The 72089-nt window shown below is 38.4% G+C and overlaps 5 protein-coding genes, 1 long non-coding RNA gene, 1 other non-coding gene and 1 pseudogene across 7 annotated transcripts; 5 read left to right on the top strand and 3 right to left on the bottom strand.

Moving 5' to 3' along the window:
• Positions 1–9292: 9292 nt before the first annotated feature.
• On the top strand, positions 9293–12081 carry LOC121267856. Its single transcript, XM_041171946.1, has 6 exons — positions 9293–9713; positions 10132–10219; positions 10475–10638; positions 10996–11056; positions 11156–11204; positions 11718–12081. The coding sequence occupies exons 1-5, from the start codon at positions 9561–9563 to the stop codon at positions 11170–11172; spliced, it is 483 nt and encodes a 160-aa protein (XP_041027880.1). The 5' UTR covers positions 9293–9560; the 3' UTR covers positions 11173–11204; positions 11718–12081.
• An 830-nt stretch (positions 12082–12911) lies between these two features.
• Positions 12912–13708, bottom strand: LOC121267857. The gene is made up of 2 exons (XM_041171947.1): positions 13298–13708; positions 12912–13144 (listed from the first exon to the last, which is right to left on the bottom strand). Exons 1-2 carry the CDS (start codon positions 13623–13625, stop codon positions 13128–13130), a joined length of 345 nt encoding a protein of 114 aa, XP_041027881.1. The 5' UTR covers positions 13626–13708; the 3' UTR covers positions 12912–13127.
• A 1018-nt stretch (positions 13709–14726) lies between these two features.
• On the bottom strand, positions 14727–14798 carry TRNAD-GUC. Its single transcript has one exon. It is a non-coding gene; the product is annotated as a tRNA-Asp (tRNA).
• Positions 14799–15826: 1028 nt separating this feature from the next.
• LOC121266712 (rop guanine nucleotide exchange factor 7-like) lies at positions 15827–19410 on the bottom strand. Its single transcript, XM_041170514.1, has 7 exons — positions 18615–19410; positions 18401–18517; positions 18112–18266; positions 17498–17572; positions 17124–17414; positions 16688–17044; positions 15827–16587 (listed from the first exon to the last, which is right to left on the bottom strand). Exons 1-7 carry the CDS (start codon positions 19216–19218, stop codon positions 16129–16131), a joined length of 2058 nt encoding a protein of 685 aa, XP_041026448.1. The 5' UTR covers positions 19219–19410; the 3' UTR covers positions 15827–16128.
• A 15267-nt stretch (positions 19411–34677) lies between these two features.
• Positions 34678–35782, top strand: LOC121268105 (glutathione S-transferase U8-like). The gene is made up of 2 exons (XM_041172236.1): positions 34678–35063; positions 35153–35782. Exons 1-2 carry the CDS (start codon positions 34752–34754, stop codon positions 35504–35506), a joined length of 666 nt encoding a protein of 221 aa, XP_041028170.1. The 5' UTR covers positions 34678–34751; the 3' UTR covers positions 35507–35782.
• Positions 35783–39815: 4033 nt separating this feature from the next.
• Positions 39816–40624, top strand: LOC121268104 (annotated as a pseudogene).
• A 12906-nt stretch (positions 40625–53530) lies between these two features.
• Positions 53531–54973, top strand: LOC121268106. The gene is made up of 2 exons (XR_005941114.1): positions 53531–53891; positions 54207–54973. It is a non-coding gene; the product is annotated as an uncharacterized LOC121268106 (long non-coding RNA).
• A 5717-nt stretch (positions 54974–60690) lies between these two features.
• Positions 60691–61532, top strand: LOC121268107 (glutathione S-transferase U8-like). The gene is made up of 2 exons (XM_041172237.1): positions 60691–61078; positions 61168–61532. The coding sequence occupies exons 1-2, from the start codon at positions 60767–60769 to the stop codon at positions 61525–61527; spliced, it is 672 nt and encodes a 223-aa protein (XP_041028171.1). The 5' UTR covers positions 60691–60766; the 3' UTR covers positions 61528–61532.
• The last annotated feature ends 10557 nt before the right edge of the window (positions 61533–72089 follow it).

Consider the following 72089-nt stretch of genomic DNA (forward strand, 5'->3'; position numbering starts at 1 on the left):
CTTATACTAATATAGTTATACTAAATCACTATAGACTATAGTGATACTAAATCACTATAGATTATAGTTATACTTATACTAATATAGTTATACTAAATCACTATAGACTATAGTTATACTTATACTAATATAGCTATACTAAATCACTAAAAGTTTATAACTAATACTAATATATAGTTTATAACTAATACTAATATATAACTATACTAATAGGCTAATATTAATACTATTATTTAGTCTAATATATTATATAGCTATACTAATATACAAGTCTATAACTATTTAACTAATAGTCTAATACTAATAGTTTAATATAGACTATAATTATAATTATACTAATATAGTTATACTAAATTACTATAACTAATACTAATATATATAATATAACTATACTAATAGACTAATATTAATACTATTAATCTATTATATAGTCTAATATATTATATAGCTATACTAATAATTTTTTGGACTTGTAATTTAGACTTTTGGACTTGTAATTTGTTGGACTTTTGGACTTCTAATTTAGACTTTTGAACTTATTTTATTCCATAGGCTCATAGGCTTGTTGATGTCTATTCTTGAATTTCTTGTGATTGCTCTAACTAAAAAATATGTGTAAGTACTAAGTTATTTCCTTTAGCATGCAAGGACTTATTGTAGATAAGGTAGTTTATTGCAGATTTTTTTTTTTTCAGTTTTTGTAGTAGTTATATTCATAAGTTTGTAAAACAGTTTTTTTTTTCCAGTTTTTTAGTAAAGCAATTTTTTGAAGTGAATCAGATTTTTTAGTAAAACAGATTTTTTATAGTAAAACAGATTTTTTGTAGTAAAACAGATTTTTTATTGAAGTAATTTTTAGTAAAGCAGATTTTTTTATTTAAAGTTAAAACAGATTTTTTGTAATAACAGTTTATAAAATAGATTTTTTTAAATCAGTTTTTTTATTTTATAAACAAATTTTTAATGACAAACTATGAAATTTACATTTTTAAAAAACCGGAAAACCGGACCGGACCGGACCGAAAACCGGTAAAACCGGAAGTACCGGTTTAGGAGGGTAACCGGTGCGTAATCGGTTTTGGAAAATACAAAACCGGTACATACCGGTTCGGTCTTAAATTTTGTTCAAAACAGGACCGGACCGGACCGGTTACACCCCTAGATACCACCGAAAACCAAAAATGATCACCAAGCATGGAAATATACACACTTTAGTAACGAAAATTAGTCACATACAATTATTAGTATACTCTACAAAAAAACTTCACAAGCTCATTCTCGAAGACCCTTACTACAAATTTCAAAAAATTCTTCTTGAGGGCCGGAGATCTCCATTGCATTGCATAATAGTGATGGACTATGCACTAGTTCCCAAAATTGCTTTTTCTGCATTTTTTACACATTACCTCCATCACGGTTGACTTGAAGATTCTTAAGGCCTTCTTGATGAACAAGTTGACCTTAGGAGTTGCAGGCATCTGTTAGAGACAAAATTAATTGAGTCCAATCCATGGAAACCTATCACTAATAATAAAAGAAAAGATAAAGCCAAGGCCCAAGAGATAAGGCAGGGAGAGATAAGACAAAGAATAGATAAACCAAAAGCAGTTGGCTCAGGCTCCTGAAAGTAAAAGGTTTCGTAAGGCAAATTGGACTCTATTGCTCCAAGGAAGAAAATAGATCTCTATAAAAGAAGGAGATCTCTACGAATGAAGGGGACTCTCCACAAGCTCTCTACATACAAAACTCCACCACACATAGCGACTCTATTAGATCTCTTTCAATGGAGACATTGTCTTCAACCTCCTGAAACCCTAAATTTCTGTATTGTATTGAGCGATATATGAGGCCATGAGTGATTATAAAATCACCAATCATAGTAGATTTTGCACCTAAATAACAACATAGGATTTTATGCCGAACCAGTTAAATTTGTGTGTCTCTTTATTTATTATTATTTTGTTATTTATTATTTATATCATAGATGAACACGAAGAGCATCGTGTTGATGCGAATCACCATCGTGGGCCGGAAATAATTCTTCTCTTCATTCCGATCTGTTATGCGAATTTAGGCATTTACAGTATGACGTAATAACAAAAATTTTAAGACATTCAAATCTGATTTTAACTAATCTAGTATTTTTAACGTATAAGCGAATTTTAATTACTCAAACCATTGAAATCGAATCCCCCTTACGTCAAGAATTACAAGGTTTTTTTCTAGATATCTTTTATTTATTTGAACAAGTTTTTTTCTTATTTAAATTTAAACTAAGGAAATAAATATTTTTGAAAAAAACCCTTTGTTTATAAAAAAAAATAATATCCCTTGAAGGATTGATTTACTAAAATGGGAGACGTGAAACGTGATCATAGCTGGGCCAAAAGGGAAGAAACTCAAAACAGTGCCTCAAGGCCTCCACCAAACTTCATCTCTTGTGGACTGTAGGCATTCAACTTCAATAAAAATAAATGATATTTATCAGGTGACACATTTGTTTTAAAAAGAAGTAAATATAAAATTTATATAAAAAAATTAATTTTTTAATAATAAATAGTTCAGTAAATACCTTTCTTTTAGATGTGATTACTCACGTCCGTATACAAGTACAATGATTGCGAGCAAATGAGAGGAGGGCTGTGTCACACGCCTGTGTTTGACATTCTCATCAATTCGTTGGGGATGTTATTCTCTGGTCCTGTAAGAGCTACCGATAATGGCTTTCGAGTATTCTTATCATATTTTTTTATTTTATATTTTTTCAAGTATTTTAAAATCATTTTAAACATTTATAAATAAATAAAAAATTCATAAATTCATTTAAAAATAATTTATTAATAATTAAGTAAAAAAACAAATGAGACTTTTGTTGGGATACATCATCGGTGGATGCAATATTTTTCTTATTCTTTATGTAGGATGAATTTTTATTCAAATAATTAACATAAAAATTATTAAAATATGTTATATGTTAGCTTTTTAAAGCGGTGGTGCAGGCTGAAATTGGCCGATTAAGGGAGAGAAAACCAACGACGTTGGTGTCGATGTGATTTCGATCAGTTCACCATTTTTCAATCGTTTATGCAAACACACAAAGTTACAAACCCAAAAAATACTAAAATCCAAAACTCAATCATGATCCCCGATTGGTAACGGAAGCAACAACTATGGAAAATTTCAAAAATATACTACATATTCATTGAGTTATATTGTAAGATTTCATAATAAACAAACTCAAAAAATAAAAATTATACCAATATAGACATATGGACTTCGGAGTCATGGACGTCGAACATAGAGATTCTCCCACAGAGAGAGAGAGAGAGAGAGAGAGAGAGAATGAACGCGAGCTTCAAAGATGATATCGAGGCGAAGTGGCTCTCACCGGCAGCATGAAAGAGGAGAGATGATGTGCGGCTGTCGGCTTGAGAGAGAGAGGAGAGAGAGAGTTTGAAAGAAAAACTGAGAAAGAGATAGTCGAGAGAAGGAGGAGAAAGGGAAGGGGTAATAAACTCTAAATCCAAACGACGTTGTTTGGTGTATTAAACCAAACGGCACCGTTTCGTATTATTTTTTTTTCTAAACCTTAAGTGTAAAGCGACACCGTTTAACTCACTTAAGTTAAACGGTGTCATTTTAAGCAAGATATATATATATATATATATATATATTTGCTATTAGCCAGTTCGGCAGTTGACATTGGTTCAAACCAGGACCGAACCGGCCGACGTCGGTTTTACTAAATTCCTACTGTCGGTTGACCGGTTCTCTATCGGTTCCGGCCGGTTCTTGACTCTAGAGGCCGGTTCCCGTCGATGACAACTGGTTCGATCGGTTCTTGTACACCCCTATTATATGTGACTAGAAATGACATTCTCATCATCTTATTATAAACATAGGCACTTTTATTTCATTTTGAAATGTCTGAAAACGTGTTTGATTTAAAAAATTAAATGGGTATAGTCTTTCATAACTATTCTTAATTACCATTTATATGGTTTATATTTAATGACGTGCTAAGCTGTATTTGGTGCTGATATGGTAAAACTAATGATCGATTTCCTAATTGAGTTTTGACAGAATAATCAATTTGATTATTAAGGTGCATTTGGAAACATAAGTATTCTCAGACGAAGTAATTATAAGATGGTTTGCTGGGATGAGGAGCCTCGATGAGTACTACAAATTCAAGATGAAGAGCGTGTAAATCCTCGGCACTTTAAGCTAAGAAATTATTTGTAATCAAGGAGTAATTAAGCACCTAGGGCCAAGGCTATTACCATCCGAGTCAATCATTAAGGCTTGTCTACGAAATGCGATATCTTTCAAAACTTCTTATAAATTCAATTTCAAATATTACTCAATTAATACAAACACTTTTTAATCTTAAATCTTTAATTATTTATTTATTTATTATTACTTAATCATTACAATTTTTTCAAACTAACAAAACACAAGAAAAAGATATATTACTTTTCAAGTTTCAAAACAAAAATAATATTAAAAAAATAATATTATAACAATATTATAATTTTATAATACTTTTATTCAATTTTTTTTTTCTATCATTTCCGAAAATTCAATAAAACATCTTAAATCAAACCATTTTATTACTTTTCACGGAATGCTCATCTCATCTTACTTCTCAAACGATCCTTAAGAGCTAAAATTCTTGATTATAAAGAATAATATTATTTTCGAAATATATTTTTAATTATCCATCCATTAAATATAAAAAATGGTAATAGTTATGGAGTGGAATTGTGGAATTGATCTTCTTTAAAGGTGAATTGAGGTGCTTAGATGAAACTTGAACTTCTTATTTTCAAAACGTCGAACTTTAATTGAAATTTTAGATTACTTGAGAATTCATCTAAAAAGAACATAAAATTAATTTATTTTCAAAAATTTTGTTTAAATAGAAAACATTTTTGTTTAAATTTTTGTGTGACTTAACGTGATATATCATATATATTGTAAAATTGATTTTAGTATAAGAGTTATTTGTAAATATAGTAATTCTTTTTAATAAAATATATTGGTGAGAAGGAGAGCATAAACTTATTTTGATTTAATTGTTGCATATCTAAATCCATTTCTTACTCTTAACCATGTTGGAGGCTCCCATTTCACATATGAATTATTCCCTCGACCATGTGTTGCATGTGACAGGCCCACAGTCCACTTGACCTTTAACTAAAAGTAATTGCTCTCTCTCTCTCTCTCTCTCTCTCACGTTGATCATGTTCCTTATAGTTATAAGAATCCTACTTTTGTTTTGCCTTTTGCTATCTTCTAACACGTCGATTGATTTGCTACAACTTAAAGTGGTCTTATCAATCAAAGCCATTTAAGATGCGTCCTATCCTTCTCTATGATCAAGTAGGATAAGATTATGATGTAGATCTAAGGAGTTGCATTTGGTATATCATATACACTTTTTCTTTTTGACAATGTGTTGAATTCACGACCTCATAAGAGTATAAGTAATTCAATGTTTATATATTATTTATATATATTTATTTATTTTTATGTAATATCTTTGTGTCTGTAGTAGTTTTCCTATATATTATATAACTATCATTAGTTTAAAAAAAAATCATCATTAAAAATAATAATTTTTTTATATAGATCTCAGATTTATCTATTTATTTTTACAAAAAATACATAAAATTTACACAGTCTAAGAATTTTCTTTTTCAAAAGAGTTGAGGTCACGTGTTTAGAAATGACCCATCTCCAATTTTATTAATAAAATCTCACTTATGGCGGAAGAAAATCATGATAACAACATAACACTTGAAGGTTACAAGATAAGGAAAAAAAAAAAAAAAAAAAACCAAAACCCAAGGACACCAACAATATTCAAACGAATTAAAAACCAAAACATCAAACTTGAGACACTGTCTAGCGTCTGGAGGCATGAAGACCCATTTAGCTTGTGCGGAACCTCTTGGAACGTCACACCTATGTGCCTGATTTCTGATCCGAAGCCCAACAAGCTAAAAAATCTGCCCCTGCATTACCTTTTCTAGAGATAAATTGTATTATTTCCCAATAATCTTCCAATTACTATATGTTACACAGTCTAAAATTACAAATATTATTTATATTAAAAAAATTGATTTGTTTTCCAGTAGTAGTAGTACACAAAGAAAAGGAGATGCATGGTGGTCATAGACAAGATGATGGTGAATTGAAGTACGTGTGACTGTGACAATCCATGTGGCTAAAAATAGGACACACGCACACCACGCGGCGACCCTCAGTGGTGCGCCAGCCAACAACGACTGCACACATGCAGCAGATGCGATATGGACCCCTTAATTTATTCGCCATATAGCGCTAGCTGTCCCCATTGCCTCTGCCCACCTGTGGCCCTCTCGGCGCTGAATTCCAGCTTATTTATCGTCATTATATGATCATTGTGTTAACTTTCCCTTCTATATAATGTGTCCATCATGTGAGTCTATGAATGGGATGATTTTATTATTTGACTCTCTTTGTAAGCTTCTTTTCTTTCCATTTCATAGAATTACCTAAAACTGATCTTCTGTTGCCCACTGCCCCTATTATTTCAAACATAGAAAACTTACATAAGAATTACTCACTTTTATAAAAATAAATTCATAAATTAACGTGACTCAATGTATGATATAAAACTTACTCTATAATAAAAAAGAATTTTATAATCTGATGTACAATATTCAACCATATCAATTTATAAGCTTAATTTTACATTTATATACCAATTACTAATTATCAAGTTTTTATTGTCATTTTAGTCTATACTTGCAAGTTCTTTTGTTGCTCTTGAAATCTAATTAAATGGGTACTTTATAAAGAGGAGTTGATTGCCTTTTGTAGAGTTGAGTGATCCCGCAAAGGAAGCATGGACATATTTAACGTGGCAAATCTCATATCCTTAAGTTAGGCTATAGATAGAGTAAACTTGACGAGATTTTTTACCTTCCAACTTTCTTCTTTTTCCTTTTTTTTTTTTTTTTTTTTTTTTTTTATGGGAAATAAACTGCATTCATTCATGAAAGGGAAGTTACAGCTATGATTGATACATACAGAAAAAAACCCAAGCCAACTACTCACGGTTGAGGTTTCACCAGTACACAAATTCCTTTGTGACTAATATAGTCTTAACTTCTAGAACTCTCTATAGATAAACTGCCTGAGAGATCACACTCTGCGTAAAATAGAGATTTCAAACGCCACCCTCTAAAGGAAGATATGACTTTCACTTTATGGACAAAATGTCCAAGAGGCTATTTCTTTTTTTATTAATAACCTAAAACAAAGGAAATAACAAAAAATGTAAATGATACATGAGAAAATAGTAAAATACAGTTTGAAAAGCTGTAGATCCACGTTTTCAACTTTAGAGGAAATAAAAAAAACAAGCACAGATACTGTGGTAGTGCATGGGGGACACAAACCACTCTAGAAGTATTGCGGACAATCAAGTTTGAAGAAACCGATGACTCTAGTCCCAAGGATGATGCGGGTGGCGGCAGTTAGAACTCTCCTTGTAGTGGCACGTAGATGTCAAGCGCCACACTTTGGATCCTGCGTGTGGCTCACGTGTAGTTTCGTTCGACAAGATTCTTTGCCTGTCTAAAGGTTTGGAGCCTTGGGAATCTTGCAATGGAGTGCGTGATAGACGCCGGGCTCCGAAAAACAATAGATCGTCATTTTACCTTACTTTAAAAGAAAAGTACACAAAATAAAAAAAAATAAAAGAAAAAACTAGAGAGAAGAGGGCGGATGGGCCGAAGCACCAAACCGCCTCCTCTGGTCTAGGTTTCTTTAGAGAGCTGCTCTAAAGAGAAAAGGGAGAGAGCGAGGATTATAAAAAGAGTTTATCTTCAAATCGGCAATTCTGTTTTTAAGTTTCATACTTTCGAATTATCTTTTGACACGTAGGCAATTTACAACAACAAATCGTGTGCGCGTTTTACTAAATCTCTCTCCACTTTTCTTGCCCAACCTCTAAACTCCCTAACAGAATCCTTTTTTGCCTTTCTTCCCCTCCCTACTCCCTCTCTTCTCGCTTCTCTCCCCCAACTTTCCTGACAAAACCCTCTCCATTTCTCCCTAATTGAGCCTTCAACAAACCCTATTTCACATTCGACGAAATCCTAATTGATAGATCCTACTTAGTACATGAGACCTATCGTTCGGTTTTGAGGAGATCGACTGAGGGAGATCCAGAGCTCTATCATTTGGTTTCAGGGAGGGAGATCTATGGTGGCCTTCGACTTGAGAGAGAGAGAGAGAGAGAGAGAGAGAGAGGGACCAGGTAGGAGGAGAGTGAAGTTAGATTACGCAGGGTTTGTAAACTTTCTAAGAAATACAAATGTCAGACTAATTTTGGTTGAAATAAAAATTGGTAACTCACCGAGTCAGGTCTTTAGCCGCTCTCTTATAAAAAGAATGGTAAGTAGTGTTATTTAAACTCATATTTTAGTTATCGTTTGGATTTTTAAAATATTTTATCTCATCTTATCATTATAATTTTTTAAATTTTTATACAAAATATAATAAATAATTTAATATTTTTAAATTTCAAAATAATAATAAAATAATAATAATATTAAAAAATAATATTCTAATAATATTTTTCTCAACTATCATTTAAAATTTTTTTTTTTTTCCCGAAAAAAGCCCTTAAGCTATTTATAATTAATATGAGATAACTTTTTTTCAACTTAAACTTTGGATGTTGAGGAGGTGCATAATAGTAATAAAAAAGTAACTGAGATATCCACTTTGAGTAAATTTTATGGTAGCCATATTACGAGCGCCCTGTCCTATGACATCCATGTCGAGTCTTTAAATGGGAGGGACAGTGAATGAGAAGATGACCCTATTGATCCGACAAGATAAAAAGATAAGGTCAGGCCATCTCTGTTTCTAAACAGAGAAAGAGACTCAGAGAGTACTCTCCCATCCCAAAAAGAGCCAAAACAAGCTGAAGAAGAGTACTAAAGAAAGGAAAAGTAAATAAAAAAATAAAATAAAATCAGAAATAGGGTTTTAAAACAAACGGACTGTCCTAATCGTTAGGGCAGAGGTCTAGGGTCGTTATTATCCTCTAGTGTACTCGTGGCACTATACCATTGGGACATCTATGTTGGACCGTCACGGAGGACCTATCACTCCACGTGGCGATAATCTGTCTCTCTATCCGTACAGTGTCCCAAAATCAAATCGTAACAGTCGAAAGATCAAAGGCTGGGAAATAAGCCGACTTTTTTGGCTTATAAATTGGCCTCAGCGAACGGTTTCGTATTACTCGATCTTTCACCTCTCTCTCTCTCTCTCTCTCTCTCTCTCATTCTTCTTCTTCTTCGCTTCGTTCTGTTCCCTTCCATTTTGTTTCTTTTCCTGTTTGGCTTCCAGGAAATACTTTCACAGTTTGTTATCTCTTACACCGTTTTCTCTGAAGGGTGTGGTTGAATATATATATATTATATTATACACAATAATATTTAAACATCAACAATTTGTAGAGGGCTCACGCAGAGGTTTTGGAGAGGGAGAGAATGGAAGGGAGGAAGGAAGCCCCGTCGTCTTCGTCGTCGTTGTCGTCATCGTCTTCTTCTTCTTCTTCCTTGACAGCTGAGCTTTTCGGATTCAAAGAGTCGCCATCGTCTTCAACGGGGATTTTTGGGTCTATCTTTGCTCCTTCGTCCAAGGTCTTGCCCGCTTTTGTTCTCCGTTGTCTCTTTGTGCTATCGTTTTTCTTAAAGAAATTTTATAAATATGCGATTAATAATGTGTTTTCTTCGGTTGTTTGATTCAATTTTGATCGCTCTATTCTAGTTTCGCTGTGAGTTTTCTGCATTTTAATGGTGTAGATACGAAATAAAAACGCAATCAAAAGGTGTAGTTTATGGAAGGGAAAACAGAGTTGCAACATGAACCTGTACTGAATAGCTATTATGGATTGAGTGTAGTGAATTCTTTATGTTCTGTATATTATTTTACTTCTATCTTTTCCTGTAAGAGTCGCCTAAATAGATGGATTTTTTCTTAATTAATTAACGCAAGTCATTGAAATAAAACAAAAAAGAAACCAATGCTTTAACATGTGTCTTGCTGGTATTTCTACAGGTGCTAGGCAGGGACTTTCTGCACTCTGAGGTTGCTGGGAGAAAGCAGGATTCGAAGAACGATTCATGGCAGAAAAAACCTGGAGCAGGTCAATAAAAAATGCCCATATTAGTGTTTATATTTTGTGTTTTTAACAAATATATGTAAACCCAAAAATGCACTACTTCTCTCTGTCTTGGAGACAGAAACATTATTCAAATGACAAAACATGTTCTCTCGCAAGCTGCTGATCTCTCATTTAATTTTGTTGTGGCTTTGGTTTCATTGATTGTCCAAGACTTGGAACTTTTTAAATTTGTCCAGAGATTGTCTCCCTGAATTAACAATTCTGCTGCCTCTGCAGACGATACCTTTAAAACCATTGATGGCAAAAGCGAGAGCATGCCAGATCGAGACATGAGTTCCATTTATCAGGATCAAAGAGTACAGCCATGTCATCTCAGTTCATCAATCTATTATGGTGGCCAAGACATCTATTCTCATCCCCCGAGTACCCAGAGCTCTTTGGTGAGTGTATATATTACTTAGTCGGAAAAGAAGTGTACCCAGAGCACTTTGAGCATGTTTCTTGAAGAGTTAGCAACAGATTTGAAGCAATTATAAAAGCATGACATATTTATCAAAATAATCTTAGGCTCATTTAGAGTTGAAGTGTTTGGTCCTTTGGGTAGCTATCTTTTATTTTAGTCGAGGTACCAACCAGCAACACTTTTTTAGATTATTATCTCTGTTGCTGTTTACATAGCATGTTCCGTCCCCCAGTCTTTGTAGGCCACAAAGGAGTCTGAACAGCATTATTAAATTGATTTTTCCTTGATCTTTTGTTTAAGTTAGGAAATATGCTAATCTTTGTAAATATTTCAGTATAAGAAAGATGGGGGAGAAGATGATTCAGGGAGTGCTTCGAGAGGAAACTGGTGGCAAGGTATGAATTGTGAATGCTATAGGGGTGCATGATTAGGCATTATGGGCATGATTTAAATGTACTAATATTCCCTTTTGCTTTTAAATTCTCTATCTACAGGGTCTCTCTATTATTAAGAGCTCACTTGCCTATTCATATACTCATCAAGGTATTTAATTTTGGTACACTCATGTCTATTCAATACCTAAAAAGCATGTGTGAAATGCAAGTCTGCTCTATCTTCACCAGAAGTTTTGTAGCTTTTACCTGTTAACTTAAGTAGACAATGAATAAGATATTGTTTGTTTTCTAAAACCTTCAGTTTCCGTAATAGATTTTTCATCGATTTATTCCAAACACTTTACACTGATGGTTGTTCTGCTCTTCTTGTTTTGTTGCACTACTTTTGGAAGAATCTGGCAGAACATGTCTGAAACTAGAAGCCGTCTCTGGACTTCTGCTTATTTGGTCCTTCCAACAAGTTCTTTTGTTTTTTGTATTGTTTTTGTGTGTGTGTTGTGTAAATGACTAAATATACCAAATGAGGCAGTTGGTTTTGATTTATCACTCACTTGGGACATTAAATCAAAGACAAGAAGAAGATTGGTGACTGATTTTGAGTGTCCTACTACTATTTCCACTAATCTTAAACTGATATGTTTGAAATGTTTCTTGTGACCAGATCTTTTGCAGGTATACTGGAACGTAGGGTAGCAGCTTGAATCTATCTTTTGTTATATGCATGGAAGATATATAGATGATAGCAGTTGGATGGTTGTGAGAGCTGGTTATAATGGCTTCCTCCAGCTAAACAACATAATCGTTATACGAAGCTCTTGTAGAGGTTACTTTTGGTTTTGGGAGACTTTCATTTTCTACCACCTACTTTAATCATGTAGTTGAAACTTTAAATATGTAGTGTCACTTATCCTTACTATATGGTTGAGCTTCGTTCTGGCCGCTTTATTAATTTGGTATTTTGTAAGTGGATGTATTTTATCTGTGGTTGAAATTTGTACAACTTCTGAAGATAGAGTTCATGTTCATATGTTGGGACTCTTGATTCCTAAAACATCCCTACTCTTTTCTTTAGATAAGATGTTTATATAAATCTTTGTGTTTTCTTTTCAAGATTGTATCCCATTTTCGACCATCCGATGCCCAACATGTTGGACTTATCGGATGGTGACGTTTTAATTCCAAGCTTTTTACACATAATTTATGTGTAAGTCTGTTTATTGACACACTAATCAAGCATATTATTGATATAAGAGCCTACAACATCAGCTAAGTAATTCGCATTAATTGGCAGCAGCATGACTCGTTCTCTATGACAGTAAAAAGGGTCGGACCCATGTAGCTGATGGTGAGGTTCCATGCAACTACTTTTACATATACATTTAAGAGTTTAGATTTCGCTCAAGGTGCCACGCACAGCTACACGTTAAATCAGCTTTCAAAGGTGTGGCCCAGCGAGCACAATTATCTGACGATCTCATGGACGGTTTGTCTCTTGGACTGTTCTTTGTTTTCTTTCTTATCCGAGCTTGAGATTTTGATTCGAGGTTATTCCCTATCCAACATGTGATCCACCCCATTAAAGCAGTAGTCCTTATCCATGTGACGGTGGGATTAATCCTTTTCGGTGGTCGTTGGAAGAAATTTTAGTTTGCTGACAAAGATTCTTCAGCCACACCTTTGCAAAGTTACAAGTGATTTTGATGTTCTGATGAATCTCTGTCTCGAATGGGCCTAAAAACTTGTTGTTCTGTTATTTCGACTTCCGGCCTTTGTCTTTCTAGCGGCTTCTTTGGTTGGTTTCTGAATATACGAATGAAAGAGAACCCCAGAAAGAATAAACAAAAGACAACGCTTCGAAACTCAAAACGTCCACAATGATTGATTATGCAAGTATTATTTAATATCGAGGCATACAATATTACAAGGTGCTAGCTTTTTATTGCCCAAATTTACAAAGCCAAAGCTACGGCCATTGCTACACCAGTAACTACCAGACTTTTTAAGTAGCTTATATATATATATATATATATATATATGCCTCTGTCCATTGCCTTCAGCACCTTACGTTCCATCAAGGCAATGTGTACGCTGCAATGTTGACAACCATGATTCTAGTAAGTGATGAGAAAAACATAAAACAAAAAGGATGACTTAAAACAATGAACAAGTGTGACGGCAAATGACAAGATCAAGTACAGAGAAGGCCGTAGCGTTTGCCTAATAATAATGAGGTTTACTTACGTCCGCACTTGTATCCGACTGGACGGTTTGCAATGTTGCAGCGCTTGGGGATGGTGATAGCAACCTCAGCCTTGATTCCTGAGCTTTTGGCAGTGTTAGAAAGCAGGACGGCACATAGACAACTTGGGTTTTGGCCTATTCTCTTCACCTGGAGGCAGCAATTGTCAGAAACAGCTGCTGCCTCATTCTGTGCCGCCTCTGCACAAGGAGCAAGCTTGAAAGCCTCATTGTCTGGAGTAGATTTCCCACATGCGCTTGCCCCATCAACCGATTCAGGCCCAGCCGTGCTGACAATGACAAGCAATCCCAAAAGGCAGATGAACTTCATTGGAGCCTCCGTTCCTGTATATCAGAATGCAGAAACTTCTTTGAATCTTTGCTATCTTACAATGCAGAAACCTTTACCCTCAAGACAGTTTTTATACTGAAACTCCTGCTAAAAAAGGGCTTCTTCCTATCACCCACTTTGGTATAATGGATGTTGCACTAAAACAAAAATATTGGACCACTTGTTGAGGAATAATTTGACATTGCCGACAAGGTTTTGGGTATATTTATAAGGAATGAACAATCTCTTGTAATTGATTTTATGAGATGAGTTAGGCCTTGAATTTCTTTATTCCTCTAAATAAAACTGGTCTGTGCGACATCTACTTCCTTTTAGTCCAATCAAGGTTGGTGTCTCCACCATGAACGCCATCCCTTCTCTCAAATTCTCAATCCTTCCAGATGCAACCATTAGTGATAGTGGGTTACGTGTAAAGGCTCAAAATCCAGCCACCTCAGCCTTCTGTGAAACACCACTACCGCCATCGAACATATTGGCCCCTTTCCGCCCATTATTTCTGGAATCTTGTGACCAACCTCAAGACACCTACCACAGTCGACAACGTCGTAACACCTGAAAACCCAGCTCTGATGTTTAAAAATAACTCATCCAAACAAGTCTTAAAGCAAGACTAAACCCAAAAACCGACCCACAGTTACCAAATTCTGCAAAACTAATTACAATGAAACTAATTATAGCGTTGGGGCCGTTCCAAGACTCAAAAAACTTGGTATTGTTTTTAATTTTAGTGCCATCTTTTTAAAGTTCACTAACTTCACGGATCACCTTTTATCAATGGCAGGCTGAATAGGTGAACTAACACGTACGTGTTCCATTGATCTGGTGATATTTACAAGAAATTTTTAGGGAAATCTCATCACCTGGTTGCTTAGACAGAAAATTATCACAATCCCCCAAGTTTTTTAGAGTAATCTTGCAAGTTGCTTGTCATAAAAAGATCTTTAAAGAGCTCTAGGCAGCACTCGTATCCGTACCTACCGACAAGGGCAGGAAACAGTCAGTGAGTGCGGCCAAGAAAACAAAATAAAAAGACAGCTGCTTTAAAAGAAAAAAAACAACAAATGTTTTTAGAAAATAGAACGCCGTTGCCGGGGATCGAACCCGGGTCACCCGCGTGACAGGCGGGAATACTTACCACTATACTACAACGACTTCGTTGGAAGCTTGACAAACTTTTATATATAACGTTTCACAAAAAAGCAATGTGTGAAAAAGAAGCAAAAAAAAAAAAAAAAAACATTTTGCCTTCTTGGTGAGATTCTCGATAACAGTCATCACATATTTCCTTTGAAAAAATGGAGACTATTATTAAAAAATAATTTTTTTTATGTAACAGTAAGGCTTAGATTTATCTACTTTTTTTAAAAAAGAATAAGTAGGAACCACATACTCCAAGACTATAAATATCATTTCTCATTAATTACATCGATAGCCATATTCCGCGGGTTTATGCTTCTAAACAGGTGCTTTCAAATATCCACAACTAGTTAAGAACAATCTTTTCGTTAAAACTCAACGTGGAATAATGCTAATCCTCTGATGTTCATCTCCTGTTTTGTATGACCTTACTGAGATCGAGCTCTATTAGGGAGTATTCCGTTTGATAATCATAATGTATTGAATCAATAGTTTTCTTTTCGAATTTTTTGAATTTTCTCAACTGAAATTGATTCACTCAATTATGATTGTCAAGGGAGGTGCTAGGCGCTTCAATAGCGTGCTAATCCTTTATCTGTAGGCATGGATTCTGCTTCACAGCAACACCATGCTGCATCCCCTAAGCACTTCAATAGTGTGCCAAACATGTCAGGCTACCACGAGAAAAGAACATTTCCTAAACATCTATTCCTAGATTTATCACTATAAACTTATGTTGATTGATGTCGCGATATATGAATTTGACATATACTAAAGAAATTCATCGGCTTAACTCATCTCATAAAATCGGTTCTACAAGAGATGATTGTTCCTCAACACTCTCTCTCTCGTATAAGCCAGTATTTTTTTTCTGGTCCTTGTCACGGGGTAAGTAGTGTGAGTCCATATTCGTCCTGGTGGTAGGCTCTGATACCATAAAGAAATTTATAGACTTAACTCATCTCATTAAAACCGATTCTACAAGAGATGATTGTTCATTCTTTATAAACATGCCCAAGACCTTGTCCTAAGTCAATGTGGGATTATTCCTCAACATATACTTCAGTAATATCTCTCTGTTTACATGCACAGTTCAAGTTTCGTCAATAAGAAACAAACTCGGAACTGAAGAATTCAAAATGCCTATGAGAAACATGAAGCATACAACTCATCACTATTACAGACATCTCGTTACAAGAACACTCAATCTCATATATACCTTCTTCCCTATGAAAAGTAAACAGAAAAGAGCTGGCTTACAATGCAAAAGTGGAGTTGAAAAGGCCCCCAAACTCGAGGTTCATTCTTCCACGATTAAGTCCTTTGCTGGTGGGCTTGCAGCATTTTAACAGCCAGCAGATTCAATTCCAGTTTGAGATGCTGCCGCTTCTCGTAATGTGTTGGGTCTAGTATCTGATCTATCAACAGGAATTTCAAAATTCTCTAGATTGGCATCAATACTTAGATAATCTGTTAGAACTTTTTTCACTCCTATCCCACGATGTGGAATCTTGCTGCTAGTGATGAGTGGCGATCTTTCTCCCTTTCCAGGGCTAAATCGTTGTGATGGTGAAAAGCATGGTGTGGTGAAAGCTGTTTTATATGGACTGCTTGAGACATGCACTGGAAATGATATCGGAATGCTCTTGTGAGCAATTACACCAGCTTTGGAGAGTGGTGAGAATTGATCCGATTGCTTGGCGAAGTCATCCACGTATAGCAGATCGTCAATACGTGCTACAATATTGAAGGCCAGGCTCTCCAACACTCTTGAGTAGCTCTCGAGAATTGATTTCCCAACATCCTGGATGAAAGTATAAGTTTGATCAAATAACTGTTAAAATGGAAATCAAAAGGCATTCGTAGTAACACATGCTCATAACGTCTAAGAAAAATATACTAACCTTGTTGTATTGGATTTTACTCATATCTAAGGTTGTCTGTGGGAGACCAGGTAATCGCTGCTTCAAGCAAAGTAGTAGGGTTTCTGCTCTTTCTGCTAGCAATTCCCTTTTTTCTGCATCAACCATCAGCTCCTTGACCATTTCCCATGATGACTTTGAGTTGGATCGGGTTGCATTATTGGCAGGTTTTGAGGTTGTCCTTTTGTGGAACACAAACATTGAGGCCTCCACTCGATTAGCAACTTCAATAGCTTGATGTTCTGAAGATAAGTCGAGGCAATCAAGTAGACATTCAGGAGAAAATTGATCTGATGAAATATATCGATAAATGAGATCTCCCAAGCTGGCTCTTCCGTTCTGAAACCAAGTTAAATCAACAATCAACAACCATGTTTCTCTATATATTTTAACACTAGAAATACTGAGACTTTTATACCTTCGGAAGAGCTTCCAAATATGATTCAGGGACTTCCATATCAGCTAAAGCAATGCTGTTGATAGCCATGGCAGCTTTTAAGATTTGGTTTGTGCAGTCACGCTTGTGCTGCAACTGCTTTCTTGAATTTTCATGGAGGCCGCCAGGAGGCACTTGGGGCAAAGGCAACCACCACTTCTCCTCTTGGCGCGGAAGTGCTCTTCGGAATGAGGATGACCCATCCACCTCAGGGGCCAGAATACCCTGGTCAACATACCAGAACTCTGTATCGACAAAGCTATCTAATATTTCCTGCAAAAGGCCGGAGTTGAACTCATAACGACCTCTTAAAACTGGATGTATTTTACAGAGTCACATGTCCTCAAGGTACTTACAAGAAGCATGTTATCCAATTTACGTAGGGCCGGAAGATTAACATAAAGATCTGAGCGGGGTCTGCAAGTCATGACCTGCATTACAAGGTGAAAACAAGTCAAACCATCCTGCTTCGGTTTGCATTACATGGGTACCAATCAGGCTTTAAAAGGTCATAAAAAGGAACACTATTAGAGTTCATTCAAGCATCCCAAAGAAGCTTAATGCACCATTGTATTTATGACCTAAGCATCCTTAACAATTTTTTTGACCCAAACACTTCATAATTGGAAGAAAGATAGATGCAATACTTGAATCCCACATCATTAAATTTTGTGTCGACAGTGTGGAATCCAGCATTTAACAGCTTAAGTTTACATGTTATGTCTGTATGTCTTCCAATTGTAGAACATGTTTGGGTTATAAAATTGAAGGGAATCTTGAGTCTCCCATAAAGTGGTAGCCAATTTGCAAATTCGCCCAGCATTAGTGAATAGAAAGAAATGATCCTGCATTGCAATGTGACGGCAGGTTCAAAAATATCATATAAACTGCGTTTGGTTCCTTGATCGAACTCAGCTCAGTTCGGTTTAGTTCAGATTTAAACCTCTTCTAATAACGAATTATATTTTACCTCGAGTTTGCTGCCATCTGGAAATGTCTGCCAAGTAGGTATCAACTCGACCATGTAATCGCTAACACAAAGAAGCCAATCCATCTCCCTTCGCCACATCCTTTTTTTCTCAGAAGGTAGAGGTTCCAACCTCCAAAGTTGCCCAAAAAGAGTGGCTACAAAATCAAATGGGAATTGAGCAATAACCATAAGGATATACAATTCAGTAGTCTTAACATAAAAATGCATTACGAACCACTGTAGCAAAGAAGCCAAGAAGAACTATAAGCAATTGGGAATAACTGCATACCACAAAGATTAGTAATGGCATTTGAAATAGCCAATGACGTGCAAACCCCATTTCCACAACCTGACATGTCTTCTCCAAGCAACAATTTTGAAAATCTTTCCTTCATCATTTCAATCTCTATAATCCCAAAATCAAAATCTGTTACTTTAACTATATATTACCGATTCAACAATTTTGATTGGGTAATGAATGTGTCACAGAGAGAGAGAGAAACCTGATATTTCTGAACCTTGTTTTTCGAATACTCTATCGCCCGACTGGGGTTTCCCCTCAGCTTCAATACCATTGGTTCTGGTGAAAAAAGATACTTCAGCTTTCTGAATAGGCCAACCCAATGAAGTTGGAGAAGATGACTCGGAGCTGCTATGACTCTGTTTCTCATGGCCTGTCGTCTCAGACGTGAAAATATCAGAGCTCGAACTGCTCTCACGGAGCTCTTCTTCAACCAAATACGCTAATGCATGATCCTGACTACTGTTTTCCTTGCACTGTTCATTTCCTTCTTCAACGCCTTCATTATTTTCAGTCAAAACCTCCATTACAGCTTTCCCTTCTTCAACAAGACCGGACGAAGCACAAAAAACAGAGTTGTTTACCACCATACCATTATACCGAATCCCTCTCAAGCAAAACCCTTTTGAGAAACTAACTCTGCGATACAAATTCCGGAGAGACTTTGATACCCAAGACCTTATAACGCAAAACGGGTTCCGGTTATCAAAGCTTCTGAACCTCACCAATGGCAGACAAAGCTTGAGGTGCTGATTTTGCTGCTGAGTTCCTTGTCTTTCTTGTTGGTGGTTGAAAGCTGTATCCATAAGGTTTCAACCATGTCGGAAGGTGAAGGGATACATGGTAAAATACGGAGAGATTGGTGATATTCTACCTTTGGAGGAGGTTTGTATTTATAGTGTATACTTATATGTGAAGGTTGAAGGCAGTCATGATTACTGAAGCTTGCTCAAGCACATGATGTGAAAGTGACATGAAGAGCCTCTTCTCTCATCCAACTACATTTAAGAAGCCTCCAAACCCCACCATTTTACCTCTGATTTTAAAGTAGACAAGAAAGTACCACTCTGTCTCCCTCCCACACAGCTTTGCTTTGGTTTGCTTAAACAAGGCTTTTAACATGATAGGTTTGTTAAATTATTCCAAGGTCTGTTTGAAAAACATAATAAACTAAGGTCATGGGAGTCGTGTAAGCGACGGATCTGTCAATGATGGCCACCATTTCATGATGGTCGTAACCTCTTCAAAGGCTCTTGATTTAAGAGGTGAATGACTAGATTATCCTTCCTTGCCTAGGCATTACCAAACCACCCGTGATGTCCATTTCATTACATGCTTAGGTTAATTACGTCTTTTACTTTTACTATGCTCCCGCTCCACTTTGTCTGTAATTTTATGCATTTTGCAAGTCATCTTTAGATTCTTTACAGGATGTGTAAACCAAGCAGGGCAACAGGGACACTGCATTATTTACCAAGGTTAAGAAAATATGAATAGGAGATTCTGTGTGAAGGATGAGAGCGCATCTTTGTTTCAAACAACAATTCTTCTCAAAGTCACTATTTACCACCCCACACTCCACAACCCACACCCTATGAAAAAGCTATAGGTGTGGAGGTATAAGAGTGAATAAATTCCTTTAAATACTCACGTGAGATTCGTATTATTCTAGAATTTTGTATTTGTTTATCGCGCCGTAGAATTGAACAATCCAATTCAATCAAATCTTTATTCATATATATATATATATCAAAGATAGTTAATTCTATAACACCTAACATAGATACTAAAAAGAAAAACAAAATGACAAGGGAATGAATATTGGTATTGAGCAACCACATGAGTTTGATAGTCCTAATAAAGTAAGGATAACCTAAGACGTGACCAAGGGGATAATTGTACATATTTGTCTTGTCTTTCAGCAATGACGCAAGGGAATCAAAAGAATCCTCGGCCCGTGTTCTTTTATTTTCTTAGTAATCATGTCTCGTGGGACATCATCTTAGGGTTTCAATTTGCAACTTCGAGACGCAAAGGTACTAGCAGGTTCCTCGATCCATAAGTCTGGCTTCTCCTATATATATATATATATATATATATATATATATATATATATATATATATATATGTTTTTCGTATTCTTTACTGATAACCCCATGACTCGAGTAAAGAATTTAAATGTATGTTCTTTACTCAACTTTCGTTGGTTCCGCGCCATGGCCCATATATAGTTTAATTTAAGGATGCTTCTCCGGCACAAAAGAAAACATCTGTTTAAGTAGTAATGATCAGTAAAATAATTCGGGTTTACTTCAAAGGAAGATGATCTTTTCCATGCACACATGAACAACTTAGAAAACAATTAATAATGATAAGAAAAATCATATCCGTTTACGAGGAAGATCAGTTTCCTACATTTGAGCTTTCGTCACTTCCCATGCAAGGCTAATTTATACTTTGATGATGTTGCCGGTAGTTCCAACTTCCAACCGAAAATAAAGAGAAAGGCTAGCTCCCTCCAACGGCTACCAACTGGTTTGGTCGATATTGACTTAATTCCAATTTGAAAGCCCTTAGAGGGAAAATGGAAAGGAAAGGTTACTGAATTCTCATGGTTATTTCTGCTTTAGTAATTAAAGCTACTGCATGCACTGCGTATGTACAAACTACTTTAGCTGGTTTTGAATTGTTTGAATTATTTCTTTTAAAAAAGTTGGTATTTTTATTATCATTCAGCATGACATCATGTCTTTCCCCTCAACCCCGCTCTCCCCATTTCAATTTTTGAACGCTGAGCCTTAAAAGAGCTGACACTTTTCTTGCCGGCCAGTAAGATGTAAAAATGCGTTTTAATTGCCATAATTTGTGTAGGATTGTATGGTACTGTCGTGTTTAATGTGAAACTTACAGATATCTTTATGATCTATATTCGCTCAAAGGCCTGAAAGAAGTAAATGAGAAACCGTAAAACCGAGTGCTGTTTTGAGATTTGAATCTCATTTGAAGCTGAAATTTTTAGGCTACCATATATGTTCATTAAAAAATCAAATTCAAAGACACGAAAATATATAGCCTTTGCCCGCTACGATATATTGGTATAGCAATACGAAATTTTTTTCTCATCAGTCACTATTCACTATCTCACACTCTATATCTAATGAAAAATATCTCACCTTATAAAAAAAAAAATTATAGATATAAGGTATAAGAATAAATATTAATTGATGCATAATAAATCTCAACAAATACATGCAGACCTCATGCTCCATTTTATTTTAAAAAAACATCTTTTAAAAAACTAATCTAGTTTTAATTTCCATGTGTCAAAATAAATGAAAAAAGTATAAAATATAAGAAAATAAATATAGATAACAAAGATAAAGAGTATTTGAAGGTAGTGAAAGGGATAATTTCCCTATCTTGGAGAGGAAAGGAAACCCTATACCATGGTCATGGGGGTGAAGGGAAAGGATCATTCCCTCAAGGAAACCCCATATCTCAAGATGGCTCCACCACTTTTGAGCAGTCTGGTCTGGGCCACTGAGCTCGTTGCTTTTTATAATTCTTCTCAATTTATTTTAATATTTTATCTTATTTAATTATTATAATTTTTTTAATTTTACATAAAATAATATAAACTATTCAATTTTTTTAAATTTTAAAATAAAAATAATATTAAAAATATATATTTTAATAAAATTTTATTTAATTTTTAATTTTAATCTTAATTCATCTCATTTTATCTACGAAAACAAATGAGACAAAGAGATGGCATAGGTGGGAAAGGAACATCATCCTCGACCACCACCCCTCGTTACAAGGGAATTAAAGAGTTTTCTATCGATTTTCTTTTAAGTCTTATCCATTTTTATGTTTTTTAGTTCTTTATTATGAAGTAACATATTAGCGTACGTGGCCTGATAACGGTTCACTAATGACTTCTTGACGGCAGAAAGTAAGATCACATCAACTAAAATCCTCGATATATAAATAAAAGTCGGGAGGGGAGTAATTAGATTTCGGACAAACCATGTAGACTGTTTTCATATTTAATCCATAAATTAGAAAATTCAATTCTCTTAATTAAATAACAATTAATGATTACTTCATATTAGTGCATACATGTCTTATATATGTTCAAACTTAAAATCCAGCCAATCTATTAATAAAATCGGGATTTCTCTTTAAAATGTGAGAACTAATTAAATGTTCAAGAAACTCGATGGTTAACAAAGTTAGACAGCGTTTGAATGTTAAGTTGAGCTGATATGAATTGAATTTTTTATGAATAATTGTGAGTTGAGATAATAGAGTGAGTTTTACGAGATCTAATTACAATAAATTTAGATATATTTATAAAAAATTGTAAAATATATAGATCCCACTACTATTCACCTAACATGAGTTAGCTGGCGCAAACCTTTAAACAAAAACAAAAACAAAAACATGAACGTCGGTCCTGGAGTTTCCGTTTCTTGGGTTTGCTATTGAATTGATTCCATTTTCTTTTTTTATTCATGGGGGTTTGCTGTTGCACAAGTCCATGTGAAAGAAAAGTTAAAGGCTGCCAGTTGTGGATCCCATAGAGTTCAAAATTAAACTGCACTCAGTGAAGGGAAAACGTGTGTTTGAATGTTGAGTGCAGTATAAAAGTGAACTGAACTTAGATGCCTCCAACATCCAAACGAGCCCTTAAAGTAACATTTTAAGACACTGAATTGAAGGCATTGGATTATTAATGGAGGAAACCTTATTCTTCCACTCTTTATATACATTTTTGTATTTGTATTAAACCTATAGAAACGAGAGAAGTGTTGCCAACGGCCTGTGGCTTGATGGCGCAAGACCCATATCTCCAAAATAGAGATCATGGATTCGACCCCCCTCCTCCAATGTATTAAAAAAAACGAGAGAAGTGCTACAATATAGTTTAAATGATTGAGCCCTTTTTTAGACTTTTAAGATATATAAATGGTGAGTTTACTCACTAATTGTCAATTAATTAATATCAGCCATGCAAACTCCCGAATTGGGACTTCCATTGATGTTGCGTTTATAAAATTCCTTAATTTAAAGTATAAGTTATAAATCCAATTAACGTACGTACATCAGCCAAAATTCAATTAAAAACGATAATTAGAGAATTAAAAATGATTATTGTACTTTTAAAATGGATTAGATTGATAAGAGAATTATCAGAAAATATTTCATATTTTACAAAACTTCCCAAAACGTCGAATAATATCCCATATACAATAGGCGCAACAAAATTAAAGTACTGCCCTCTCGCCTCTGATCTCTATTAATGCACGTCGCTCGCTTTTGAAGCCAACTTCCTTTGCCATCTTGAGCCTTTTACTCGTATCAACCCAACTCGATCGGTCTGTGAAATCGTAGTCAATTACCACCATAGTTGGCATGCATGCCATGCATGTAACGCCTCAATATAAGGTCTAAATTACATGACTTTTATTTAAAAAGGACTGGTCAATTATACAATTGGAACCTCATTGGAACCTTATAAAGAGCAAGAATTTCTCATTCTCAAGTAATGTTAGATCTCAAACACTACCTACACTTATCATTATCATATGAGGTATTACAATCTACCCTCCTTAAATTTCTGACGTCTTCGTCGGGCCAGTCCGTCGTAGGTGGCACAGCTCAAGTCCCACATTTCTGGTTGGGATAGGCTCTGATACCATTTGTAACGCCTCAATAGAAGGCCCAAACCATATGGCTTATACTCCAAAAAGACTAGTCAATGATACAATTGGAGCCTCATTGGAACTTTATAAATAGCAAGAACTTTTCTTTCCCAAGCAATGTGGGATCTCATTCACCACTTACTTTTATCCTTATCATATCGAGTATCATAATAACCTGGCACTGATGCCATTTGTAACGCCCCAATATAAGACCCAAATCACATGGCTTATACTCCAAAAAGAGTAGTCAATGATCATATAATTAGAGCCACATTGGAACCTTATAAAGAGCAATAAATTTTCCTTTCCAAACAATGTGGAATCTCATTCACCACATACCCTTATCCTTATCATATGGGGTATCATAATGCACCACTTCCTTTTAAAATTTAACTTGTATATCACAAAAAAATTTCATAAGATTTGGGAGTTTTGTTGCATTTTATTGATTGGTTGGTCGTGGTTGAATTAATTAGAAAAATAAATGTGTAATAAAATCATCAATTCAATTCGATCATTAAATATGAGCTAAATCTGTCCAAATGTATATCTACTTACCGGCCCCTTAACAAGTTTAAATTAATTTACAACTGGGATATATTATAACATTACTCAATCGAACAATGTGTTGAGAGGTGGCTTGAATCCTGTTGAAAAAGCGTCTTTATAGATTGTTTGCTCGGGCGGTGTCTCTACCGCTCTAGCAAAGTTTCAACCTAAGAGTTTGCTCATCATTTGCTCGATAGTTAGCTCGAGGACACAACCCGTGAGTTCTCTTGATACTGATGTGACACTCAGCTTGAGCAAGAAGGCAACTCGAGAGTTCGTTCATCAGTTGCTTGAAAGTTAGCTCAAGCTAGACCCATCAGTTCACTCGACGCCCGCTCGACACTCAATTCGAGTGGGATGGTAACCCTAACATTTGCTCGAGCACCGTTCGACACTTCGCTCGAGCGAATGCTCGTATTCCAAGGTCCACGTCGTTTCAGTATAAATACGAATGTTTCTTCATTCTATTTTCACTTTTCACCTTTGAAGCTACCGAAAATTTACAGAGAAAAGAGTGGTCCTCTTGTAATATTCCCAAGAGTGTATTGGTTCTTTGGGAAGAGGATTTTGTAATTAATCTCTTGTACTCTATCTTTGTTAATAGTGAATTAATTAAGACCAACCCTACCAGTGGATGTAGGCTTACATTGAGCCGAACCACTTAAATTTAGGTGTTCTGTGTATAAATGTTGTTATTTCTTTTGTTTGCTTCTGCTGTTATATTTCAAATTAACCTTTGATAACCTGTTTATCTCAACAAACTGGTATCAGAGCGTCGGGCTCTGTGTGAGTTCTTGAGGGATGGCTATGGAAAATTTTGAAGTGAAGAAATTCGACGATCAGAGTAGCTTCAATTTATGGCGCATCAAGATGAAGGTTTTGTTGCGACAACAAGGTTTGTCAAAGGTGTTGGATGGAAAGGTATCTGATGATTCTCTTGCATTGACAAGAGAAGATGAAGAGAAGGCACACAGTGCTATTCTGTTGTCATTATTAGATGGAGTTTTGAGGGAGGTTGCTGATGAGAAGACCTCTGTTGGTCTTTGGGCTAAACTCGAGAGTCTATATATGAAGAAATCTCTCACCAATCGTTTGTATCTGAAGCAACGGTTATACACGCTCAAAATGAAGGAAGGTACTTCTATCTCTGAACAGTTAGATGAATTTAATAAAATTATTATAGATCTAAAGAATATTGACATTAAGCTTGAAGAAGATGATCAAGCCTTAATTGTTCTGTGTTCGTTGCCTATGTCGTTTGATAACTTTGTGAATTCAATGTTGTATGGTAGAGATACAATTTCCTTAGCATATGTGAATTCTACTTTGAATTCTAAGGAATTGATAACTAAATTGAATTTGACAGGGACGAACAATCAAGCCAGTGGTTTTTTTGTTAAAGGTTCCTCTAGCAGGGGTAGATCTAGTGAGAGAGGTTCAGAGAAGAACATGGGTAAATCCAAGGGCAGTTCACAGTCAAAGTATAACAAGAAAAATGTTAAATGTCATTACTGTCATATATTTGGTCATTACATTACAAAAATAAGTGTCCTAACCAAAAAACAAAAATGAAGGCACTAGTTCCTCTAACGTTGTTAGCATTGATGATCAAAAGTCTAACGGTTTATATATTGTCTTAGCAATTAGCGGCTCAAATGGTCGCTTTGGTGACAAATGGGTCATGAACTCAGCTTTTACTTTTCATATGTGTCCCAAGAGGGACTGGTTCACTACCTATGAGTAAGTCAATGGTGGTTCTGCTTCGATGCAAAATGATATGGCGTGTACAATTGCTGAATCAGCAATTGATGGGGCTGGTTCAGTTAGAAGTAAGATGTTTGATGGGATTGTCAGGATATTGTCTAACGTCCAACACATCCCAGATTTGATAACGAATCTTATTTCTTTGGGTTTCTGGTACACCAGTGATAGTGGAGCTATTAGAGTCAATAATAACTCCATGATTGTAATGAGAGGAGATGAGACAAATGGTCTTTATTTCAATTAGAGCGTACAGTGACAGGTGCAGCTGTAGTGTCTGTTTCAGATGATCCAAACTTAGACATTACCCGTTTGTGGCACATGAGTTTGGGTCATATGAGTGAAAAAAGGATGTCTATTCTGAGTAAGCAATGTTTGTTGTGTGATTAGAAGATAGAGAAACTTGATTTTTGTGAACATTGCGTGTTTGTAAAACAGTGCTGGGTTCAGTTTACTATAGCAGTTCCTAGAACTAAAAGTATTATGGATTATATTCATTCTGATCTTTAGGATCCATCTTTTATTTCATCGAAAGGTGGAGTTTAGTATTTGCTTACTTTTATTGATGATTACTCAAGGAAGATTTGGGTTTATTTTTTGAAATAAAAGAGTGATGTATTTGCTAACTTAAAATAGTGGAAGGTTTTGATTGAAAATCAGATAGGCCAGAAGGTAAAGCGACTTCGAACTAACAATGGTATGGAATTTTGCGGAGGTGAGTTTGATATATTCTGCAAAGATGAAGGCATTGTCAGGCACCGCACAGTAAGACATACTCTACAGCAAAATGGGGTAGCTGAATGGATGAATAGGACTCTATTTGAGAGAGCCCGCAATATGCTTTCAAATGCCAACTTGTCTAAAGATTTCTAGGCTAAAGAAATCAACATAACTTGCTATTTGGTTAACTGCTCTCCAGCCACATCTATTGGCTTGAAAACTCCAAACTAGGTATGGTCTAGTATTCCTTCTGATTATTCAAATTTGAAAATTTTTTGTTGTCTTACGTATTTCCATGTTAATGAAGGAAAACTTAAGCCAAGGACAAAGAAGACATATTTATTAGATATGCCAGTGGGATGAAATGACTCAAGTTGTGGTGTACTAATAATAAATCACCAAAGTTTGTAATTAGCAGGAATGTTATATTTGATTAACAATCCATGCTTAATCCGAGAAAGAAGTTTACTGTGTCTACAGGTGAAAAGCAAGGTAATGGCAAAAAGGTAAAGTTACAGGTTGAAACTTCACAAGGGGTGCCAGGCAACACCCAAGATCATGAATAGCATGATCTTGATTTTGATGATGGCACACAGGGTGAGCAAGACTACAGTATTGCTGCTGGTAGACAGATGAGGTAGATCAAGCCATCTCAAAGATATGCTCATGCAAACATGGTGATGTATGCACTTACTATGGCAGAGGACATTGATGGTGAGGGGCCTTCTAGTTATTCAGAAGCTGTCAAAAGTAAGAAGTTTGTACAATGGTACGCAGCGATGACTTAGGAGATTGAGTCTCTTCACAAGAACCAAACATGGGATTTGATTAAGTTGCCTAAGAAGATGAAGACTATTGGTTGCAAATGGGTCTTCAAAAGAAAAGAGAGAATCCAGGGTGCTGCCAATGCAAGGTACAAGGTACGCTTAGTTGTAAAGGGCTACAATTAGAGAAAAGGCATTGGCTTCAATGAAGTTTTCTCTCCAATTGTAAAATACAGTTCAATCAGGGTATTGCTTGCTATGGTGGCATTGTATGACCTAGAGTTTCAGCAACTTAATGTTAAAACAACGTTCTTGCATGGTGAGTTTGAAGAGATCATTTACATGCATCAGCCAGAGGGGTTCATTGTTCAAGGAAATGAAGATCATGTGTGCAGGCTGAAGAAATCATTGTATGGTTTGAAGCAGTCTCCGAAGCAATGGGTCTTCAAAAGAAAAGAAAGAATCCAGGGTGCTGCAGATGCAAGGTACAAGGCACGCTTAGTTGCAAAGGGCTACAGTTAGAGAAAAGGCATCGGCTTCAATGAAGTTTTCTCTCCAGTTGTAAAACACTGTTCAATCAGGGTATTGCTTGCTATGGTGGCATTGTATGACCTAGAGTTTTAGCAACTTAATGTTAAAACAACGTTCTTGCATGGTGAGTTTGAAGAGATCATTTACATGCATCAGCTAGAGGAGTTCATTGTTTAAGAAAAGGAAGATCATGTGTGCAGACTGAAGAAATCATTATATAGTTTGAAGTAGTCTCCGAGGCAAATGGTATAAATGTTTTGATTCTTTTATGATAGATCATGGTTATTTGATGAGTAGTTATGATAGTTGCGTTTATCACAGGCAATTATCTGATGGGTTTTTCATTTATTTGCTATTTTATGTTGATGATATACTTATTTCTGCTAAAAGCATATATGATATTAGCTTGTTGAAAACCCAACTCAGAAACGAGTTTGAAATGAAAGACTTTGTTGTTACAAAGAACATTTTGGAGATGGAGATCCACAGAGATAGAAAAGCTAGGAAGTTGTACTTGTCGCAGGGAAAGTACATTGAGAAAGTTTTTCAGAGATTTGGAATGTCTAATTCCAAACCAGTAAGTACACCACTTACTACACATTTTAAACTTTCACCATCCCTATCTCCTTAGACAGACGAGAATGAACGGTTCATAGCTAGTGTTCCTTATTCTAGTGTAGTTGGCAATATTATGTATACAATGGTTTGTACTCATCCAAATATTTCACAGGCAGTGAGTGTTGTCAGTAGGTACATGGCTAATCCGGGTAGTGCTCATTGACAAGCTGTGAAATAGATACTCAGGTATTTGAGATGGACTTTGAATCTTGGTTTAATTTTTTATAGAGAAGCTGACTTCAATTCCAGGGTTGTTGGTTATGTTTATTCTGATTATACTGAGACTTAGATAAGAGAAGATCATTGACAATATCTGTTTTCACTTTGTGTGGTTCTTCTATTAGTTGGAAAGCAACACTACAATCTACGGTTGCTTTATCAACTACAGAAGCAGAATATATGGCAGCAGCAAAGGCTGCTAAGTAAGCCATTTGGTTGAAAGGTCTGATAAGTGATTTAGGACTACATCAAGATGTAATTTCAGTGTTTTGTGATAGCCAGAGTGCAATACATTTGACCAAAAATCAAATGTATCATGAGAGAACAAAGCATATTGATGTCAGGTATCACTTTCTTTGGGAGATTGCTACAGTGTGTGTGTTAGAAATTCAGAAGATTACTACTACTGAGAATCCAACAGATATGATGGCAAAGCCAGTTCCAGTATACAAGTTCAAACTCTGTTTAAACTTGATTGGTGTTTGGGGTATGTGATTCCCTTAGGAGATTTGATGGAAGGGGTCGGTTCTTTGGTTAATGGATTTTGTTAGGCTTGGTGGAATTCAAGCTAAGGTGGAGATTTGTTGAAAAGTGGCTTGAATCCTATTGAAAATGCGCCTCTATAGATTGTTCACTCACGCGGTGTCTCTGCCGCTCGAGTGAATCTTCAACCTGAGCGTTCGCTTATCATTTGCTCGACAGTTAGCTCGAGCTGGACACAACCCGTGAGTTCGCTAGACACTCAGCTCGAGCGGGATGGTAACCTGAGAGTTTGCTCATCAGTTGCTAGACAGTTAGCTCGAGCGGGACACAACCCATAAGTTTACTTGACACCCACTCGACACTTAGCTCGAGTGGGATGGCAACTCAAAAGTTATCTCGACACCCGCTTGACACTCAGACCGAGTGGGATGGCAATCTTAACACTCACTCAAGCACCCCTCGACACTTCGCTCAAGCGGATGTTCGTATTCCAGGGTCCACGCCATTTTAGTATAAAGACGAATGTTTCTCATTCTATTTTCACTTTTCACCTTTGAACCAAAAATTTACATAGAGAAAGAGTGGTCCTCTTGTGATGTAGAGTGGTCTTCTTGTGATGTTCCCAAAAGTGTATTGGTAATTTGGGAAGAAGATTTTATAATTAATCTCTTGTACTTCATCTTTGTTGACAGTGAATTAGTTGAAACTGACCCCGGGGGTGAACGTAAGCTCACATTGAATCGAACTACTTAAGTCTTGGTGTTCTGTGATTGAATGTTGTAATTTCTTTTATCCCAACACAAGGTCCCATCATGTCATTAATAACCATGTTTGTTTGTTTTTCCTTATCCTGGCTGACCTCGCTGTACTCGCATGGCAACGCTGCAGACCTTGGTCAGATGCACGAGCTCTTCATCGAGCTCAGGGCTTATTAACCTAAATCAAGCTGATGCACACTCAAAAGATTCCAAGCTGTAATAACCCACGCCAGCTGCTCCAGAAGCTTCAATAATTATGTTTTCTATTCTAATGTAACAAACTTATCCTTTTTTCTGCTTTTATTCCAGCGCATACCTGCTGTACTGAATGCCTATATAAACTACCCAAGGCACTGTGTATCCGCATGAGAGTAAATATGATACAATGAACATTATGACTTTTATCTTTCTGTCTCGTTCTATCAAGGTATCAGAGTTGCTAGACTAGCAGTTTCTCTAATCCTCTCTTGCCATGGCTGAAAACGTAACCCCACCACCACCACGACGGCCACCATCATCATCCACCCCTATTTCCTCCTCTTTCTCTCATTTAAACACTCTAAAACTCAACAATGACAATTTCTTACTCTGGAAGGTTCAAATATCTACCTATTTAAGAGGCCAAGATCTACATTCATTTGTTGATGGAACATAGATTGTCCCCCCCAAAATGCTTCTCGCTACAAATACCTCTACCCAAAAAATAAAGCCAGCTTTTCTATCTTGGCAAAGAACATACCAATTCATTTTGAGTATTCTTTTTTCTTCACTAACCGACTCAATCGTTGGTCATGTAATTTCTGCAGGTTCTTCTCGTGAGCTTTGGGTTTCACTTGAATCCATGTTTAACTCTCACTCACAAGCCAAGGAGTTCCAAATCCGCTTTCAGCTCACTAACCTGAGCCGTGGAGATTAGTCTATTTCAGACTATTTCAGCAAAGTAAGGACACTTGTTGACACTCTCACTGCCACGGCTTGTCACTTACCTTCTAAATGGTCTGGGTTCCACCTATGAGTCCTTTAGAACCTCTATAACCATAAGAGCTGACCCCGTGACCTCCCAAGAGCTCTATCACCTCTTGCTTATACATGAATGCAGATTGAACCATACCTCTCGCAGCACAAACTTGTCTTCCCCATTTGAACCATTTGCCAATTTCAGTGCCAATAACCAACGTGACCAAAGAGGCAGGGATTCCTATCGTGGTAACCGAAATAATTGTAGAAAAAGGAGGTACCGCAACAACAGAGGACGGTTCTCTCCAAATTCCCAACCCAACTTTTATTCTCTACCCAACCACTCAAACAGACGAACATGTCAGGTTTGCAATAAACCTGGACATGTTGCTCTCCAATGTCATTTACGTTTTGATCATGCCTATCGATATGACCCACCTCATTCTTTCTCAGCCAACTACACTTCACCTTCAGCCATCCCAGATTCCACATGGTATCCTGATAGTGCAGCCACCCACCATATTACCCATGACCTTTCTCACCTTAATCTTTCATCTGAACCTTACGTTGGAAATGAGCAAATAAGAGTTGGAAATGGAACTGGTCTCCCGATACAAAACATTGGTGACTCCTATTTCTCTATCAATTCCTCTTCTTTTCATTTACATAATCTCATTCATGTTCCTTCAATAACAAAAAATATTTTCTCCCTTTTGCAATTTTGTATTGACAACTCTTGTTTATTTGAATTTCATGCAACCCATTTTTCGGTGAAGGACCAACTGACCAGAAACTCATCAGCAGTCCAACTCGTAATGGTTTTTACCATTTTCCATCTTCTATGCAACCGTCTTCTCCATCTGTCCATCTTGGTGAAAAAGCTTCTCTTAACTGTTGGCATCAAAGGCTTGGACATCCTTCTCTCGACACTGTCTCCAAAGTCTTGCGCACCACATGCTTGCCATTTTTCCTAAATGAATCTCATTTTGTTTGTCCCGATTGTCCCTTGGCTAAGGCTCACCAGCTACCTTTTTCATTAGGATCCACTACTTCTGTTAAGCCATTAGATCTTTTATGGGCTGATGTATGGGGCCCAGCCCCTCTCTTTTCAAGAAATGGCTACAAATATTACTTGAGTATAGTTGATCAATTCACATGCTTTACTTGGCTTTTTCCTATTAAAAATAAATCGGATGTGCTCTCTATTTTTACCTCCTTTATCACATTTGCTGAAAGATTTTTTAATACTAAAATAATCTCTTTGCAAACTGATGCTGGAGGAGAAATTTTACCCTTTGAAATTCTTTGCAAGACTCTTGGAATTATACATTATTTTTTCTGTCCCTATACACATCAACAAAATGGTCTAGTTGAACAAAAACACAACCATATAGTCGAAATTGGGCTTGCACTACTAGCTCATGCATCCATCCCATTATCTTTTTGGGATGATGCTTTTGAAACCGCCACATATCTTATCAATTTACTTCCCACCCCAGTTTTACAAAATCAGTCTCCTTATTTCATGGTCTATCACAAACATCCAAATTACACTTTTTTAAAAGTTTTTTGTTGTGAATGTTAGCCTAATCTACGTCCATATAATCATCATAAATTAGGTTTTCGTTCAACCTCATGTCTATTCCTTGGCTATAGTTCCTCTCACAAAGGGTACAAGTGTTTTGACCAACAACACAATCAGTTTTACATTTCACGGGATGTTATTTTCAATGAAAACATTTTCCCTTCAAAAAGCCCAGCTCTATTCATCCCGTTACCAAGCCCAGTCCACAATCGGTTTCACTTCCGTGTTTTCTTCCCTCTATCCTTGGTCCCGGTCCTCTTCATTCACCTGACCCACCCCGTATCTACTTCATCTTCTTCTCAAAATCCCTCGTCGTCGTCCTCTGCAATCCCTAAACCCCTCATCTCTTCCTAAAATCAAAGCTCTCCATCACCTCAGCCTCCTCCCATCTTACTTCCTCCCCGTTCACCCATCATCACCCGGTCTCAAACTAACTCTTCAAGACCTCGCCATCTCTCCGACGGTACAGTTCCATATCCAGTGAGAGAGCAGAAAGCGGGATAGCAAAGGCGGGAACAAGATTGTTGCCATGTTCTGGAGGCATCCCCTTGCTCGGTTCACGTTGCTGTACTCGCATGGCAACGCTGCAGACCTTGGTCAGATGCACGAGCTCTTCATCGAGCTCAGGGCTCACCTGCGTGTCAATGTCATGACTTTTGGCTTTTGCAGGGTTGGTTTGTCATCATAGGCCTAATGTCTGTGGATGTTTATGGTTTTGGTTCCCTTCTATATATGCTCTGTTCGGTGCTTCTTTTCTGCTTTTTTTTTTTTTTCCTTTCTTTCTTGCGGGGTAATTGGAATCGTTGGATGATTACTGGATGAACATTTTTTCCAATTTTTGTCTATTATTTTTTTCCAGTACCCAATTCATAAACTTTCTTAATGGTTGTATTTGCATTTTTGAATCCCTTGTGTGTGGTTGTTTTATCTAATTCTTTATTGTTTTGCTTGCGTAAATTACCTATTATTTTCTGGTTCTGATTTTCCTACTTTTTCAGTTTTCTCCTCTCAAGCTTCCGAGATTTTCTTTTCTTGAGTTTATGGTTTGGTTCTCGATATCATTTCAATTCTCTCTTTTCCTCTCGCCTTGTCTTTTAGTTTTGCATATATGGGAGCCATCTGGTGAGACTCATTCGTATGGTTCGGGTCTGATTTGTCCACAAATTTGCTGGCCTGTAATAATATGCTTGATTTTCTTTCTTGATAGCTAGGTGTAATGCTACGTCTATCTCTACAAAATCTTGGAAAATTTCAGATATACGTTGGTGTGTGCTTGGTGGCTTCGATGAGAGACTGAGGGTTTTCTCTTTCGGATCCAGTGAGAGAGCAGATAGTGAGGGAGCAGAGGTTTTCTCTTGAGAGAGAGAGAGAGAGAGAGAGAGAGGGAGGGGAGAATCGGATCCAGTGAGAGAGCAGAGCCGGCCTGAAGTTATTCTCTTGTTTTTGTTGTATAGCTTGTTCCCAAGTATATCAGACTAGTCATGTGCCGGCAACTACAGTCTACTGCCGACCACCTACCCCCATTTAAAATTTATTGGGACTGTAGAACCTTATTGGCTAAGTAACCGTTGAGATATATGGCTTGGCTTTATCTATAAAATAGGATCAAGAGACCCAGAAAGAGCAGCATCTGAAAACCCAGCATTATTGACTTGGATTAATTCCAAAGATCACCTAAGTTCCATTATGGCCGAAGAAGTCTTGCTGTTTGGTCTGTGGGCAAGCCCTTTTAGTCGAAGAGTAGAGATGGCTCTAAAACTGAAAGGAATCCAATACAAATATTTTGAAGAAGATATAACCAACAAGAGTCCTTCCCTTCTCAAACACAACCCCATTCACAAGAAAATTCCGGTGCTGGTACACAATGGAAAGCCTATAGCTGAGTCCCAGGTTATTCTGGAATACATCGATGAGACCTGGAAAGGCTGTCCCATATTTCCCAAAGATCCCTACGAGAGAGCCAACGCACGTTTCTGGGCCAAATTCATTGACGAAAAGGTAGATCATATATATCTTTTTTCCTTGTTGGAATGTTAATTGTGCTGTTATATATTCAGAATATTCTCTTTAATTCTCTACTTTTGCAGTTTTTGCCTGGGATACGCAGTGCTCTCTCGGGTGAAGAGAAACAGCATGAGAATGCTGTAAAAGAAGCATGTGAACTTCTAAAGCATCTGGAAAACGAGATTGGAGAAAAGAAGTATTTTGGAGGAGAGGCGATTGGATTTGTAGACATTGTTGCTAACATCATAGGGTTTTGGTTGGGAATATCTGAAGAAATTTCAGGTACAAAGTTGTTGACAAGAGAGGAATTTCCCAAACTTAGCAACTGGGCTGATGTGTTCGTGAGCAGCAGTGGCATCAAAGAAAACCTTCCTCCCAAAGACAAACTAATCGCCTATTTACGAAGCTTGGGCACACGTACTGATGCCTCCAAGTAGAAATAGAAGAAGAAGAAGACCACTTCGTACGTAACATGCACTCGCATTAGTACTGAAAACGTTCTATTTCTGTATGTATTTCATGTAATGTAATCTATCCGTACGTGTCATAAATCTAGTACTTGTGTACGGTTTGTTATTTTCATGTAATTTTTATTTTTAAGCGTTTTCATGTAATTCGTTACCAACTAATTACCTTGTCGATCGCTATCTATTTATCTTTTGTGTGTGTGTTTTTTTTTTTTTTTTGAATGGCGAGTTGCTATTTATCATTAATGATTTTATTAAAAAAAATTGTTTTGGCTCATTTCCTATAAAAAAAAAAAATTCTTAAATTGACATAATTTATTGTAGTACATCAAATTGTAAAAAATTTATTACTGTTAAAAATAACAAAAAATAAAAAAAAAATAAAAAAAACCACCTAATGTATATTGCATATTGATACGATAGTTTGTAAATAATATTTTAGTAGAAGAGAATATGCGAGCTAACTTATTGCATATTCTCTTTTACTAACTATTATCTAATTTTAATTAAAAATATATAGATATATAATGATATTTATTGTTTTTATTTGTATAACTTAAAAAAAAAATATCTAATGGTTAATAAATATTGTAAAATCTAATTACCAATATGTCTAGCTTACTTGAAGCTCGTATTTAACTCAACTTTGTCGTATTGAATAAAATTACGTATGAGAAGTTATATTAAATAATTGACCGCACATCAAATAATAGCCGATTTTATTCTAGCCCGATTTTATTCATCATTCTATACCACACATCATACTTGATAATTTTTTTTTTATACTAAATAAATGATTCTATTCATCATTCATACATCATATATTTAGCAAGAAAAAAAGATAAAGAAAAAGTAAAATAAAAAATCATGTATAATGTATGGTGTGTGGTGTAAGGAATAGGAAAATATGAGTAAAATAAAAAGATAAAAAGTTGTTGTTTTTACATTGATCCATTACATTTAACGATATATGATTTTAACAACTCAAGTCAAGCACCTTTAAAATTATATTCTAAAATAACTAATCAATATTACAATTAAAATATCTTAGAAAAAACCTAAAGAGTTATTGTCTTACAGTCTACTTGGAACCAAAATATGTTATAATTTTAAGGTGTGTAACTTCTGCACAATATCTTTAAAAAAATTTGGTATATTCGAGATCCATCTTAAAGAATATATTTTTTATATAATAGTGATAAATATTTTAGTGATTTTATTCAATTTTATATATAATGGTGATAAATATTATAGTGATTTTATTTTTTATTTATATATAATAATGATAAATATTATAATGATTTTATTAATTTTTTTTCTTTCCTCACTTTCTCTCTCTCTCCTCTAACCCGATTATTGCCCACGACCCATTCTCCTTCAGCCCAACCCGGTGTCGTTGTGCGCTGGCCAGCCTCACCGCCACCACCGGGGAGTCCCCTCACGCCGACGACCAACCCAGCCACCGCCGATATCCTCCAAGCGCAGCCTCTCTCTCCCCTGCGATAACCCAACCGAAATGGGTTTCTCCCATTTGTGTCAACGTGCGCCGCCGTATGCAGCCACCCAGCCTCACGACCACCACCAGGGACTCCCCCTCACCCCGGCGACCAAGGCAGCAATAACGGATGTCCGCCATGTGCGGCTGGCTCTCCCCCGCAGAAACCCAACCGAAATGGGTTTCACCCATTTGTGTCCACTTCCGTAGCCGTACGTGGCCACCTAGGCCACCGCACCTCCACCACCTCACACCGGCGACAACCTCTAGCAGACTCAGCCACCACGAACCTCCCTTTTCCTCTCCGTCGCACAGTGCCATTCGCACGCACCAACCCATTTCTCCAACTCTCTCTCTCTCTCTCTTCAAACCAAAAAGAAAAGAAGAAACAAAACAAACATGCGAAAAAAAAATAACCCAGCCTCTTTACTGTTCATCATTACTGTTGATGTTACTGTTCATATCAACATAGCCTCTTTTAAGATATAGGAAGATATATATATATATATATAAACATAAATATAAATTTATATTTTACAAATTGTATATATAAAAATATATATTACAATTTGTTAGACTAGTTCACAAAGTATTTACTAACAAATTTAAAAACTACATAATTTAAGAACTAATATACTACAATTTACACTAATACACTACAACTTACACTAGAACTAATACACTACAACATACAATGCGGGGTGGGGGCTACCCCGCACTTTATGGGCATGAAAAGTTAACTTTAAGACCCTTGATGGGCATGAAAAAAGTTGACACCGCCCGCGACCCTAGCTCGTGGTGGCAGATGGTTGCTTCTTTGGCTCCCAGGTGGTCAGCAGGATGGCTCTGTTGGCCCCTAGACCTTGCATGGCGAGAATCAGGCAAAGAAATCTCTATTGGTCCAACACAGTCGTCCATTTGAGTGGGCACCGACAATCAAATGCTCATGTTTACACACTGGTATATGCTCTCTGCTTACTGAATTTTTGATAACTCACTACCTTATATTCATAACATTTCAAAAGATTGTGATGACACTGCTGAGAACCAAAATTAGGAGGCATGGGCGGGATTAGCAGTGGGCTAATTATTGAGTGCCTAAGAATACTGTGGTTATGAGGGAAATTTTTTTAGTGTTGATGACGTTGTTATTATGTTGATCTAAATTGTTGGGAGATTTGTTATTATTATGGAGAATTTGAGAAGTTTTTAATTTATCTTGTTGGGTCATTTCATTGAAAACTCTGTGAGGATTGTATTTATATTAGATTTGAATAGGTGAATTGTTTATGAAATTTTTGGAAATGTTATTTAAAATGTGAGGAGATGATTTTAGGAATTAGATAGTAACCTTCCGACCCTTTATGGGTATGGGGCGTTACACAGTAAGAGGGTTCACACCCTTGTATCCTTCTACTATCATACTCCTTAAGCAAGTGTTTTTCTCTCTTCATCTTCTATCCCAAAACTAAGTTGAGTGTCAGAGGTATCACGGCTCCCAAGCCCTCCATTCCCATCTTAGCAGGAGACAGGCTCAAGCCCAATAGCATAGAGTTGCCCAGGTTGCGAAACACGACATCAACATACCACTTTTTATGCATTGCCTATATCTTGTGGCGCAAACATCTCTGAAGAAAAGAAAAGGCAGGTGTTCCAGTTGGAAACGCACAGACAGAACTGGAGAAAAAAGCAACACAAAAGAAAAACAAAAATAAATTGTAGGGCGACTACATTTCTAATGGCACGGTGCTGAAGAATGTTGTAGAGCTCTACAAGCTTGAGGGAAATAGAAAGGCTCTCTTCGGCGGCGCTTTCCTAGTCCTCCGCCGACATACGCACACAGGAATCTTGGTGGCACATATTCTACGATTAGCTTCTGCAATTTGCAAATGGTAATTTTGATGATTTACAGCTCAAAAATTTAAAAAAAAAAAAAGAAGCAAAAAAGAAAATGTAAAGGAAGAAGGAGCACTACTGGACGAAAATCACAAGGGATGATGATTCATTGGATTAGATAACGGGTCACAGTCACAGAGCAGTTAGAAAACAACCAGTACTGGAGGGGTTACAAATGATAAATTAATCACCCAGACCAGGGTTATCTACAACAGATTTTAAGAGGGAGAGAACTGCTTGTGTGAGAAAGACGAAATATCTGGTCGAATTGGGAGAGGAAGAGAACACCCGGGATCAGAGAGAGAGAGAGAGGAGAGGGTGGTGAGGTGGCATCGACGACCAGAATTTCAATTGTTTGGGGGCAGTGCAGTTCGAATCTGTGATGCCTCCCGATTTCTACAATTTCACTAGGGCGAAAGAAATAAAGGAAACAGAAAAATAAAAAATTAGAGAAAAATAAATAGACGGTAGTTTTGTGAGAGAATATGAAGAGAAGAGAGAGTGTGGTTGATCAACAGTTTAAGTCAAATATGACTTTAACAATACTGTAACTAAAATTAACAGTAGCCGTCCCTTTGTCTAATCTGCCGATGTTTCTGTCTAATAGCAATTTATAAGATTTCATTTATTTTTAACTATTTCAATGAGAGTGATCTCAATAAGTTTAAATTAATTTACAATTGGGATATATTATAACATTATTCAATCGAACAAGATCCCATCGTGCCATTAATGACCATGTTTGTTTGTTTTTCTTTATCCTTGCTGAGGTAAGGAAGGACGCATGACATGCATTTGTTTTTGTTGTATGGCTTGTTTCGCTTGTTTTCCAAGTATTACAGGATCGAGGGACCCAGAAACAGCAGCATCTGAAAACCCAGCATTGTTGACTTGGATTAATTCCGAAGATCTAAGTTCCATTATGGCGGAAGAAGTCTTGCTTTTTAGTCTGTGGGGAAGCCCTTTTAGTCGAAGAGTAGAGATGGCTCTAAAACTGAAAGGAATCCAATACAAATATTTTGAAGAAGAGTTAACCAACAAGAGTCCTGCCCTTCTCAAATACAACCCCATTCACAAGAAAATTCCGGTGCTGGTACACAATGGAAAGCCTATAGCTGAGTCCCAGGTTATTCTGGAATACATCGATGAGACCTGGAAAGGCCATCCCATATTTCCCAAAGATCCCTACGAGAGAGCCAACGCACGTTTCTGGAGCAAAGTCATTGACGAAAAGGTAGATCATATATATCTTTTTTCCTTGTTGGAATGTTAATTGTGCTGTTATACATTCAGAATATTCTCTTTAATTCTCTACTTTTGCAGTGTTTGCCTGTGATACACAATGCTCTCTGGGGTGAAGAGAAACAGCATGTGAATGCTGTAAAAGAAGCATGTGAACTTCTAAAGCATCTGGAAAACGAGATCGGAGAAAAGAAGTATTTTGGAGGAGAGGCGATTGGATTTGTAGACATTGCTGCTAACATCATAGGGTTTTGGTTGGGAATATTTGAAGAAACTTCAGGTACAAAGTTGTTGACAAGAGAGGAATTTTCCCAAACTTAGCAACTGGGCTGATGTGTTCGTGAGCAGCAGTGGCATCAAAGAAAACCTTCCTCCCAGAGACAAATTAATCGCCTATTTACGAAGTCGCTTTGGGACACGTAGTACTGATGCCTCCAAATAGAAGAAGAAGAAGACCACTTCGTACGTAACAATGTGCACTCGTTGTTAGCGAAAAGAGTAGTGCTACACTTACCGAAAAAACATCCGAATTCACTTCCCGAACAGCATATTTTCTTTTCTTTTATTTTCTTTTTTTTTCATATATTTTTTTAATCATCATAAATATTTAAAAAAAAATAAAAAAATTCACAACATCATTAAATATATTTCATGTAATGTAATCTATCCGTGCGTGTCATAAATCAACAACTTTCTTTTTTTTAATAACTAAATCATATACTTGTGTACGGTTTGTTATTTTCACGTCTATCTATTTATCTTTTGTGTGTTTTTTCTTTTAATAGCGAGTTGCTGTTTATCATTAATGTTTGGCTCATTTCCTATAAAATAAAATTTTTAAATTGACATAATTTATTTTAGTACATCAAATTTTAAAAAAATGCCTAACATATATCGCATATTGTTACGTTAGCTTGTAAATAATATTTTAGTAAAAGAGAATATGCGATCTCTTTTTTACTAACTATTATCTAATTTCAATTAAAAATATATAGCTATAACGTGATGTTTATTGTTATTATTTGTTTGATTTTTAAAAAAATATCTAATGGTTAATAAATGTTATAAAATCTAATTACCAATATGTCTAACTTACTTGATTTCGTATTTAACTCAACTTTGTCTTCGTTGAATAAGATTACGTACTATGGGATGTTGTATTAAATATTAAATGTCCGCACATCAAGTAATCGCCGCTGACCTGATTGGATTGGATAGAATAGAATAGGGTTAAGCTCTTTTTTCTTTCGGGAGGGTTTATCAAAAAGTTGACTTTGATGCACTAGTCTAAAAAAGTTGACTTTAGGGCCTTGATGGGTATGAAAAAAGTTGACACCGCCCGCGACCCTAGCTCATGGTGTCAGCCGGTTGCTTCTCCAACTCCCAGGTCGTCGGCGGGATGGCTCCCGTTGGCCACTAGACCTTGCATGGCGAGAATTAGGCATAGAAATCTCTGTCGGTTCAACATGGTCTCCATTGGAGTGGGCACTGGCAACGGGGCCATTCGCGAGGGGCAGTGGGTAACCGCCCTGCCGCCACGAGCCTGCACCCATTACATATAGCGGGTTATGTGTTATGTGCACAATGTTCCTACACATATCCTAGTGCTCTGCACAGTGGGTGCACGTTCTACTCATACTGTGCAATTAAGTGCAAGAAGGTTGGTAGTTCAAAAACTTCCCTGCTTTCAGTTTCGGCCAAGGTTGCTGTTGAAGCATCACAGGAAGGTATTAATGGTGAGGTTAAAATTGTAGAACCTTCTAACTTGCAAGAAAAGAATTTGCAGATGGTGGTTTATATGGAATCTCTGGGTGTGGGTGAGGGTGCGTCTAGTGATAACGTGGTAAAGGTGGACGTGGAGAAGCAACCTTGTAGCAGCCCTGCAACAGCACGTAATGGGTCCGTGGAGAATCAAAGTGGTGCGGATGGACAGATTGAGTTGCACGTGCAGCCACTAGTTATGCTTGTTAGTCAACACGTGGTGCACAGAATGAAGGGGTCCCTAGAACTTGTTCAAGCGGTGGGTGACGCTGGGGTTATTGTGGATGGTCGGTTAGTGCAACCTGGGTCCATAGGCTTCAAGGCAGATCGGTTTGATGAAATAAATTTGGAGGAAATTAATATGGCTGCTCTTGACGAATTGCAATCCAAACACGAAGTAAAGAGGGACAACAAAGAAAGAGAGAGACTCAAAGGATGGACGTGAGAGAGCTTCTCGCACAGCTGAGAGGAAATCAACGCCAGTGCTTGTGCTTGCGACGGTGCACGAAGGCAAGGAGGGGGAGAAAACAGAAAAATAAAAAGGGAGTAGAGTAAGGGCTGGAGTGCAACGGTGGACGGAGAGAAAGGAGAGGGAGAGGGAGGAGGGGTTCGGCGACAACGTTGTGGTATTGTTGACGACGACAGTGCGGGCTGGCTGGGAGGCTTGCTGGGGGGTCACGAGAGGGGACGACACAAGTGGGGGGGGGGGGGAGAAAGAGGAAAGGAGAGAAACAGAGGAATTCTGTGCATTTTGGCATTCGAGTATTGTGAATTTTTAATTGCAATGAATTTTTTCGTCGCTAAAAAGTTAAAAAGCAATCGCCGCAAAAGGCAAGTTTAGCAATTCCATCGAATTTACTTCCGTCGCAACAAGTTTTTTAATATTGCGGAGAATTTTTTCGTCACAAAAAGTTTAAAAAATCGCTGCAAAAGACCAATTTTGAAAATTGATGAAAAAGGCCACGACGATGTAAAACTCATTGCAATTAAAGGCTTTTTGCAATGATTTTATTTCCAACAGACACAAAATCACCGCAAAAGGCCTAATTTCTTGTGGTGGCACACCTCTCAATTGAGATTGAAAAAAATTATTCGCAAATATAAGCCTGGCATTTTAGCCTTGGCTGAGCCTTCCAAGAATACTTACTATCCTAGTTGCATTATCTCCTACCTTTTGCAAGCTTATTTTGAAAAACCTAAGTTGTCAGAGCCTGACCCAAATGTGTGAGAAACACGACGTTAACAGTGGCGTCGTCTGTAGGATTTTTTTAAGGTCTTACGTGTACTTCGCGCACCTAAGGTAACCTGTTTCAGACAACTCGAGAGCTCGCTGGTATTACCGGTGACATGGAAGTTAACCAGCAAGAAACCAAGTTCTTGGAAGTGATAAGGGCACAATGGAAGAAAGCTATACTTATGCCCATGAGAAAATGCCTACGAACAACAGGGTGAATAAGGCATATCCCGCGAAGGATGCCTGCGCCTTGCCACCAGCTCCCGATTACACGAAAGGCATAAGCGAAGTCCGAGATGAGCAGTAGTTTAGCAGCGAAATGATGACCGAAGCCCAGAGCTCCATGCAGCAACTCTTCACTGAGCACCATGGGAACTTCATGCCTGGAGCTACTAGGATATGCCCGGAATAGCACCCGACGTCATACAACACAACCTTAGTCTGTAGACCCAAAGGCCAAAGAGGTGAGGCAATAACGTCGAAGTGTCAGTGCAGAAAAAAATGCCGCCATAGCCGAGGAAGTGGATCGTCTGGTGAGTGTGGGAAAATCCGAGAAGCCCGTTACCGGAATGGTTGTCCAACTTGGTGCTCGTAAAGAAACAGAGCGACAAATGGAAAATGTTCGTCAACTTCACCGACCTTAATAAAACCTGCCCATTGGACAACTACCCACTCCCTCACATCGACCTGATTGTCGACTCCACAGTAGGTCATCGTATGCTCAGCTTCATGGATGCCTACTATGGGTATAATTAAATTCGTATGAACCCCGAGGACGAAGAGAAAACTTCGGTCATCACCAACCAAGACTTGTATTGCTACATGGCGATGCCTTCGGGCTAAAGAATGCACGCCTACCAGCGGTTGGTTAATTGTATGTTCAAAGACCAGATAGGAAGAAATATGAAGGTCTAGGTGGACGACCTGGTGGTTAAGAGTGGAACCCTAGAACAGCACCTGAGCGACTTAAGGGAGGCATTCGCGATGCTACAACAGTATCAAATGAGGCTGAACATGACGAAATGCGCTTTCGGTGTTGGATCGAGAAAGTTCTTAGGATTCATGGTGTCTGAACTCTAAATCAAAGCCAACTCTGAGAAGGTGGAAGCCATCCTCAACATGGCCCCACCTCGAAACATAAACAAAGTACAAAGGCTGGCTAGCCAAGTAGCCGCCCTTAACAGGTTCATGTCAAGATCAACCGACAAATGCCTACCTTTCTTCAAAGTCTTGCAGAAAGCAAAGGCATGGGATGGCAAGTGCGACCAGGCATTCGAAGCCCTCAAGAAGCACCTTACGAGCCCACTGCTTCTCAGCCAACCCCGATGCGGGAAAACGCTGATCCTGTACTTGGCGGTCTCCCCTCAGGCCTCTTCCTCAGCGTTGGTACGCCAAGAGGAGAGTGCCCAGGGGCCGATCTACTACACTAGCAGGGTATATCGAGGGGCCGAAGCCAGGTACCCTCGCATAGAGCAGCTGGCCATCGCGCTAGTTGTAACTACACGCAAGCTGCGTCCATACTTTCAAGCTCACCTAGTGCGGGTCCTCACGGAAACCCCTCTAAAAAAGGTGCTACAATTACCGAATGCCTCAGGCTAGCGTATGAATTGGGCAGTGGAATTGAGTGAGTTTGACATCGACTACGTGCCATATCATAAAGGGGCAAGTGGTAGCGGATTTTGTCGCTAAGTTTACCAGTTTCCCGACAAAGAACGATGATGCACCTCCTATAAAGCTCTAGCAAGTATTCATTGACGGCTCATCTTACCAGGCTGGAGGGGGAGTGGGGGTGCATATCGTCACATTCGAAGAAGAAGAAGAAGAAGAATACAATTACGCCATCAAATTGGCGTCCAAAACGACGAACAACGAGGTAGAGTACAAAGCGCTGCTTTCAGGCTATTGGTGGCTAGGTCTTTAGGGGCCACTGAGATCGACATATGGGTCGATTCTCAGGTAGTGGTAAATCAAGTGCAAGGGGAGCTTGCGATAAAGAGCGAAAAGCTAATGAAATATCTAGCACTAGTAAAGGTTGAACGCCCCCATTTCAAGTATTTCCAGATTCAACAAGTTCCAAGGACAGAAAATCAGGAAGCGGACAAGTTGGCGCGTGTTGCGTCTGTACAAGAGGATTCCCCCTGCCAGAACACACAGTGATCCAATCTGTGGAAGTGCCTGCTGTGGGAATCGAGGTAATGGAAATATGGCCCAGAGCCCCAGATTGGGTGGGAGACATAATCAGATATTTGGAAACCTACGAGGTACCCGAGGACAGACATGAGGCAAGGAAGGTCAGAAATAGAGCGGCATGCTACACCCTAGTCGAGGGAGTCCTATATCAAAGGGGTCACTCGGCACCTCTTTTAAGGTGCATCTCCCCAGATGAAGTGCAGTATGTGTTAGCAGAAATATACGAAGGGATTTGCGGGAATCACTTAAGAGAACAAGCGTTGGCCGAAAGCCTTAGGCCTTGCAGGATGCCATGGATTACACGCGGAAATGTTGAAAGTGCTAAGAGTACGCCAGGATGCCTAATTCCCCGCCAGAGGAATTGACGTCGATCATGTCATCTTGGCTTTTTGCCCAATGGGGAATCGACTTGGTCGGCCCACTTCCCCCAAGCAAAGGAGTCAAGCTTGTGGTAGTGGCTGTGGACTACTTCAACAAGTGGGTTGAAGCCGAGGCCTTAGCAACCATCATAGCAAACAACATCATGCGGTTTCTATGGAGGTTGGTAGTTTGCAGGTTTGGCGTCCCCCGCACCATCATATTAGATAACGGGAGGCAATTCGATTTTGACCACTCTCAAAAATTGGTGTCGAGAATTAGGAGTCGAGTTCCGACACTCATCCTCGAGGCACCCCAGTCTAACGGGCAAGTTGAGACAATTAACAAAACACTGATAGGAATGTTGAAGAAGTGGCTCAACGATAGAAAGGGGGAGTGGGAAGAAGAACTCTCCGTCGTCCTATGGGCCTACTAGGTCACCGTGAAAACGCCGACTGTGGAAACCCCATTTACCATCACATACGGCCATGAGGCGACGCCGCTCATAGAGATTGGAATCCCTACCTACAGAGTTCAGCACTTCGAACAAGAGTGTAATGATAGGCGGCTAAAAGAACAGCTAAACCTATTAGAAGAAGTCTGACTAGAAGCAGAGATAAGAACCACAACCAACAAAAGAAGGGCTGAGAGATGCTTCAACAAGCGCATACGTCCAAGAACATTCAAAGTTGGAGATCTTGTGCTCAAAGAGATAGGAGGGACAACATGGGATGAAGGGAAACTAGGCCCCCAATGGGAGGGCCGTTACGTGGTTGTCGCCACAAACCGTTCGGGCTCCTACTGCCTCTGGGACTCCTAAGGAAACGAGCTGCCACACCCCTAGAATGCCGAGCATCTACGAAAATATTATTGCTAAGCTGATTTATTTTCATGAATTTATATGCCTTCGTACACCCGTTACGAGCCCTAATAAAAGAAGTTTCATATTTCAATGGCTAATTTCAGGAACATAACATAACCCGCAAAGCGAACTCCCTTCCGACCAAATCAACAATCTCCATTAGCAAAGTCAACTCCACTAAACGGGAACTCCATCAACAATTTATCTCCCTGCGAGACAAAAAGGAAAAAGTAGGCCTAAAAGGTTGTCTTCTCCCCCTCACAGAAGAGTGTAGGTCGATCATTGACCACCCAAAGATAAAGGCTTACCTTTCTCGTTAAGCATCAACAGACAAGAGCGGGTCCAGTAACAAATTGCCCGAATAACTTATCTCCCTGCGGGGTATCATAGGGAAAGGTAAGCCTAAACGTTGTCTTATCCTTCCGACAGTAGAGAGCGGGATTTGTCTCGCGGCTACCAAAATAACTTACCCCGCCTTTGCTATGACGAAATGTAGGATCACCACCAGCCTGACCCAAATTTACCCTTCCTTGTGATGTCAATGGGCAAGAGTGGGTCTAGAACAAACTGTCTAAACAACTTACCTCCCCACAAAAGATGATAGGTGAGCAGGTGGCTCAACCTCCTCGTCCAGGAGAGTGGGCAGCCCCTAATGTGGCTCGAATAACTTACCCTGACCCTCATCACGACGAAGGAGCGGACCAGATACATTGATGTCCGAATTACCTCCCCACGGGGCAATAAAGGGAAATATAGGCCTAAAGGTTGCCTTATCCTTTCTGTGGCGAAGTGCAGGTCAATCCTCAGCTACCCGAAGGAAAAAGCTTCTACCTTCCTCGTAAGAGTCAACGGGCGAGAGTGGGTTCAGAAACAGACTTATCCCGAACGGTAGGCCTAAATGTTGCCTTATCCCTCCCACATTGGAGAGCGAGATCAGCCTCACGGCTACCCAAATAACTTACCCTGGCCCCCACTAAGACGAAGTGTGTGATCAGTGCCAGCCTGACCCAAACTTACCCTTTCCTGCGGTGTCAAAGAGCGGGAGTGAGTTCAGAACAGACTGCCCAAACAACATACCTCCCGCGGGAAACAAATGAATGAGTTGAGCCAAAGGCCATCTTGTTTCCCCTGCAAAGGAAAGCGGATTTAGCCCCAAGGCTGCCCGAATACTTACCCCGACTCCCACTATGGCGAAGGAGCGAACCAGTCACATCGCTATCCGAATTACCTCCCTGAATGAGGAAAAAGGCAATTTGGCATGAGGCATTCCGACCTCTCCCCGACGGAGAGTGAACCGAGTCCATGGACAGCCTGAATAATGAAACGAAAGACGTGGGCATCATCAACACAAATGTCAGTGACACAGGACATCAATACAAACATCATCAACAAGCATCGTGTGATATAGACCGGAGAACCCAAGTTTGAGACATTGACTTCTGTGGCCAAAAGCAAAATAATGATAACATTTTTGTTTCCCAAATAGGATGTACACTGTTTTGCTAAAGAAGGAAGACAGGCATAGTTCCAAACTCACCGGCCAATCTACCTCCCCGTGGGCTAAGGAGGCAAGTCGGACCTAAGGCCTTCTTGACTCTCCGCAGCGGGGAGCAGGATCAGCCTCACGGCTACCCAAAGGAAAAGTCTATGCTAAAGGAAGGAGAATGTGAAGAACACCTACCCTATTAAACACAAAGTCGTTAAGACTCCGGGAGAACGGCTGCATAATAAAGACCTACGAAAAGGGTGCAGGCAAGAAGACCGCCGACTGGCGAATACATGGGCTAGGCAGTAGAGGGGTGGGCCCTAATCCTCGCAGCCAACCCCGTCCCCCAAGTCGGACAACAACAAAAATAGAGAAAAGAAACAAGAAAAGAAGAACAGCGAAAAAGGATGAAAAAGGCATAGTCAGATATAATCAACAAAAATGAATTTTATTAATCATTGAAAGTTACAACATAAAGCCGCAGAGTTACAAGGAACAAATTATGACATAAAACTGCAGAGCTACAAAGGGCAAGTTACAACATCAAGCAGCAAAGCTACAAGAAGCAAGTTACAACATCAAGCCGCAGAGCTACAAGGAACAAGTTGCAACATAATGTCGCAGAGTTACAAGGACAAGTTACTACGCAAGGCGACTCGTCACAATTAAGCTCAATCAAATCGTGTTCCATTAAAGTAGCAGACAAAGATCTCCACCATTACGATGTGTCGATAACAACCGAGGTTACCTCTAAAAAAAATCAACAGGGATGTAATGAGGCAACTAATTGAGTCGTACGGTGACCGCACTTGCTCGGGAGCTGCCTAAAACCACCCACCAGTCGAGGAGAGCTATGAAAAACTGTTGGAGGAGGTGAATATGGCGGGAAGGAATGACCTCAAAGGGGAGCTCAATAAACAAAAGGGCAAGAACGAGGGGAGCTTAATAAGCAAAAGCGCGAGAATGAGAAGGTGAAGCCAAGGGACCACAACAGCAGAGAAATGGCAAAGAGATCTGTCGAAAAAAGGCTCTAGACGCTTGGGACGACAACAACATTGAAAAGCAAGAAGATTTACCCAGAAAGTCCGCCCTCAACGTGAGGGATCGTTCCCCGAAGGGTCATCACCTAGGCCGCTCGGAACTACACTCTTCCCAAGGAGGGCACGCAGCTTCAGAGACTCCTAATGTGGAGGAAAATCCCCTACGTTCATGACCTTGAGGTCGCACTGGGGTTTTGAAGAATGTGAGCCTTCATCCGCTTTAAGCCGTCAATATAGCCGAACCTCCACACATCATCACGGACACTACAGACATAAGACAACTCCTCTCGCAAGCTGTGGATGGTGGTGTCACGAGCTTTTAGAACCTGTGTGACTTCGTCCAAGGAGTTCTTAGCTTCTCTCTTTAGCTACCTTTCCTCCTCAAAGGCCTTTCTTTTCTTCGTCAGGGACTCGTTGGCATCTTCAACCAGCATCATCATCCACTTATTCGACCGACCATCAGAGTCACGTTGTTGGTGCAACTCTCGGTTGTCGGCTTGTAGTCGCTCAAGCTCCAGTTGGCATTTGTCAAGGGACTGCTGCAATGTCTCCCTCGCCTCGGAAGCAAGTGAGGCTACGAAGCTCACTGACTTCACCCTGGGACTTCACCAAGTCGACAAGGGCCTCCTTGGCTTCTTCCTTCTGCTTCCACTCCTTAGCCGCACAGTCCAAGGCCAACTGTGCAAGCAAACGAAAAGACCAATTCTCGTTCCTCACCTCCTCTTCGTCGTCCACGATGAAGGCCACCAGGCACTCCAACCCCTATCACAAAAGTCAGCGTCAAGACCAAGAAAAGAAACAAACGAAGAATCTGAGGAACTTGTAAGTTAAAATTTTAATCTTACGAATGGTCATTGGAGTCTATCCTCCGTCTTGTGGAATCGGTCGCTATGGATGGGCAAAGTGGTCGTCTGAAGGCCCGCCGAAACTTCCTCGACGACCTCCTCGTCTTTACCCTTGCAGGGAACTCCGGGTGCCATCGCCTCCTCAGCTAGAGCAGTAGTCCCCGCTACTTCGGCATCGTCAGAGGAAATTACCTCGACCATGGGAACAGCTCTGACAGCAGCATCATGGACCAGCGACGCGACACGAGGAGAATTAACAATCATCGCTCCCTTCTTGGGCTCCCTTCGTTTGGGCAGAATCAAGAGCGCCAAAAATGACAGACCCCTTGGAGGGATAGGAACATCGTCAAAATCTGACCAGGCGGGTGAGATCCTCCGGGGCTTCTTCCCTTTTCCCTCTACCGACGGGCTAGGGGAGTGACTACGAGCAGGTGATGTGACCTAGTATAGGGAAACCTACGTTAGAATGCAAGTTGGCGGCGCCGGGGGGGGGGGGGGAGATATCAGTGAAGGTTGTCCTCAACCAGCAAAGCCTCCAATGAAACGTTGTTCGGATGCGCCTTCACCCAGGCTCGAACGACCTTGAGCCTTAGTGCCACTTGCGGGGTCGATTTTGGGCCGCAACCCGTATACCTTCCAACAATACCCCAAATCGCAAATACGGAAAACCGGCGCTTAATGGCCTACCCGATCAGGTACGCCCATCCTTCGCTCGACAAAAAGAAGAATCGGTGGTTGTATCCCTTCATGATAGTATGCTGCACCTCTACCCGGACCAGTTCTTGAACCAGCTGGAAGCTGTAGAGGTGCTAGCTCTTCCGCACAATGTTGTGAATAATAAAGAGCTCATGAGCTGTGAGGTCCGGGAAGTCTGACCCATCCTCCTCTAACACGTGGCACCAGATGACGCAACACGAAACAAGAATCCTCCACGCACTGGTAGGTAGTTGAGCAGGCGCCAACTCAAAGAAGCCCAAGACTTCTCACACTGGCCTGCAAAACGACAGCCTAAGGCCACAGACATGGCATGGTACACCACGACCATGGTGCCATAACCTTCGAGATCCACCACTCCTTCAATGGAGGAGGGCACCACAAACTCCACTTTCGAAGGGACCCTGTAGGTAACCTTCAACTCCTCCAATTCGGTAGGAGTCACCATCGATTGCCATGAAAACCTGGCGAATCCATCCAGGGTGGAATCGTCATGGCCAACAGTGGCCTGAGAACCACTAAAGGACCCAACCTGTCCAAAAGGGTGGGAACATTTCTTCAGAGCCATGAGAAATCGAAAGAAAAGTGAGGAACTTTCGAGAGAATACTAAAGGAAAACAAAGGAACAAAGAACACGAGTAATGAGCAAGGACGCAGGAAATGGAGCAAAAGGCAGAATGAGCATAATGAATTCCCACAAGAAAATGAGGGTCTTTATATAGGCGGGGTTGACGTTTGAACTCCTGAGGCAACATAACTCCATGTGTTCTCCAAAGTACCAGAATCCCTCGATTAGCGCAACTTCTGTAGAGTGTATCTGTTGATACGATGTGCGGAATAAACAGTTACGTAACACGAAGTCACAACACAGGAATCGAACGGGTGTCATTCAATGCGAAAATGTAACCGACACCATACTGTCACGTTGGCGGAAGGTGAACCGTTGCTCGGCTCATAACGAAGAGGGTCGAGTTGTCTTGCATAGCAAAGGATTAATGAATAATTGACGAGGTAACTGTAAAGGGATTTTCCCCACTTTATAAAGGTCACTGGGCCTCAACCCAATACCCGGCTCGAAGTCCACCAAGTCTGCATAGGGGGCGAAACATCTACCAGGAAAATGAGTCAAGTAGTCGACAAGACAAGTCAGGCTGACAGCCTGAGGCCCCGTTTAGAACCCAGAGACTTGCACAGAACGCAGCGGGAAAAGCAGAAGGCCCTCGATCCATCGGTATCAGACCATCGATGGCTTACAAGGGATGAACGCAAGGCCAGGAAGCCATGCCGCATTGGCACCACTACTGAGCTACATGCCACATTTATGGTACCGTCACAGAGTCACGCCACATTAAAGGACTTTGACAACAAGAACAACAAAAGAGGCACGACCTCTGTAAGGACAAGAACGATCTTCACCTCCCCCACCCACGGTATAAAAAACAAGCTCTAAGTACAAGAAATCTCTCTGATCCCTAGACTTTTTCATTATTTACAAACTACAAAGAATACCTACTTTGTCATCAAAGACTTCCGGCCCCAAGGCTGCCCTCTCCTAGTTTCATTCTCTCATACCTTTTGCAGACCCATTTTGAAATACTTGGGTTGTCGAAACCTGCCTCAAAAGTGTGCGAAACACGACGTTAACAAGATTGATAAGAGAATTATCAAAAAATATTTCATATTTTACAAAGCTTCCCAAAACGTCAAATAATATCCGATATATAATTGGCGCAACAAAATTAAAGTACTGCCTATTACGGAATGATATACCAGTTGTTGCACTGCCAAACACCTCACGAAATATACCAACTGCTGCACTGCCAAACGTCTCAAGGAATATGCAACGGAATTCCCAACAAACTTCCAGCAAATAATTTGTTATTTATATATTCGTTTAGGGATAGTTTAGTACTTTTTCATTACATAACTTAGTTGATTCCTTCTATAAATGGGTGACTGTATAGCGTAGAGAGGAAGACATTTTTAATAAACAGAATTAATTCTTCCTTTCCTTGCTCTGTTTTGCTTTTCATTTGCGTTGAGCTAAGAACCGCCTAGCACCATCTTTGCCAAATCTGACATGGTATCAGAGAGGTGAAAATGGCCACCATCGATCCTCCTCCTCCACCTCCCACCACCAAATATACCAACCTTGCAAACCCAACCAACCCTTATAGACTCAAAACCTCAGACAATCCTGGCACTGTGCTCGTCACAGAACTTCTTATTGCCGAAAACTTTTCTACATGGTCGCGATCAATCCATTGTGCCCTTCGAGCCAAGAAAAAACTTGGATTCCTAAATGGAACCCTCACCAAACCATCTGACCCTCATAACCCGCTTTTTGAGCTTTGGGAAAGATGCAACGATATGGTAGTATCTTGGCTGTAAAACTCCATTAGCCTGCCTCTTCAATCCTCCGTAGCATTTGTGGATGACGCCCATGTTATATGGATTGAGTTACAGAAACATTTTTTCCCCACAAAATGGCCCATGCATCTATGAACTCAAGAAGGCCTTGGCAACTCTTACCCAAGATGACGATTCCGTAAACACCTATTACGATAAACTCAAATCTCTTTGGGATGAATTATGTGTTTATGATCCTTTACATGTTTGTTCTTGTGGCTCAACCAAGTTCCTTACAGACCAATACCAACAGGACTGCGTCATCCAATTTCTAATGGGTCTTCATGACTCTTTTAGCAACGTCCGCGACCAGATCATGCTAATTGATCCCTTTCCACCAGTTAACAAAGTTTTTTCTTACATCCAACAACAAGAACGCCACCGCTTGTTTACTTCCTCAGCCCCATCCACTGATTCCATAACTCTTGCTAGTCAAAAAATATTTTCCACACCTCCCCCACATTCAAGCCATAAAGAAAAACCATACTATACACATTACAAAATCACGGGTCATACATTCGCAAATTGTTTTATATCAGGCAATGCTGCAGCTCCCCTTTGCACCCACTGTGAGATGACTGGTCATACTATTCAACGATGCTACAAGCTTCATGGGTACCCTCACGGCCACAAGTTTCACAAATCAAGAGCAAATGCAACCTCTCTTGGCCCTTCTGCTAAAGTTAACTCCGAATCAAGTATAACGTTGACAAAAGAGCAATATCAAGACCTCGTAGCCGTGCTGCACAGCAAGGATTCTTCACCATCCGCCAATCAAATTCAAACGGTTATACCTTCCCACCCTCATTCTTCTTCCTCTGCTAGTATTTCTCTCTGTTTTTCCTCATCTTCTCTTTTGTCTACTCCATGGATTATTAACACGGGTGCCACAGTTCATATGATTTGTAGCACTTACTTTTTCACCACAATCACTACTACTATTTCACAAACTGTCAAACTCCCCAATGGAAAAATCGCTGCTGTCACTCATGTTGGTACCGTGCAAGTGACAACCAACATTCTCCTCCATAACATTTTATGTGTACCATCTTTTAGTTTTAATTTGTTTTCTGGCTGTAAACTTGCACATGAATTAAATTGTTGTCTCATATTTCTGTCTACTTCATGTTTTGTACAAGGCCTTTTTCCCTGGACAACGATTGGGAAGGGTAGCATGGAACATGGACTTTACTAGCAGCTGCACAATCCCGTTTCTCCTCAACCCTTAACCAACACTATGTCACAAAACTTTCATTCCCAAAATTATTTTTCTCCTTCTGTACAACCTGCCGATAATGTCCATGACTTATGGCACTATCGATTGGGTCATCCATCACATGATCGTATGAAATTAATATCTGATTCTCATGTACTCAAACAGATGAAGACAAAGCATATTTTACCATGTTTAGAGTGTCCACTTGCCAAACAAACTCGCTCACCTTTTGCTTCTAGCACTCATACTACCACTTCTTGCTTTGAAAATATACATTGGGATTTGTGGGAACCTCATTCCATTATTGCACATGATGGCAGTAAATTCTTTCTCACCATTGTTGATGACTATTCATGATGCACTTGGGTCTATTTATTAAAAAAGAAATCTGATGCTCGCTCATGCCTCAAGTCTTTTTGCCACTTAGTCGAAAATCAATTCAACACTCGAATAAAAATTCTGCGTAACGACAATGCACTTGAGTTTTTTATGACTAATTTCTACTCTGACCAAGGCATTATTCACCAAAAATCTTGTGTCGAAACACCCCAGCAAAATGGCTTGGAAGCACTGACACCTTCTTCAAGTTGCTCGGGCTCTTCGATTTCACTCTCAAATCCCTCTACATTTTTGGTCCGATTGTGTTCTTACCGCCACTTATTTGATCAACTGAATTCCCACTCCTCTTCTACAGAATAAAAGTCCCTAAGAATTACTTTTTCATAAGCCACCTTCATAGTCACACTTACGTGTTTTTGGTTGCCTTGCATTTGCATCAACTATTTCCCAAAATCGTCACAAGTTTGATCCTCGTAGTCGACGTTGTGCATTTCTCGGTTATCCCTTTGCCGTCAAAGGCTACAAATTACTTAACCTCAACACTCACCAAATTTTCATATCCCGTGATGTTATTTTTCACGAAACACTCTTCCATTTCATACTCCTTCCCTTTTTCCCACACCAGACATACTCTCTACCCCAACATTATCACCTAACTTTTTCTTACCTGACCCAGATTCCACATGCACCATTCTCACACCTCAAGAAACTCTTCACGCTAAACCACATCAGTCATCATCACCTCAAGTTTCCCCAACAGCACCTTCACCACCTCCACCTCCGCTACTTCGACTTTCCCCAAGAACATGCAAAAATCCTGCCCACCTCAATAGCTACATCTGCCCCTCCCTACTCCATCCAACTTCTTTACAAACAATGGATTCTTCTCATTTGCAAGTGGCTCATGTTCCTAGTGATCCTTCTTCATCATTGTCTGCAGCGGCAACCTGTCCACCTGGTAAAGCTTTTCCTCTATCTTCCACTCTCTCTTTTCACAAATTATCTCCTTCTTATTTTTCTTTTGCTTTTGCCATTTCATCTCCAATTGAACCTTCTTAATATGGTGCAGCTCTTAAAAATCCTAACTGGTGTGAGGCTATGAGATCTGAAATAGCTGAACTTGAATTCAACAACACTTGGTCTCTTGTTGACTTGCCCCCTGGCAAGCGTGCTATTGGCTGCAAATGGATATTTATGATCAAATACCATTCCAGTGGCAACATCAAGCGCTACAAGGCACGCTTAGTCGTCAAAGGTTTTACCCAACAAGAAGGGCTCGAGTACACGAAACCTTCTCACTTGTGGCAAAATTAGCCACTGTCCAAACCTTGTTAGCTCCTGCATCCATTCAAGGCTAGTACCTCAAGCAATTCAACGTTCAAAACGCCCTTTTTCACAGCGATTTAGATGAAGAAATAATCATGCGAAAACCCCCTGGTTTTTCAAATGGATCTTCATCTCAAGTTTGCCACCTCAACAAAAAGTCTCTATGGCTTGAAACAAGCCTCGAGACAATGGTACCAAAAACTTTCTAATGCTTTACTTGTTTTTTTTTTTTTTTCAGCAGTCCAAAGCCAACTATAACCTTTTTACCCAACTCAAAAATGGATCATTCACGGACCTCCTTATCTATGTCGACGATATTATCGTCGCTAGCTCTCACGTGGATTCCATTGAAGTTCTTCAACGATTTCTCAATGATCACTTCACAATTAAATCTCTTGGCAATCTTCGTTACTTCCTTGGCATTGAGGTCGCCTGTTCTTCTAGAAGAATTTCCATTTGCCAGCGTAAGAATGCACTTGATATCTTAGCTGATGCTGGCTCACTTGGTTCTCGACCCCTCAAATTACCAATGGATCAAAACCTCAAGCATCACAAAGATTGTGACGCCCCGACTCCCACGTACAAAAATACGGGAATCGTGACGTTAGGATGATGACAACACGGGTCACGCATCCCAACGAAATGTGCTCAAGTGTGTGCAACATGCAAAAGTGCACAATAAAAATCATAGCAAATAATATAAATAAGTCATCTAAGTACCAGAAGTTTAAATACAAATATTTTAAACAAATCATCTTTAAAAAGTTATACAATCATCCCAAAATATATTACAAAGGCAAATACATAAATAATTGATAAAACAAATCTCGATATACGGGAGCAATCCCAGATCACTCCTCCAACGGAGCCAACCTTAAGGCCCGTTATCCACATCTGCATCAAAATCTGCGATACCATAAAATGGTACCACAGGTAAGTAATAATCTAAATAACTCTCGGGATAAAAACACATTAATGCAACCAACAAACAGATCTCAAAACTTCATTTTCGTCGAAAATGATTATTTTCCAACACATGCCAAAATCCCAATTTGGCCCAAAAATAATAATCCGACATTTTCTCAGAAAATGATTCACACAAAAATCAACCATTTATCGGACACTATAGGCGGGAATCGCAGGCGGGACTATACCACCATCCCTGCTTATCACCATCCCTATCGCTTGCACCGTAGGCAGGACACAACCACCATCCCTGCTTACCACCATCCTTACCGCGTGCACCATAGGCGGGAATCACAGGTGGGACTCTACCAACATCCCTACAATTCCTTTCCACACAATGAATACTTATCAGAGCACTGTAGGCGGGAATCACAGGCGGGACTATACCACCACCCCTGCTTACCACCATCCCTACCACTTGCATCGTAGGCGGGAATCACAGGCGGGACACAACCACCATCCCTGCTTACCACCATCTTTACCGCGTGCACCGTAGGCTGGAATCACAGGCGGGACACTACCACCATCCCTGCTTACCACCATCCCTACAGTCTCTTTCATTTTTATCACATGAAAATCTAATTTTCAATAAACACATGAACATGAATGCAATTACACGAAAACCCAATTTTCATTTACAAACATGAACATGGGTGTAAATATGTCATGTACATGAAACAACACCAATATCCAATAACCAACTAATGACAACACAATCCAATCACACAAACAACTCCATCCTCCATAGTGCAAAAATATATTTAAATCACGAAAGTTCTTTAGAAAAATACTTACAGTGCTATAATATAATTTTTGAATGATCACGGAGCTGTAAGAAGTGGCAACACAGCTACAGAACAGTGCAAAATGCACTATGGCTGTGGGTCTCAAAAACCCACTTTTTAATGGGGACAAACCAAGACCTGAAATTTATAGGGTATTGCTTTGGGATGTCGGTGATGCTAGTGGTGGTGGTGGTTTACCATGGGTGGCGGCGTAGAGGGCGGTCGAAGACCACAAAGCCCAAAACGGATATGGAGATAGATAGGCTTCACCGGTGGTAGATCAGGGCTAAGGATGGGTGCATTGGGTTGCTAGGAGGTCGAGGATGAAGTGGTAAAGAGATGGTGGCCGAAGGTGGCGCGACGACGGCGCGCGAGCTCAAGAGGTGCCGCGGATTGGTGAAGGGCGTGGGGGCTAACGGCGGCATGGGAGGAGCTGGGAATGGAGGGGGGTGGTCGCCGGAGGGAGGGGGAGCTAATGGGCTGGGCGGTGCCGGTCACGGTGGCGCGCGGTCGCGGGCTAGGCGAAGAGGAGAAACGGATGGAGAGAGAAGAGAGAGAGACCGGAACGAGCGGGAGAGGAGAGAGAGAAGGAAGAAAAAAAAGAAAGAGAAGAGAAAAGAAAAAGGAAAGGAAAAAGAAAAAGGAAAAATGGAGGGAAAGAAATGAGATTCAATCCTCACATCTTGGGTTACAAAAATGATCCAACGAAAAATATTTCAAAACAGCATCTTAATTAAAATAATTTAAACGTAATGATAAAATGAAAATAAAATATTTAAATCCCACAATAAATTAATTTAAAATAAAGAACAATTTAAATGCATAACAATAATTAATATTAAGGAAACATATCAAATTTAATTTTTACAAATTAAAAATCATAAAAATAAACCATTTAAAAATCCGACGATTTTAAAACAAGAGAATAATTTTTTTGAATTAATAAAAATAATCATTCAATAAAAATACATTAAAATACGGGGTGTTACAAAGATGATGGTGATCCTCTCTCGAATCCACTCCCCTATCGGTGCTTAGTTGGTAGACTCCTCTACCTCACCATCACTCGGCCCGATCTCTGCTATTCAGTCCAACACTTGAGCCAATTTATGACAACACCTACAATGACACACCTGCATGCTGCTCATCAAGTCTTACGGTAAATTAAAAATGCTCCTAGGCAAGGTCTTCTTTTCTCTTCCCATTCTTCACTTACTCTCCATGCATACTCAGACTCGGATTGGGCCTCTTGCCCAGACTCACATTGCTCAATTAAGGAATTTTGTATTTTTCTTGGACAATCTCTCATCGCATGGCGATCAAAGAAACAGGCAGTCGTCTCTCGCTCCTCTGCTGGGGTCGAGTATAGGGCCATGGCAACAACTTCATTTGAATTGCAGTGGTTATCTTATATACTTCAAGATTTGCACCTCTACATTTCCCTTCCAATAGATTTGTACTGTGACAATCAAGTCGTGCTCCACGTTGCCAAAAATCCGGTCTTTCACGAGCACACCAAACATATCAAAATGGATTATCATCTCATCCGCAACAAAATACAACCTAGTTTCCTACGGACTTGCTCCATTCGTTCTTCTTCTCAGCTTGCGGATGCATTCACAAAAGCACTTTCATCCTCACAATTTGTATTTTTGCTATCCAAGATGGGAATAGAAAATATCTATTCTCCATCTTGTGGGGGATATTACGGAATGATATACCAGTTGTTGCACTGCCAAAAGTCTCAAGGAATATGCAACAAAATTCCCAACAAACTTCTAGGAAAAAAATTTGTTATTTGTATATTCGTTTAGGGATAGTTCAGTACTTTTTCATTACATAACTTAGTCGATTCTTTCTATAATTGGGTGACTGTACAGCGTAAAGAGGAAGACATTTTTAATACACGGAATTAATTCTTCCTTTCCTTACTCTGTTTTGCTTTTCATTTGCGTTGAGCTAAGAACCGCCTAGCACCATCTTTGCCAAATCTGACATTGCCCTCTCGGCTCTGATTTCACCTTGGGTTTATTAATGCACGTCGCTCGCATTTGAAGCCAACTTCCTATGCCATCTTGAGCCTTTTACTCGTATAAACCCAACTCAATCTGTGAAATCGTAGTCAATTACCATTATAGTTGGCATGCATGCATGCAAGCACCACTTCCTTCTAAAAATTAACTTGTATATATCACAAAAAAATTTCATAGGATTTGCTCACTACAAGAAAAATTGGTATTTGTGACCAATTATTTACAACGAAAATGACTATTTGCGACGAAAATAGACTTATTTTAGCAGGAAATAGTCATTTCGTTAAAAATAACAAGTCACAAATAAACAGTTTTCTTGTAGTGACGAGTTTGACTGCATTTTATTGATTGGTTGGTCGTGGTTGAATTGATTAGAAAAATAAATATGTAATAAAATCATCAATTCAATTCCATCGTTAAATATGAGCTAAATCTGACCAAATATATAGCTGCTTACCCCTTAACAAGTTTAAATTAATTTACAAGTGAGATATATTATAACATTATTCAGCCTCGGTTTGGATTGAAAATTCATTTCAATTCATCTTATTTTATCTTATAATTATAACTTTTTTATATTTCTATACAAAATATAATAAATAATTTTAATTTTTTAAATTTTAAAATAATAATAATATTTTATTTTATTATTTATAAATCATCCCAAAATTCGAACGGAATTCAAACGGAGTCCTCCAACAAGATCCCATCGTGCCATTAATGATCATGTTTGTTTCTTTTTCTTTATCCTTGCTGGGTAAGGAATGACGCATGACATGCACTTGTTTTTGTTGTATAGCTTGTTTCCCAAGTATATCAGACCATCAGTACTGCCAGTCTTGTACCGGCAACAGCTACTGCCACCTACCCACATTTAAAATTTATTGGGACTGTCGAACCTTATTGGCTAAGTAACCGTTGAGATATATATGGCTTGGCTTTATCTATAAAATAGGATCAAGAGCCCAGAAAGAGCAGCATCTGAAAACCCAGCATAATTGACTTGGATTAATTCCGAAGATCTGAGTTCCATTATGGCCGAAGAAGTCTTGCTGTTTGGTGCGTGGGGAAGCCCTTTTAGTCGAAGGGTAGAGATGGCTCTAAAACTGAAAGGAATCCAATACAAATATTTTGAAGAAGATATAACCAACAAGAGTCCTACCCTTCTCAAATACAACCCCATTCACAAGAAAATTCCGGTGCTGGTACACAATGGAAAGCCTATAGCTGAGTCCCAGGTTATTCTGGAATACATCGATGAGACCTGGAAAGGCCATCCCATATTTCCCAAAGATCCCTACGAGAGAGCCAACGCACGTTTCTGGGCCAAATTCATTGACGAAAAGGTAAATCATATATATCTTTTTTCCTTGTTGGAATGTTAATTGTGCTGTTATATATTCAGAATATTCTCTTTAATTCTCTACTTTTGCAGTGTTTGCCTGTGATACACAATGCTCTCTGGGGTGAAGAGAAACAGCATGAGAATGCTGTAAAAGAAGCATGTGAGCTTCTAAAGCATCTGGAAGACGAGATCGGAGAAAAGAAGTATTTTGGAGGAGAGGCGATTGGATTTGTAGACATTGTTGCTAACATCATAGGGTTTTGGTTGGGAATATTTGAAGAAACTTCAGGTACAAAGTTGTTGACAAGAGTGGAATTTCCCAAACTTAGCAACTGGGCTGATGTGTTCGTGAGCAGCAGTGGCATCAAAGAAAACCTTCCTCCCAAAGACAAATTAATCGCCTATTTACGAACTCGCTTTGGGACACGTAGTACTGATGCCTCCAAATAGAAGAACAAGAAGAAGAAGAAGACGACGACCACTTCGTACGTAACAATATGCACTCGCTGTTCGTGAAAAAGTTCTATCCGTACGTGTCATAAATCAAGCACTTTTTTTTTTTAATAACAAAATCAAGTACTTGTGTACGGTTTGTTATTTTCATGTCGATCGCTATCTATTTATCTTCTGTGTGTGTGTGTTTTTTTTTTAAATAGCGAGTTGCTGTTTATTATTAGTGATTTTATTAAGAAACTTGTTTGGCCCATTTCCAATAAAATAAAATTTTTAAATTGACAACTTATTTTAGTACATCAAATTTAAAAAAAAAAATGCCCAACATATATAGCATATTGCTACGTTAGTTTGTAAATAATATTTTAGTAAAAGAGTGTGAGAAATAATTATATATTATCTGTAAACAAGATTTTGGATATGTATATGAGGAATGAGCAATCTGTTTTATAGAACCAGTTTTAATAAGATGGATTCGATCAATAAATTTCTTCAAAGAGAATATGCAATCTAACTTATTGCACATTCTCTTTTACTAGCTATTATCTAATTTCAATTAAAAATATATAGCTATATCATGATGTTTATTGTTATTATTTGTATAATTTTTTAAAAAATATCTAATGGTTAATAAATATTATAAAATCTAATTACCAATATGTCTAGGTTACTTGATTCTCGTATTTAACTCAACTTTGTCTTGTTGAATAAAATTACGTATGAGATATTGTATTAAATAATTGTCCGCACATCAAGTAATCGCCGCTGACATGATTGGATTGGATAGAATAGGGTTAAGGTCTTTTTTCCTTAGGGAGGGTTTATCGAAAAGTTGACTTTGATGTACTAGTCTAAAAAAGTTGACTTTAGGGCCATTGATGGGTATGAAAAAAGTTGACACTGCCTGCGACCCTAGCTTATGGTTAGGGGTGAATTTGGTTCGAAGGAGGTTTTGTATACCGGACCGGACCAATTTGGTTTAGGGTTTTCTCGCCTTGGACCGGACCAAATAGGCAGAAGGATCGGTCCGGTCAGTCAAACCCTATACCAGATGGGCTAATAGCCCAACCTTATTCTTCTATTTTTTCGGCCCAATTGTGAAAGCCCACTAACATTTTATTCAATTTGAAGGAAAAAAATACAACTTATAAAGCTACCCACAAAATGCTTATAAAAAAAATGCAAGTTACAAAGCTCTTCACCGATAGTCTAAAAAGGAATAAATTACAAATCAATATGCTAACTAAATTACAATGAATAAATTTAAATAAAAGGTTTTACTACAAAAAATAAATTTTATCTATATCCATCAGAAACTTCAAAAAATGAATAACTTCTTGATCTTCTTACTACTAATTCATCCAAACAATTTAAACAAGGTTAAAACTAAAAATTATACTAGATAATGAAAGAAAATTGAAAAAACATTCCCAAGCAAATTTGGCTTCTAAAAGAAAGAAAAAAAAAACCATTCCCAAGAAAAAAAAAAACATTCCCAAGCATAGATAATAAAAACTAAAAATTATACAGGTCCCAAATAACTGAAAAATTTAAAGCTCTAAATACAAATTACAATTTACATCAATACAAATTATACAATTATTCTCATGGCAGCTCCTAAGTCCTAGCTTCCTACATCTTTTGGCTTGGCATACTTTTCAGTTTTCACAATACGCTGTAAAGTGTAAACAAAGGAATTATTAGCAAATAGCAAAAGTGAAAATTGAAAACTAACAGGCTAAAATACAATTCATCTCATTAACTTGCATTGGTTGTAGACATTGTATTTGAAGCCTCCATAGAATTGTCACCATCCCGAACAAGTTCTATACAATAAAGAAACAAAACAAATTATATAAATTTACATAACATATAGTATTATAGATCATAAAAGTTATAAAATGAAGTAGTTATAAAATGAATTACTTATAAAAAAAAAGTTATAAAATGAAGTAAGTAAGAAACATACCCAATTGCCTCTCAAAATCCTCCACCTCATTCATTAAAGTCCTAAGGTTGATTGGAGTAGAAGAAGAACGAAGCCAATTCTATGTACAAATGAGAGTCTCAACCATCATCGGAGATAAACTACTTCAAAAATTATCAAGGACACGACCCGCCGTGCTAAATGTAGATACCGGTATTGCGAATACATCTCGTGCAATTTTTGAAAGTACACAATATCTAACTGAATTAACCCTCCATCAAATAAGAATGTCAAAATTTGGGAATGCCTCATCACAACTTTCAGCTAGGTATCTATCAACCTCATTCTTACTTCCCAAAGTGTTTTCCGACTGTAACCGTTGCTTGAATATGGCCATTCTTTCTGTCGTCCTATCAACTCTACCACTACCACTACCACCTGTAGAATTTACTTTTTCACGTGGGGGACTTGTGAGCTACTGTTGTAGATCAGAATTGTTGCCTCCCTTATTATCAGCGTATGCCGCATACATGCGGATTAAAGCACTTTTAACCTTCCAACTCAAATCAATAGCTTTTGTGGGATCATTGGCATACATGCATTCCAATGCAAAGTCAAAATATCGCATCTTATACCGAGGATCAAGAATAATCCCAACAAACAACAACATATACATATTATCTAAGTCGTCCCAATATTTGTCAAATTTTTTCTTTATATTTGTGGCCATTAATCCCACCACGGGGCTTCCTATTTCATACTGCACTTCAATTGCATCGGATATTTTAACTAACTCCAGAAAAAAGGAGTTGCAAGTTACATATTCATTCCCCGAAAAAGATAAAGTTGCATCACGAAATAGGTCAAGAAACCTTATAAACAACTTTACCTTCTCCCAATCATTATTATTGGGAAGCCCTAACTTCTTTGATGTTCTCCTATTCACCACATCACCAATTTGATCATCATCGTCTCCAACAATACTAAGGAACGCCGAATCTTCTTCTTCCAACCATTCAAAAGCTTTTCAAAATTTTAAAGCCCCTTCCAACATAAGAGAGGTGGAGTTCCACCTAGTCGGTACATCTAAACAAATACCACTTTTGCTTACAATTTCTTCCAACCCAATACATTTCTTAAATGTAGTCCACCTTTGAGGTGAGGACTTAACATATTTCACAACACATCTCACCTTCACAATAGACTCATCAAATTCCTTCAACCCCTCACGGACAATTAAGTTTAGGATGTGGGCACAACACCGAACATGCAAGAATTCATGTTCCAAAATAGTGTCTTTCCTATACTTGGTTTTTTTCTTCAAATAAGAAACTGCTTCGTTATTAGAACTTGCATTATCAAGTGTGATTGCAAGTACTTTTGGTCTCCCCCAATCATGCAAACACATCTCTATGGCCCTACCAAGTATGTCACCCTTGTGATTCTCAATCAAACAAAAAGAAAGAATTCTTTTGTGTAGTTTCCAATTATCATCAATAAAGTGTGCCGTGAGACGCATATAGTTGAAGTTTTGCACGGATGTCCATGTATCCGTGGTGAGGGAAACTCGTTGCCCTTGAAGAGCACTTCTTAACTTACTTTTTTCCCTTATATACACACTAAAGCAATCTTTCACAACAATAACACGAGATGGAATCCCTACCCACTTTGGGCAAACAATGAGCATAAACTTCTTGAAACCCTACCCTTCAACAAACCTAAAGGGCAACTCATCAAGAATAATAATTTCTGCTAAGGCTTGTCTGCAAGCCTCAACACTAAATGATATGGGCACAAATCCCCCACTATCACTTCCTACACCCACCTTCCAACTGAGAGTAGTTTGGGACTTATCCGTCTGTCTCAATGGATGTCTTACATTATTTTTCAATGTGATACTTCATAGACTTTGTACCGTTGGTCTTCGTATTACATGCATACAAAGCACCACAGTAATTACATGTAGCCTTAGGTTTACTTGGATCACATTTTTGTATTATTGTAAAGTGATCACAAACCATTGACCTATGTTTACCACTACCACTCAGTTTAGTATTAGCACTTACATTGGGTGGGAGTGGAGGAATGTCTTGCCCATGTGTAGACTGTGTTGACTCTACATCATCTATAGTAGAATCTTGTGGAATCAATTCTGGAATAAAGTCCATCTAGAAAAGAAAGAAAGGGAATTAAATATTAATTAAGGGTTTAGTTCTTACACGATCTCATCAAGAATAATTAAGGGTTTAGTTCTTACAAAAAATATTTGACCTAAAAATACACAATCTGCATTTTTCCTAAAAATGCAAACATTAACAATAGTTGAAAAAACATTGCGTTTAGTCATTGATCAACATTAACAATATTTGAAAAAAAAGTACTCTTAAAAGGGGGAAAACCTAGAACTGGACAATCATATATAGCACTAGTGATCTGTGTAACATTATAAATGTGCCCTATATATTAACATGAAACTATGTAAATGATCATGTACGTATGCATGCAGGTACTTAGTAACGATCAGTACAAGAGTGTGCTGCATTGGGCACACTACACAGTCTACACTACTCCCACACTACTTAGCAATGATCATATACTCCCACAGCCCACTACAATACTCCCACATTATACTTCAACCATCATTTCCTTAAAGTTATAAACCTCATAAAACCCTAATTATTAATAACACAAAACCCTAATAACACAAACACAAACACAATCACAAAAATCCTAAATTTCGAATTCAAAAATCCCAATAAAACCATCTACCAGATTTGAGATTTGAAAGTAACAACATATTCACATAATTCCATTACCGTGATTGTGAATTTGTGAGGCCAATTGGCCGAGGGCCTATGCGTCAGTGCGTGGGTCTATGGGTGGGTGACTGGGTATATGGGTGGCTGATTAAGAAACAAGGGACGAGAGAGACAGAGACGAGGGACGAGAGAGAGGCAGAGACGACTCAGACGAGAGACGAGAGAGACAGAGACGAGGGACGAGAGAGAGACAGAGACGTCAGACGAGAGACTAAGAGAGGCAGATTGCAGAGATAAGAGACGCGAGAGACAGAGATGAGGATCTGTGAGGTCACTGAGGTGAGAGTCAAGACTCGAGACAGAGATGAGAGAGAGGCAGAGACGAGGCACTGAGAGAGAGGCAGTTTGTGCGTGGACTGTAGAGTCTGGAGAATTGATTTTTGCCTTTAGGGTTTGAAAAAATAGGAAACGGCACCGTTTATTCAGGAATCGGGAGTGACTCAAATCATCAAATGTGGTTCTTTTTTTTTTTAAATGATAATTAAAAAAAAAAATTTGATGGTTTGAAAAATTGATAATTATAATTTATATATATTTGTAATACATTTAAATTTTTAATAGACTATAGTGATTAGTATTAGTATTAGTTATAAACTTATATATTAGTATAAGTTATAACTATATTTAATATTAGACTACAGTTATATATTGGAATCAGTTATAAACTTAGTGATTTAGTATAGCTATATAATATATTAGACTATATAATAGTATTAATATTATACTATTAGTATAATTATATATTAGTATTAGTTATAAACTTATAGTGATTTAGTATAGCTAGATAATATATTAGACTATATTATAGTATTAATATTATACTATTAGTATAGTTATATATTAGTATTAATTATAAACTCATAGTCATTAGTCATTAGTCATTAGTCATTAGTCATAGTGATATTAATAATTTAATACTATATATAGTTATAGTCTTATAGACTTATAGTGATTTCTTTATAATTATAGACTATAGTTATAGTATTATAAAACATAGTGATTTAGTTTAGTTATCAATTTATAATTATATAATTATATTGATGATGTTAATTGTTATTTGTTACTAAGTTAGAGTATATTAATGTATTATAATTTATGATAGTTCTAAGTTAATGCATAATGAGCTATTTACAATTTTTTACATTTTGTATATGAAGCAATAACTAATAAGCATAAATAATTTAATTATCCATGATTCCATACATCCATACATGCTTTGTATTTACTTGCAAGTTGCAACTTAGGTCATAGTCTCATAGATGTCACACATTAGTTAATTGTGAATTGATAGGTTAATTGATAATATACGATTAATATAATATTAATTTGTAATTACATATTTAAAATCTAAATGGGGATAGGTTAGATGAAAATTACATAATTTATTATACATTTATTATATAAAATAATATATTTAAGGATAGGTTAGATGAAAACTACATAATTTATTTTACAATTATTATATAAAATAATATATTTAAAAAAAAAAAAAGAATTCGGTCGGTTTGGTCCGAGAAATCTCCACATCGGGACCGGACCGAAGACCGAAATTTCCCTACTTACTGGATCGAACCGACCATGCATTTTTTCGGTCTGGTCCGGTCCGGTCGATTTCTCCGATCTGGACTGAACCGGTCAGTCCGGTCGGTTTCTCCGGTCCGGACCGACAGGTTTACACCCCTACTCGTGGTGGCAGTCGGTTGCTTCTCCAACTCCCAGGTGATTGACGGGATGGCTCCCGTTGGCCACTAGACCTTGCATGGCGAGAATTAGGCAGAGAAATCTATGTCAGTTTAACATGGTCATCCATTGGAGAGGGCACGGGCATCGGGGCCATTCGCGAGGGGGAATGGGCAACCGCCCTGCTGCCACGAGCTAGCCTGCACCCATTACATATAGCGGGTTACGTGTTGTACGCACTGTGCACTTATGTGCACAATGTTCCTACCCATATCCCAGTGGGTGCACATTCTACTCATACTATGCAATTAAGTGCAAGAAGGTTGGTGGTTAAAAAACTTCCCTGCATTCAGTTTCGGCCAAGGTTGCTGTTGAAGCATCACAGGAAGGTATTAATGGTGAGGTTAAAATTGTAGAACCTTCTAACCTGCAAGAAAAGAATTTGCAGATGGTGGTTTATAACGAATCTCTGGGTGAGGGTGAGTCTTGTGACAACGTGGTGAAGGTGGACGTGGAGAAGCAACCTTGCAGCAGCCATGCAACAGCACTTAATGGGTCCGTGGAGAATCAAAGTGGTGCGGATGGACAGATTGAGTTGCACATGCAGCCACTAGTTATGCTTGCTAGTCAACACGTGGTGCACGGAATGAAGGGGTCCCTAGAACTAGTACAAGCGGTGGGTGACGCTGGGGTTATTGTGGATGGTCAGTTGGTGCAACCTGGGTCCATAGGCTTCAAGGTAGATGGGTTTGAGGAAATTAATTTGGAGGAAATTAACATGGCTGCTCTTGACGAAGTGCAATCCGAACACGAAGTAAAGAGGGACAACATGAAGGAAGACATGCAAAAAGAATATAGTACGGACTCAGAAAATCCTAAGCATACAGATGGCAAGTTCCCGAAGAGGAGTTCCACTAGGGCGGTAACTCACCCCTCTAAACTTAATTTATGATTAGTTCTATTATTTTTTGCAATATATGGGAAGTGGGCATGTCCATTTTCATCGATTTTTATATCGCCGCATGTTAGACGCATTTAAAGTGTGATTTCTTAGTTAAATCAGCGATAGGCAAAAATCGTCGGAAAAAAATGCATATTTCCAGTCATTTTTGTCAGTCGCAACTATCTCAAAAATTGATAGAAATGGTCTTTCTGTTTATCCTTAAATCGTTGAGAAAAGTCCATTGCGCCGATCTATATCATCCCAAAAAGTAAATAAATCGCCGCAAAAGGCTCTTCTATTTCACAGTGATATAGCATTTATCATTGAGAAAACATTTTTGAAGTGATAAAAATCATCTCAATGCTATAAAATCGCCACAGCAAATAAGCATTTGTAACGATATTTATTTTCGTTGCTAAAAGGTAATGGAACCATAAGGACTTTTGCGACCAACATTATTCGCTGCAATTATCCATTTCCATAAAAAATCTTCGTCGCAAATTAAATTTTCTCGATGAATTTGGATTCTGATGCTAAAAGCATATTTGCGACATCATTAATCGTCACAAAAAGTTATTTTAGACGACAAAGGGTCCTTTTGCGGCGACTTAAAGTTGTCGCAAATAATCTGTTAACCAAATAAAATAAAATAAAATAAAATAAAATAAAATAAATACTAGGGAAACGTTTCACTAGTATTCCTTATGATATCTTTTTATAGTATCATAATTATAGTAATCCTTATGATATCTTTTTATAGTATTCCACATAAAACAGATTTACTAAAATAGAAGTCACCGGAAATAGCCTGTTTTAAAAGAAAAAAAATGGCAGTACTAAAACATTTTATATAAAAAATACAAATTGCAATCATAAAAACAATATATCAGCTAAAGGCAAGAAGACAATAGATCATAATGGAATGACATTGTGAAAGAATGCTTTGACCTCCTCTAGCTATTTCAGAGGGACCACAACGTAATCTGTCACCATATATTAAGGCATTTGATAGTTCCATAATGCCTTGACACATTCGATACTGCACACAGATCAACTTAGTAAGTAGACCTGGTAAAGAAAAAGTAGCAAATTGATTAGTAATATATATATACATTCAGATCGAATTAATGACTACATCAAATCAAATCTTGATCCGTGAATGACAATTTTCAGTTTTTAAGTTTACAAAATTGCAATCATAAAAACAATCTCATGGTAATAAAGACACACGATTTTTATACATTGAGAATTCATCTTTACTTGAAATCATCATGTTGACTCCTTAAGTACTCATTTCTGTGAACTCAAAGATATCACCAATATCGACAAAAACCAAAGGAATATGGATGCTTCATTTCAACATAGGGAGGAAACAGCCTAAACTATAACACCCGGACCCAGAATTTGTATAGTATAGTTGGACTACGGAATTTTTTTTTTTTTTTTTTGAGTTTGGTATTTTAGGTTTTTTTTTTTTTTTTTTTTGGTTTTTATGTTATGGATCGAGTAGTGATTTTTTTTATTTGGAGATCTTGGCCGTTTGTTTAAATCTTGGAAAAAAACTATCGGTTTATGAGCAGTTTCTCACCCGCACGTCCCTATTGTTTTTTTTTATCCACTCCATGCACACGCACGTCTCCCTCACTTCTCTAGGGTTTGTGTTGTTTTTCGTTGGCCTATATTTAACCCTTCGTGAATGAAGAAAACTGAAGAAAAGTGTTGCCGTCTCCTTCCCCATCTCTCTCGCGCGCTGAAGCCGCCACCCTCCCCAACCTCCATGCTGCCGCTGCCTCCCGTTACTTGCTAGCACAGCCACTCCACACGCAGCAACTCCTCTTTGCAAACAGCCCAGCCCAGTCCAGTCCTCATCCACTCGGAAAACACCCCGCCAACCTACAGGAAGCCTCTGTCTTCCTACTTCGCATAACATGCACCGCGTTGCATGTCGCTTGAAGCCATCGCAGCCGCCTTCCCGACGAACCTGGTCTACACCTCCATAAGCCGTCGTGACCCACTCAACCATCAGCCGTTTAAACCTCCGCCCTTCACCTCCGTGCCCAACCCACGCGAGATCGGCAGCCACCGGCATTGAGAACCGAAGACCTCTATTTTTGCTCATCAAAACAGAGCACTTCGTTTTGACCACCGTGAGTTGCGGCTTTACCACCCAGCCGCCGACGTTGCCACTGTCCATCTCCCAGCTCTTTGCACAACTCCTTCCCACACGATTGACACTATCAGGACAGCCATCTTCATCTATGCACCTTACGCAGCTCCTCCATTCACGGTGAGTTTCCGTTCTCTCGTTCTCCGTTTCTCCCTCACTATCTGTTTCCTCACCGTATTGCTCTCTCTCTCTCTCTCAGTGCTCCGCCAACTTCACCACCTCCCATCACACACCGCGCCGTCGCACGTTACCTTCTCGGTGAGTCTCTGCCGCCGTTGTACTTCTATTTTTCATATGTGTATGTTCATTACTAGTTTTTCTTCATAAGGTGTATTTATATATATACGTGTATATATATATATATGTAAAGTTTTAACCTAGGTTGGGTACTTAATAGTTTTAACCTAATATATATATATATATATATAGAAGATTCCCAGTTTTAACCTAATGTTTTCGGGTGAGAGGTTTTTTTTTTTTTTTTTTGGTTTATATTTAAATGGGTTTTGCTTTAAGTCTCATTAAATATTATATTGTATTTTGATAATATTGTTAATTAAAGAAAGTAAACCTATTTTTCTTAAGAGATGAGTTTTTCATGACTTATTTTATGGAAATTTTAGTAGCCAATATATTCTATTTATTTATTGAGTTCTATAATTATCTTAATACTTTCTCGATTAAATTCTTATTCGGTACGAATTCGATTAAATGGATATTGATGGTTTTGGGAAATGATGGTTTTTTGGGAATTATGAGGATTTTAGGTTTTGAGAAAAAAATGAAATAGGTCATTTTAGCATCTTAGGCTTAAATATTGAAATATGTATTCAATTGGAAATTTATGAAAAATTGTGTTATTATGTTATAGGTGGTGATTAATTATTGTTCGACATTTTTTAGGAAAATTCTTAAAAAGCTAAGTTCAGGTAAGCGGGGTTCCTATGCTAAACTTTGCATAAAATAAAATGAGATGAGGTTGATTTTTGGAAAATATACATATTTGGTTATGAAAATAAATTT

Source organism: Juglans microcarpa x Juglans regia, chromosome 5S (genome assembly GCF_004785595.1).
Source record: "Juglans microcarpa x Juglans regia isolate MS1-56 chromosome 5S, Jm3101_v1.0, whole genome shotgun sequence".
NCBI lineage: Eukaryota > Viridiplantae > Streptophyta > Magnoliopsida > Fagales > Juglandaceae > Juglans > Juglans microcarpa x Juglans regia.

Coding starts and splice junctions, on each gene's coding strand:
- LOC121268107 (XM_041172237.1), top strand. CDS start 60,767: ATGGCCGAAGAAGTCTTGCTGTTTGGTGCGTGGGGAAGCCCTTTTAGT. Junction 61,079..61,167: donor CCAAATTCATTGACGAAAAG/GTAAATCATATA, acceptor CTACTTTTGCAG/TGTTTGCCTGTGATACACAA.
- LOC121267857 (XM_041171947.1), bottom strand. CDS start 13,625: ATGAAGTTCATCTGCCTTTTGGGATTGCTTGTCATTGTCAGCACGGCT.
- LOC121266712 (XM_041170514.1), bottom strand. CDS start 19,218: ATGGATACAGCTTTCAACCACCAACAAGAAAGACAAGGAACTCAGCAG. Junction 18,518..18,614: donor ACAAGGTTCAGAAATATCAG/GTTTCTCTCTCT, acceptor TTGGGATTATAG/AGATTGAAATGATGAAGGAA. Junction 18,267..18,400: donor TGCCATTACTAATCTTTGTG/GTATGCAGTTAT, acceptor TTGATTTTGTAG/CCACTCTTTTTGGGCAACTT.
- LOC121267856 (XM_041171946.1), top strand. CDS start 9,561: ATGGAAGGGAGGAAGGAAGCCCCGTCGTCTTCGTCGTCGTTGTCGTCA. Junction 10,220..10,474: donor GCAGAAAAAACCTGGAGCAG/GTCAATAAAAAA, acceptor CTGCCTCTGCAG/ACGATACCTTTAAAACCATT. Junction 10,639..10,995: donor CGAGTACCCAGAGCTCTTTG/GTGAGTGTATAT, acceptor TAAATATTTCAG/TATAAGAAAGATGGGGGAGA.
- LOC121268105 (XM_041172236.1), top strand. CDS start 34,752: ATGGCCGAAGAAGTCTTGCTGTTTGGTCTGTGGGCAAGCCCTTTTAGT. Junction 35,064..35,152: donor CCAAATTCATTGACGAAAAG/GTAGATCATATA, acceptor CTACTTTTGCAG/TTTTTGCCTGGGATACGCAG.